The 72089-nt window shown below is 42.1% G+C and overlaps 1 protein-coding gene across 1 annotated transcript; it reads right to left on the minus strand.

The window, feature by feature from the left end:
* Positions 1-4565: 4565 nt before the first annotated feature.
* GRM3 (glutamate metabotropic receptor 3) lies at positions 4566-49566 on the minus strand. The gene is made up of 5 exons (XM_075026780.1): positions 49074-49566; positions 36121-36976; positions 15350-16416; positions 10725-10899; positions 4566-5094 (listed from the first exon to the last, which is right to left on the minus strand). Exons 1-5 carry the CDS (start codon positions 49539-49541, stop codon positions 5021-5023), a joined length of 2640 nt encoding a protein of 879 aa, XP_074882881.1. The 5' UTR covers positions 49542-49566; the 3' UTR covers positions 4566-5020.
* Between the last annotated feature and the right edge of the window lie 22523 nt (positions 49567-72089).

Consider the following 72089-nt stretch of genomic DNA (forward strand, 5'->3'; position numbering starts at 1 on the left):
TCTGGGACTCTTTGTTAGTAAAGGGGAAAGTTTGCATTTTTTGGTTTGTCTGTCCTGCTAGATCCAGTAGTACCCATAAAATCGAGGTACTTCTTAATTCTAATCAGACAAGATAGCAGCAGTTATTGCTGTCTAGGAGCCAGTGGTTGTCGACTCATCTCCAGCAGTGGCCAACACAAATGCTTCAATGTAAGAGTAAAAGCAGTTACAATTGGTGCTGACACACCAATGGGGATGACATCTCTTCCTAAGCAAGGAATGTTGCTGGTTGGTCCATACCATGAAGCATGGAGGCCTTCAATAGCTATTCTAGGTAATGTAACAGGGAATGAAAACCTCAAGACAAATCTTGGGAAGTTCTGCTTATCTTTGGTGGCGTTCTCTCTTAGTCTTTCCCATTGTATACTTCTTTCACTGAATCCCCTTGTTTTTATTTCTTGCTGCTTTTGAATGCTTGTGAATTGTGCAAACATGTAAGGAGATAGGAACAGAAATAAAAGGAGGTCAGGCTCATCCTAAAATATACAATGTGTGTCACAACGTATGGTGACATCCCCAGCCACCTGGTTGGATGTGCCCACACTGAATACATGCAGCAGGAGCAAGGGAGACATGAGAAGTGAGTTGATCATAAGCTGCCACTGCCTTTTAGTTATTTCTCTGGATGTATAGAGCTGGACCTCATCAGGAAGAAAACTTTAAGATTCCCTATATTGTGTGGCTGGTGCTCTAACAGCACCTAAAAGCCAAAGTGAGGTTGTGTGGATATGTGTTTGCTTGAATAAAGACGTACAAGAGTGACCTCTGAGAGCTCTGGTGTTATATACAGCCTGTTCCTTGTCCTTGCCTCCTTCCATAATTAAAATGGAAAGAGAAAGAGAAAGAGAAAGTCACTCTCTTTAGGGGTAACACACTCTGTTTTCCAGCTGGTCGTAGACAGCGGTGAAGTCATTAACTGGCTTGCCGTTGCTGCCTCAGGAGGAGGGTTTGGTGTGTGTAGGGAAGTGGCACTGCTGGGGAGAGAGAAGACCCTTCCTGGCCCTGCCATTTCCTTAGAGGCAGGAGAAGCTAGAAGACCGGCATTCCAGATTTCCCCCAGCCCTTGCTTCCTACCCATCCCCTTCCTATTGCAAGAACAGCCCAGCCTGGCCTTGCTCGCTTTTCTTCTTGCAGGGACAAAACTCAGCTTTGCCTACGTTGCTGAGAAGTTTTGAGGTGGCTCTGGATAAACAGCTTCTGCCTTTCATCTTGCAGCCTGCAAGCGTTAATGAGCAGGCCATGACGTCATGGAAATCAGACTGTGTTTGGTGATGAGTTAAGGGTTTGGTCTCCCTTACTCTAAATGGACTAATGGGGTGAAGGATTGCAGCAGAAACCTCTTTAACCAGAGATGAGACTCCCGGGTGGAGCCAGGATATTTTGGACATTTTGCACTGATTTTTTGGGGGGATTTGTTTTGTTCAGGCAGAACATGGTATTTTTAAATAGGTTTTTATCATTTTGAAACAGGTGCTAGATGTTTTCAATTTGAAAAGACAATTCCTTTTGAAATTTCTTTGGCTATGACTAAAACCAGTTGTGTTCAATCAATTCAGGAAAAAACAGTCACTTGAAGACAAAATAAAATGTTTTGCTTTACCGTGGTGGATTTTGGTTTATGCTTTCAAACTTCACTCAAAGCTTAAAAAAGAAACACCTCTCCTACAAAAAAAAAACCAAAAGCCAAACCCCACAACAAAAAACAAATCCAATATGAAGAACAAAGACAAAAAAAGAAAAACCCAAACATTGTTTACTTCAGATTGACCTGCAATGATTTTTTTGACTATTATTTTTCTGCTCAGCCAATAAAAAAAAGTGATCGGTTTTCCACAAACCTTTCTGCGCTCTTGAGTCATATCAGAGAGCTAAGGTACTCTGAAGTTGTGGCTTCTGAATGAAAACTAATCTTTTCTGCAGCCTCCAGTAAGACACTGTAGATGCTGGGTTAAGCCTTGCTCTCATCCCCAGCATTTCCCCTGGTTGGGAGTGCTCAGAGCAGTGTGACGACCGTTCGTGCTCACAGCCAAGGTACTTGGGGCTCCCATCCACCATGCAAGGAACCATGACCGGACCCACTGCGGTTTGAGGCGAACTACTCGAATCTTTACGTATGATAGGAGCAATAAGGAGACCACCAGAGGTTTATACTCTAAAGCCAAGTTTTACACAACTGGGAACAAAAACCATGAACTGTTTTAAACAGAGAAACTAAAATAATGAAGTGAGACAACATTAAAAAAAAAAAAGAAGACATTTTCATGGCAGTGTGGTGTGCAAAGCCTCTGCCAGACTTTGATATTTTCCTTTTTGTTTTGTTGTGTTTTGAAACTGGATTACTTGAATCATCAGGGGCAATACCAGATAATCTGCATCCTTGGACTTCCGACAGAAAGTAGTGAAAGGCTTTCAAGACAAAACCAAGTACAAAAATGTCAGGAACATTCAGTGGAGCTGGAACTCCAGAGCTCTATGTGTTTTGTTTTTTCTTTTTTTGTATGAAAAACCCACATGCAAGTGGCTTTCAAAGCACCTAAGTATTCATAACACATATTCAGATGCAGACATTGGATCATTTTCTCAATAGTCCTATTGAAATGAATAAAAACTCTGGGACAGTAAGATCCTCACCTGCTATAAATTAGCTTCAGTGATGCCAATTTGGATTCTAGGGGTGGAATTCATCTGACACAATGCCTTTATTTTCAGTGCAAACGTTGTGATCTGAGCAAGCTGTGCTAGCCTTTGTTTGGAGAGATTCATCTCAGCCTAAAGTAGCGGTCTGAGATAAGCCAGGGGAATTGTGCCTACTTTCCTCCACTGAGTACAAAGGGAGAAGAGGTTGACGATCTCATATGCAGCTATTTATACGGTAGACAATGAATGTTGGGTGAGGTGGATTTGACCTTGATTGTTGCTTTTCATAAAGATTGAGAAAAAATTCTCGTTGGCTTAGGCATTTTTAAGAGCTCCATAAAGATAATGTAGATGCAGGGACATCAGCACTATGGTCAGATATTCTGACCTCTTGCCATACTGTGAACAGCTTCTTAATCCATAAAAGAGCACACAAAGGTCAAATGAATGTAGCTTCCCAACTTGGGATGCTTTAAGGGGTCTTGGTTTAGAAAGCAAGAGTCCCAACCTGTCAAAGCTTGCCCCTTGTGGGAACCAAGCCCAAAACACTAGGCAATTCAGAGCTTGTGGAGAGAAAGAAGCTGAATACAGGGCTCTGCATGTAATGTGGGTTGAACAATGCCTATTTTGGGGAAAGTCACAGGGATTTTTGTACTAGACAGCTCTGTGATGCAGAGACTTAAATAGCTGCTGGTGTAGCCAGTTGCAGAAGTGTAGACATCACGAGGTCTTCGCTGGTGGACATGTGGATGTCCAGAAAGAATAGGCATCTATCTGTGAGTAGGAATTTTAAGAACCTGCATCTTTAATTTTTACATTCAAAATAACAGCTACTTCCTTTGCCAGTTCAGCCCTAAGTACTTGCACATTTCCAGAAATCAGTATAAACATCTGCAAGCACAGGAGAACTGGACTCCAGAGAATGTACATCCAACAGTATGTATCTGTAGTGTCTGCCTTTCAAGCCTCAGTGGTGTTGCCTTTGAAGTCAATGAGAATTTTGCTATTGACCTCAGCTGGAATGAGATCAACGGGAACAAGCCCTTAGGTAAATATGCCCAGACACATTAATCAAAGGTGTGTTTGTTTCCTTAACGACTTATTGGGCCCAGCAGAAGAGAGGATTTCAGAATGTTTCAATAGAGTTAGGGCAGCTTTAAGAGTGCAGTTATAAAAGCCAGATTTTAAAGCTATTTTACCATTGTCTAAGCAGCCGGTATGTGTGTCTTGAATCGTTTGGTTTGAATGCAAAGGTCACCCCAGAGACGTGTGTAAATGTCTCCTGTATTTCTCTTTTTTGACTTCTTTTGGTCTCTGTTTCAGCGGCGCTCCAATTACCTTTCACGGCACTGTTGATGCAGATAAACTGAACCAGCTTTGTTTTGGCTGGAGGTACAAAACAGTCTTAGCTAATTTTCTGACAGATTTTCTTCCATATCTTTGCCAACCTAATCTAAAATCTCTTTGTTTTTTATATGCTCCCAATCTATTGTGTGCATGACAGCATTAAGTTATGCCAAATGAGTGAACCAGCGGTCAAAAATTTGTTGCTAATATGTCATTGAGACACAATTAGACATTTTCACTTTTGAAAATTACACTACATTTTAATAACAAGAAGAGCACTTGAGATGCTTTAATAATGTGCATTTTTTTTTTTTAAGGAGAGGGAATTTATACTTGACCCTGACAAAGCATTCATTGTAAGCACATATTATGTGATACGGATTTTGTAACACAGGCACAGACCCATACACAGATACATGTGTACACACACTAGTACTGTAGACTTTTTACCCTTTTTACCCATCCTGGTGTCTAGAGAAATGTAATGACCTTGAGGGAGGAAGAAACAAAAATGAAACCATGCTGAAAAACTTTTATCTCTTTATTATTGGTGCCTTTACATTAATACTGCTGTTTTGTGCTGAGAAAACCAATCTGTTACACGTAAGGTAACTGTAATATACAACATAGAAATGCAGTCTAAGTTAATTACAACAAGGAGCTACAAAAAAATTTCGTAGGAAAGAAGTCACCTAACATTGCAACTGTGCTTGCAACAAATCACTCCCTTACTGCAGGACTATGCACATTGTGAACCATGGTTATTTACATGTCCCTTATGACCGTTAACAACAGAAGGGCTAAAATCAGTCTAAAAAGTTCCAGAACATCACTATATACTGTACAATCCTCAAAAATAATTTATTACACTGTTTCTAAAAAAAGGTACTAGTTTTGTTTTGATTTCTTATGTTTTCTGGTGTTTTCTGGAGTGCACAACATGTGCAAAATTTTGCCTAACAGTCTAAAAACTCAAGAACTGAACTGCAAGTCACAATCACAGAGATGAAGTGGTGGAGTCCAGAACTTCCCTTCCATTGCAGACGGTCGGTACGTACATACTAGCAGATGCTGAAAGAGAAAGAGAGGGGAAAATAAACTGACTTCAGCGTAGCGAAAAATTACAACACACAGGATTAGAATTTATGTTGATCTGGACCATCTGACCCAATTTAACCAAGGTGCCCAATGAAAAGTCAGTGTACGTGACTCTGTCAGCAGTGGAGGTGATGGAGGTACTGCTTGCACCTCTACCAGGCGATTCAGCTCTGAGGCTGAAGCATCCTCTGGAGGAATCTGATTTCTCTTTGCCGACCATTGAGAGCTCTTAGGGTGACTAAGCTCCTCCAAGAAGAGTCTGAATAAAATACATGAATTTTTTTTGATGATTCTGCACCACTGGGTCTCAGTTTATAGCCCTTTGCATGCTAGTGTGAACTAATATAGCTAGAGTGGTACTAAGGTATCCCTATAGAATAAAAAGTGAACCTTTGGATTTTTTGTGTTTTATTGGCAAGAAATGCTAAGGTCTGATCCTTTGAGCTTTCACATAATTGGAATGGACATTCCTGAAATAAAATATATGCATTTTTAAATCCAGGAGAGAATCCACCTTTGCATATTAGGACTGTGTGTTGGTCTACTTTATAAATAAAAAAAAAAGAATTCTAAGCACATGTTGGATGGAGTAAAGAAATTTTTGAATAACTGAATTTGAAAGCAAGATTATTTCTCACCTAATCCCAGAATATTTTCTGGCCATAATACCCTTCATTTCTAGGAGGTCCAAATCAGGATTCAATGTGCATTCAGAGATGAGGGCCAGATTCTGAAACCCTTATCTACATTGCCTAATATTTTATACAACAGGTTTTCATTGCTCCAGTGATATGACAATTGAATCTGAGTATCAGAATGTATTTCTAAATGTATTTGTATTTTGACTGTAGGATATATTACCATTCTGCTAAAGTCTTGTGAATTTTAATTTAAAAGCAAGCTGGTTTGTCCATCTTTGTTAAAATTATCCATTGGACATCAGGAATATGTTTTCAGATACTCCGTGACATCTCTGCTCACGGCACCATAAAGCTGTTTTTTGAAAGATACATTAGGTTAATGATAACAGTGACCCAGAGAAATGTGATGCCTTCACCAAAGAAAACACACAGCAAGCAATGACTTAGTAAACTCAATCATCCAGTGTAAAAAGCAATTTATGCAGCTGACAAGGGCATGCTCAATCTTCCAAAACTGGTGCTGGCTACACTCTCAGTGGCAGACTGGTTCTTTAAAGAGGCTCAGCATCATTTTTAGAACAAGTCATTCTTTCTTCAAACCAGCTACTATTTCTAATTCTTTCATTGACTGAATAAATATTTTATGGAAAACAGAACTGCTTTAACAAGAGAAATTTAGAGGCACCTATTGGACTAACCTTCTACTCAGAGGGCAGGACGTATTCCTGATAAACAGGAGAGCCAAGAATGAGCCCCTGCTCTGAATTAGGTAGGTGGAGTCTGATCTCCCACAACATGGATATGTGTTGTGAGTCACATACATGAAAGCAGTCATTGTAGGTAAAAGGTCACAGGGCATCATGTCTATGATTTTGTGAAAATTAACTATTGGGTTTTGTATTCTGTTTTTAACAGGGTATAATATGGCAGCACATTGACCTGAAATTTTTATTATGGTTGTTATTTTTGTTTCTTCTTATTGTTGGCAAATAGAAAAATTGGTACTGCTTAGGAGACCTGATTCAAATCCCCGTTCTACTGCAGTATGACTGCAGGCAAAAGCATTTCATTCTTGTGAACATCAGTCACCCACCCAGAACTTTTCTCACTTCAGGGTTTTTTTGAAGTCCAGCACACTGAAGAGCATGAATAGCTCAGATACTACAGTAACTGGTTTAGAAGGATGTCAAAGCTGGACAGAGAAATATGGTGGTAGGCGAGAAACAAGTGGCCTTGCCTTTTGGGTTCCCAGGCTTCCTCCACAGCATGTACCTCTCTTGTAGTGCTGGGAGGTGTTATTAACTCTGCTGGGTGGAGTAAAGTGTTCACACTGAGCATCCAGCTGTCTCTGGGACAGAACAGAAGAGCTTGCTTTTCCTTACAGACCTCAGCAATGTTAATCGCTGGCCCTGCAGTGTTCTGAGTTTCACATTGTGTCTTATAGCAACAGCCAAGGAGTTTTCTGAAATATTGCTGGATCTGCTAGAGACACTTCACCTCCATTTTGCCTTTTGTTGAGGCCAACTACAAATGTGTGACATGACCAGAAGTCTTGATGTGGCTGCAAATCATGCTTTTGATCTCCTCTTTCCTGGCCTTCCCTCATTTTGCTTAGATAATCCAAGGCAAAGAACCAGAGGTGAAATGCAAGAACCCAGCACTGCCATGGGCACCTTGCAGCATGCCTACATAGTCAGGAACAGGCAGATTCAAACCTGCTGTCTGTGTGCCACCTCCTCTACTCGTGCTCACAGCTGGACAGCTGTGAGTTAATCATGTATAAAAGCCATCTATCAGGGCTAGTTTGAAGCAAGGGCTGGGAAAATAAATTCTGAGAGAGAAAATTTACCAGTCTGGCTATAAACAGTAGCTTCAATTCTTTTTCTTACCCCTGTGGAGGACACCTGGAGGAGCTCAAGTCTGTGTGCAGCTCTCCATGTGGACATGGATGAATGACATCTTCTGGGTGTAAAAGCTCAGCCTGAATCATGCAGGTGCTTAAATCAGTCCTGAGCTCTCTGGGAAGTTTTATGAGTGCTGACATCCTACCTTATGGTAATGCCTCTGCCAAGCCCATAAAACAGGCGACAGACAAACTTGGGAACATCCCGATGAGGGAAACATGGCAGGAGAAGCAGAACCTATGCAGCATTCTGCCAAATGTGAGTTTTTGGATTCAAATAAATGTGTACAGGTAAGTACGTTTCAAAATGTGTCATATACCTAGGTACAGATATATCGTGCCTCTCTTCAGCTTAAGTCTATGTTCTTTTGTAGTCCAGACTTCAGCTGTCAAAATGATCAAAGCTCGGTGCCTCTAAAACAAGTTTCCTCACTTAGCAGTCAAGTATTCAACTGCCCTTACTTTCTGCAGAGCACGTAGCAAAGACGAGGAGCTGTCTCCAGATGACGACATGAGGTGCCCAGTTCAGCTCTCATGGCCACTACCAACCACACCGCCTGCAGCTCACGCGGCTGACCATTGCCTCAGGCCCTCCCTCCACTGCTCGCTTTAGGGATGTAATTGCAATACACCTTCAGAGCGAACACTTAACACTACCCAAGACCATCACGAGTGTCATCTTTTCTCATAGCGTTTGGCCAGTTTTCACGGTTCAAGGAACTGTGTTACAAATTGTCTGAGTCACTTGCTGTTCGTGACCCACTATGCTCATAGCATTAATGACTGATGGAGTGAAGAGGTGGTGGCAGCCCTGAGATGCAATGGAGGTGGGAATCCGTGCGGGTAGGAAACACACCGCCCATTCGAGCAACTTGGGTACCCCTGTCCCCTAAAGCTCTGATAATGAATAAGAACAGGCTTTTCGGATGTTGTTGTTACTAGAATGCCCTGGAGCTAATTTTGATCAGTCTCATATTAAGCAGTTTCTGACTGATGAAAACACCATCAAGACCAAAATAAAAACAAGCTGACAGCTCTGGGACTGATGAGAGGAATATTTTAGACACGGATTAGAATCGATTTGGATTACAACGGTTTTGGAGGTTTATAAATGACTAAACAGTTAAGAAAAAAAAAGAAAATTTATTTAAACTAATTTACAAATAAATGGAAGGGAGTAAGGGAAAATTTTCCTTCTTAAAAATATTGGTGCTGTTAGACACTGAGTTCTCAGTGTTATTTTCCCAAACAACTGTCCCAGATGGAAACTATAGGGCTTTTTCCATTGTATGTGATGGACCTTTTAGTCCTACTTCCAGGTCCATGTCTTGCCATGGGCTGAAAAGACCAACAAAGATGAGCAGCCCTTATTCAGCTAGGTGTAAGCAGTAGAAGTAAATGACTGCAGCCACCTTTCTAGACAATGAAGTAGTAAGAGATTGTAAGTCTGGATTTTTATGCTTTCCTTAATGTCTTAAAGCCATTCACAAACCTGAAAAAGTAGGCTTTTAATGTAAAGATGTGCATTGAGGATGTTTTCAGTTGCATGCATGCTTGTGCACACACATGTATTATCCAGCTGTTATAATAAAAATATTAAATTCCAAAATGTGATCCTGTACAAAAGTATCCATGAATCAAAATGGTTTCTGACTAAGCTTATTCTGTAGTATGAGAGAATTAAAGAACTTGGAAAGACCACTTATACAAAATTCATAAGGGGTGAAAATAATCTCATGGGACTTACCACTTCATCAAGGGACCAAGTTTCTAAAGTTTATTAGGAATCCATTGGTCTTTTGGGAGTGCTGAGCACTTTGGACACTTAGGGCCATCTCATCTCTCTTGGTTTTAGTTTTCCAAAACAGCAAGGAGATTTTGGGTTCGGGTGTCAGGACTGGATGCCATCCTGACTATGATGAGATGGGGGATGAGCAGAACCACATGGCTGTTCTCTTGTTAAGGGACCCTGGGCATTCACACACGGTATGGTTTGAGGTGGGAAAGCCAGAGATGACTGGGACCCCTTTACCTCCTAATCCCTGCCAATGTGATACACAGCAGGGTCCCAAAGTTCCTTCCATGTTCTGTCTGAAATCTGAACTGCCAACGGTTTCTAGCCCATTTTGAAATTCAGGCGATACTCAAAAACCTGAGGCTAGGTTAGTGTGAACTTGCTGGCAAGCCTTGTTCTGCGTACCACCTTTCCTGTGTTTCTTATTCCGTGCCTCTTTATAGTTGTCATGTCCTTTTTCAATTAGCTTTCCAGGTTAGACATGCTGTCCACAGAGCTCTGTGAACAAGGTGCTGGGTGCTCCCATGCTTGACCAGTTAAGCTTGACACGGAAAAAAACCTGACAACAACCATACAGGTGATCTATTTTTTTTTTTTTTTTAAATCAAAAAAAGCCTCTGAGCAACTGACCCAGAAGAGGAGCAACAGCCTCAAAACAAAATAACAGATGTGAATCCGCTTGGGATGAAGAGACTGAGGATGAAGGAAAGGAGGGAGGCAGAGCAGATGAGCTGTCCTTGCAACAGAGCACTCACTACTTCTCCCAGCTGTGGCACTTACAAAGAATATTGCTCACACTCCACATACAGATGGAGTTTATGGCATCCCTTGTATGCATTTGCTGCAGACTTGGAGCCTTTCCTTATAATGCAGGCGATAAAAGCCATTGAGAGCATGCTGTATCGTGGCCCAGGTCCTGTTCGCATGTCACTTTGACAGGAATACTCCAGGGCAATCTGTTCCTGTTGCTGCTGCGAGAGTGACAGCGAGTGTCAGGCTCTACTTGCTTTGTGCAGCGAGCTGGGGTCAGAGCCCATCGAAAGCTTTCCGCTGACTTGAGGGAGCTTCAGAGTGGGCTCTGAGCTGATTCCCATGGGAGGGAGATGAGTTTTTTTCTCCAGACACTAATGAAGTGGTGTTTCCACCGGGTACGCAGGTCAGCCTATAAAGGTCTTTTTGTTGCTGGTAAACCCCCTATTTCGTCTTTCCCCAAACCCACCGCAAACCCACATCCTTATAAAAAAGTGGCAGTTTTGTTACTTACACTGGGAGTAAGTGGTCCCGGTCCCACTGACACTGAACCTGTTGAGATGGAGCCTGTGAGTGACCACGTTCTTCTGGGGCTGGAAGAGGATGATGTGCACCTTGGGCGCGAACAAGCAGCCCAGCACGACAAAGCCGCTCAGACTCACAGAGATGCACATGGTGGTGGTTTGCACCTAGGAGAGAGTGGGTGCAAAGTGCTGTGTTTCAGTATGGAAAGCTCTGAAATGCAGAATATTAGAAGCATTATTATACAACAGCAGGAATCACAGTCCTGGGGGGTTTGCACTGGTACAGGCTGGCTTGAACGTCTGTCGCATCCTTATCTTCCACAATCCTGGGATCATAGGAGTGAGGTGCATGGTGCTGAGTGTGCCCTGTGCACGGTGCTGAGTGTGCCCTGTGCACGGTGCTGAGTGTGCCCTGTGTCTCTGCGTACCAGGGGAAGATTGACTGAGTGTGTTCTCCCTCAGTTGAGTACAGAAAGGATAGTTCTGCTCTCTTTCTATCATCTCTCATGCCCTTGATTTCTAAATTGATCAGGAAATCCTCTGTAACACTTACGCAATATCTGAGCAAAGCTGGCTGCAATGGAAACTGGCTTGCACATACCATACTTTATGGGGGTTTACATTAGATTCCCCATGCAAAGCATCCATTTGAAAACCAGTTTAGTCTCCAGCCTCAATCCCAATCAGAGAAGCTGAACAATCCCTTGCAGGAATAGAGGTGTGATTTGGAGTAAACATAAGAGCTGGTGGCATTTGTCAGACTGGGCCTGAAGGGTGACCTGACCTTGAGACGTAAGTTTTTGGGCTCAGAAATGAATTGTGAGGCTGCAGGATTTTAGCATAGTTGTCTTGGGGCATTTGTTAGTGTAACTTTGCTGGCACTGCCTATCTTTCTTCCTTTTTGTTCAATGGTATAACTAGGTGCCAGTTTACTGCCTCATTTTCAGTTTATATTCTTTTCTTCCAAGCAGATTCCTTAAATAAGATGTTGAATTAAACCGCTTTAAACTCTACTGCTTAATTTGAATGATCATACATCCACAGCTTGTTTTTCCTTAGTTACACTCTTGCCATCCTTGGAGATTAGCCTTCTTCCATGGGAATGCTTCTCATATCTTCTTGTCAGAAATAATTGGAGCAAAATGAAAAATAGAGTAGGGAATGGCTTTATATATATACTGAGCACCAAGTGCTTTGTCAGCAGTGAGTATAATAAATGTGATCTTATAATACTAACTCTTTACCCAAGGTAGATGTGGCAAACACCATGAAAAGGTGCCCAGCTTTCACAGGTTGAGTGAACATGGAAAAGCCTACAGGGACAGAATGAGAAAGGGACACCTTAGTGTTTCCAGCTGCACTTTCTCCTTCACTTCTCTACATTTTGTCCACAGGGCTCTGCAGTCATTCTGGGGTACGTATTGAACCGGGCACTGTACAGGTGAAACAGGATTGGGTGTTTTCTTATAAAACAAGAATAAATGAAGGCGGTGGTTTCAAGTTAAGTTCTCTTCACTAACAAAGCCCTCCTCCCCACCCTGCTCTGCATGGGTTCATGCCTCCCGGAGCAGTTCAGCTGGGCTGACATAATTATACACTCAATCAATGAAATGATTTAGGTTAAAAATAGCCCCATCCCATAGGGTTCCTTTTAACCCAGGTCACTTCAGTGGTTTGATGCGTAACCCAGCCTCACTGGTAAGAGGCAGAAGAGACATTGGTGTGCTGGCAGAATGGAGGCAATCCTGCTAGACCAGGCAGGAAAAACTGCCGGGGATGAGAGCTCCTTGAGCCAGAATTACCCCTAAAAAATGCAGGGAGAAACTGTCTAAACAGTAGGAACTTTTGAAACCTTATTTGGTTATAGCCAGTTTAACGCCCAGACTTTTCCCTTCCTGTGTTACTGCTGGATTTCTTTCGTCTGAGGTGGTCAGGTTGAAAATTCCCTTAAATGTACTAGATACTGGGGCTGCTGTGAATTTATGTTATGTGTGCTTATTTAATCATATCAGGTCTCATTGTACCTTTGATTCTGAAATCAGTGTGGATCTCTGCATGAAAATCAATGGCATCAGAGAAATCTGTCTTTTCCAGGAGCTGTCCTTCAGATTTTTGACAGGGCAGCTAACAGAGTCAGCCACCAAACGCAGCAGTTTGCAGACCAGTGTCTGGCTTCTGCTTTGGGACCTTCTAGACCTTCTGGGAACAACTTCTGGGATCATTGGAGAGTTCTTGGGAGCACTGCAAGGAATGCCAGCGTGCCTTACTGCTGCTGGGAGAGGATTGTTGCGGGAGGCTGTGACTTCTAGCGACCTCCATCAGCTCCTAAGGAGCTCCGTCAGCTGTCCTTGACCAGCTTGGAGCTTTGGTTTGAGCTGACTCTTGGTTAGGTAAGGTTGGGCACGCTTCTTACAGGTGCTGGGAAGAGCCCTCTGGAGGTGCTGGGCAGCTAACAGGTTCAGCAGTGTGCAGAAATTTGCACAGAAGAGGGCTAGAAGCTCTGCTGAAGGCTGTGTTTGTGTGCAGAGCAAGGGCGATGTCTCAGGGCACGGTCCCCACCGCCCGCAGGGGCAACTATCCCTGGCATACCCGGATTGACCCGGACTGAGCTCCTGAGGGAAGAGGCAGCTCCGCAGCTTTGGGGCTGCAGGGACGTCTGAGGGGCTGGGGGAGTCGTTCTCCTTTTCTGGAGGAGATGTGGAGGATCTCTGGTGCCAAGTATAAGGAGCTACGGGAGGAGGTCAGCAGAATTTGCAGCGTCAGATGTGATGAGAGAAAGGTGGACTGGATCTTCTCGGACACTCTGCAGGTACAAAAGCCTGGTCCGTACTAGAGAAGAACTGGGCAGCCTATGTTTGTTGAGTTGGGAAATGGAGACTCCTATGATGATGAAGACTGGAAGTCTGTGACTTGTGGCAGCAGGCCACAAGATTATTTATTGGTTCTAAGGTTATTTGTTGGTGATGCCACCAGTATTGGTCTACATTAGGATGGCACAGGCTGATTCAGAGTCAACAGGTAACTCTCCTTGGAAATTAAATATGGGCTTTTCAAAGGACCCCCAGAAGTGCAGACATCTAGAATGGGATTTTCAAAAAGCTCTGACATGTCATGAAAGTATCAAAAAAGGTGTTAAAAGCATTTTCTGTCAATTTGGTAGGACCTGAGTTAGCGTATTTGGAACCTTGCATTTAAATTAAATGCCTACAGGTGGTTTCAAAAATCCTGCTTGGGAGATAAGGCTGAAAAATGCTGCTTGAGCAATCAAGTCATGCTCCTCTTGACCATTAGTGTCTGTGCTGCCAGCTGATGTGGCTGTCTGCACCGATATTACCTTCCTTCTGTGTCTATCTTCCTGATTACTTTGGGTGTCCAGAGCTGTTCCCTAGTGCCTTCCTTACAGTTTTTCCTCATTAGCTTCCATCCATTACTCACCATTCTAACTTCTCCTGAGACTGAATAATCCCTTTCTCTCTTTTTGTTGCCTTGAAATTATTTATAGTCTGTGATCACATCTCCCTGGGTTTACTCTTGTCTAGACTAAATATATTTAGCTCTTTTACTGTCACTCTGCATATCTTACTGCATCATTTATTATCTATCCTTGTTTTCTTGAGGTTTTCAGTACCTTTCCTAAACTGAGAAAAATAGTACTAAATATACTGTTCCAGGGTGGTCACACCAAAAGTATGCTAAGTGACATTATTATCTTCACAGTTTTACATGCTATTTCATGTACGTACTACTGGTAATAATGCCACCCTTAGCTAATCTACCTTTCTTCTGGGCAGAAGGTTGAATTAATTCAATGCAAACTGCTGTTAGGGCCAACTCCAGCAGTCACTTCTCACATCATAATAACTGTGAGATTTCCAGTGGAGCAGATCTGAATCTCTTTCTGAGACAATTTCCTTCTGTCCAAAAATATGATTTTATTGAACTTGAAGATTTGCAACACCATGTGGCAGTTTAAGCAATTTAATGTTTTTTTAAGTTTGTTGTTGAAGGCTGACCAATATTTTCTGCTTAGTGAGGTAAGTGTTTTATCCCCTACAAAGTGGAGAAAGAATAAAAAGTTCTCTATTCAAGGATAACATTTGTTGTATTTTTTTTTTTTAACAACTCTGTTTCACAGGAAACTTTGAAATTCTTTCCTTACCTTTTTTATTTGGAAGAAAATACCATGTTTGAATGGCAGATTCTTTTGCAGAAGGAGACTAGTTAGTTTAGTTTTTATTTAAGGCCCACCTCCACCAAATAACTCATCATGACTCATTCTAGCTCATGATCTACTAAGTTTTTCTCTTAGGACTGTGACTTCAGAAACTGCTGTACCAATACGAATACTAAATCCATATGCTCTGCCTCTATCACAGTCAGACTGATAGTGCTAATCCCTTTCACCTGTAACTGTACATGCTCATGAAATGAGACGATCTTTCTTAGAAATAAGCTCAAATTTGGTAATATGCTTAGGTGGACATTAACATTGAAACAGGGCTTGTTTGCAAGGGATCCAGGGGGCAAAAGGAGTGGAAGAAGCTTTTAGTGAATGCTGACATGGTCCTCTAAAGTGATGCATATGATTTATGGAAACAGATATCCAAAGACTTACTCTGTAGTCACTGGATGTCACATAAAATATGGGGAGAAAGGCCAGCCAAATGATGCACGTTGTGTACATTGTGAAACCGATAAACTTGGCTTCGTTGAAGTTCTCTGGACATTTCCTTGTTTTGAAGGCATATACAGTGCATAAGACTACGAGGATTACATCATATGTTAAGGAGATTAACATACTGGAATCTTTGACGTTGCATTTCAATATGACGGTCTCTCTCTTCTCAGGAAGAGTGTACCGCCTGGTGCCAGGGGCCTCCAAGATAAGCCACACGGACACCACCACAATCTGTACCAAAATGAGACTCAGGCAGATGAAGACCTGAGAGCTGGGGCTGATGAACTTTGGCCTTTGAGCACCGTTCTTTACGCCGTCGAATATTCTGGCTATGCAGTTCGTTTTTGTCAGAAGGGCAGAGTAGCAGACAGCAAAGGAACTTCCTAGCCCCAAACGACGCAGGGTGCAGATAGCTGGAGAAGGCTTGGCTATGAAGAAGAAAGTCATGCTGTAAGACAGGAAGACCCCAAAGAGCAATATGTAGCACAGTTCACGGCCAGAGGCTTTGACCAAGGGGGTATTGTTGTGCTTGATGAACACCCCAATGACCATGGAAGTACAAATAAAGCCCAGGCATGCGATGGTAACAGGACCTATCGCCCAAGCATCTTCCCACTTGATGTAGTCTTCTGGTAGGTCGTAACAGCCAGTCAGGTCAGCTGTGGGCCATTTTCCAGGCCCGCAGTCTGCACAAGTGAATTCATCAGCCAGGTACTCATAGGTTTCACAGGGAATACAAATCCAACAGCAGACATCTCCTGGTTGCATATTCTTCATCTCGTTAGGAGCACAAGGGTCACTGCACTGGGAGACAGGGACAGAGTTCCTGGACCAGTGGATGGAGTCCACCTCAAGTGACAAGGTTTCTGCCCACTGACCAACCTTCACATAGGAGTATCTGCCTCCAGTGTACTGGAAATTGAACACGTTGTATCGTCCTATTCCATCTCCATAGGCATCGAATTTGACCATACTGTCTGCAGCATTAGGAGGGTTGAATGGAGCTGTGAAAAAAAAAAGAAATAGAGAATGCTATTATCAAAGCTGCAGATGACTCTTTCATCCCTTTGGCAAGCACAGACACCTGACAGCTTATAGAATCCAATTCAAGTGCCAACAGGTAAGTCGAGAGGTCTGTATCTGTCTCATTTTTGAACTTGAAAGAAGAAAAGAACTCAAATAGAACTCTACTTCACTTTACTGCATGGGATATATTTGTAAATGTTAGATTACCAATGTCCTTACTTTTTTTGTCCTGGATACAAACAAATTCTCCAGTTATTTCCCCCAGTATGCGCAATCGCTACCTTTCACATTTTCTTTTGAAAGAAAGAGGTCTGCTTCTAACTGAGACTCAGCATTTCTTGGTGAAAATCGGCTGTCATGATATAAGGAAATTTAAATGTTCAGATCAATAAACATCGGTTTTGAGGCCAACAGTCTGGAATTCAGTTGAATAGAGGATTCATTTCGACGATGATGGAGAAGTAACTATGAAGTTCTCAACAATTTCTTACTATGTCTTTTTCGCTTCTCCCTGTGTTGTAGGAAGTTTTGAATCCCTTCTATTTTGCTTCAATTTTACCAGTTTCTGATATTTCTTGTCTGGTCTGAGGTTCCCAGCATGTGCTGCCTTGGTCATATATCTTGTTTGGGGAATAGATGAAAAAACCACAAACTGGATCTGTGACCTTCTGTGAAATCAATATTGTAACACTTCCAACTGGTAAGCTCTGGAGAGTTTTTGTTTTTCCTCCAGCTGCGGCTCATGCAGGGAATGGAGAAATATTAAAAATGTAGGAGGAAATTGCATTTACCATGTGATTTATTGTTCGTTTGCTGTAGCATCAAAGGTGAATAGCTTTATAGGCAGGAAGCAAAAGGGTTTTTTTTTGCCATTGATGAGCAATAAAGGTGATTTCATTCCCCAGTGTCTTTGGTTACAGAAGTGGTTCCACTGTCATTGCTGGAATAAATCTCTTTCCCTGCATCTGTGCCCATGCTGTGCTTGAAAACGAGCAGTATCGTATAAGGGTGTAGTATCTGCCTCCACTTCAACCTCCAGATACTTTGGATTTCTTGCAGTAGATTTATTTAGCTTCTATAAAGCACTGAGGCCAAATTCTTTCACCTTTATTCCTGCAAAGTGTTACTTTATTTTGCAGTACTCCCACTAAGGTCAGTAAAAGGGACTGGGTTTTGGTATAGAATCCCCAATTGGAGAGTTGATGCATAACCTGCACTTCCCCAGGTGCTGGACTTGAAGTGTATTTTTTTCCCCAACTTTCTTCTTGTCTTAGGGCAAGGTTGGAAGATAATTTATGCCCACCTATAGTCTCTTCTGGGTTTGAGCCAGGACTCTGCCTGTTCTTATCCCTGCCCTCTCCGCCACTTTACCACCTCACCTGTGTCAACCGCAGTGGGGGACAGCCTTGGTTTGCAGGATTACAGACTAGGTCTGGATAACACAGGAATGTATAAGAAGAGGATTATTTTCTCTTTTTCTTCACTGTTGGCATCTAGTTGTACCGCTGGCTAGCCCAACAAGACTCTGAGTGCACAAAAATTAAGGGGAGCACATTACTCCCCCAAATGGCTGGTCCTCCTGGAAATAACATGCTCTAAATTGAGCAAGTAGCTGAATTCAAAATATAGGTCAACAAGAAGAATATTAAGCAGTTTCCCTTCTCTCTCTACTCCTCCTCATGCACAGGCATGCAAGCTCTCTCATCCAGGAGCAGCATTAAAACAAAATCATAATGCAGCACTTAACAGCTCTTCAATAATGTGTTGTCATTGCCAGTGTCTTACTTCATTATTCAGGACACTTATATAGATTGTAGAAGCTGTTAACACAGCAGCCCAGTTTTAAGAGCCAATTTATTCACTTCAGTGTTACACTGGCCAGCTCCTGAGGTGTGCTGAGAGCCTCTGACTTCTACTGGCACCAGTGGAGCCGCAGGTAAGACAAACTGCAAACTGGTTGCATGGCTTATCTTCTGTCGAGTGCATAACTTCAAGTGCATGAGTACCCCAGTGCCAGCTACGTCAGGATCAGAAATATCAGCCCTTTTCAGGAAAAAGGTCCCTCTGTGTAATGTGTTTAAGAACTTCTTAGCTCTGATAGAAATTTTGGCATTTAAATAAAGCAAAGTGTTTGCCTCGGACTTGGTAGGTAGGTCCAGAAGGCAAAGCAGGTAATCTCACGTATAGTTAACTTGAAGCTGATGTGTACGTTGTCTTCCACGGGGCTGTTCCCACGCTACAAATATGAAGAAAAGATTTTTGTAGGACAATATGTTTTAAGTCAGCCGCAGCTGGTAGCTTGAAACATTCATTTTTAGTGGCTGCTGATAGAGGAAAATATATCACACTCCTTCAGATGGAGAGGATGAAGTCATTTAACCAAACAGTGAAGTATTAAATTATAGAATGGTGAGCCAAAGCCTACAAATGAGCCCACTGGGTGGCAGGAATTAATATACCCACTGATTACATATAAAATCCCTAGGGCATTTTAACTGATATTTATCAATGTGTTCTAGATCCTGCAGAACCACTTCCAAAAAGTCATGCTTTCAGAAAATATGATGCAATAATAATGATAATAAAAATAAGGTGCTTATAGGCAAGAATGTAACATCATAAGAAAGCAGAACTTTATGTTTTGGAGTAACAAGAATATTTTTTGCATATAAGTAGATGATTTTCCCCGAGATTATGTCAGGCCATGTCATAAGTCACTCTGAGATTCTTTTTGCAGTTACGTTTCAGTTTTGAAAGTAAACCTACAATCGTTATGACAGATATTTCTGGCAGGTCTTGTTCACAGTTGCAGCTAAGCTGTTTTGGATTCGTCCCTTGGGAGATGAGAGACAGGACTCCCTGGGTCTACCCGTGCTGTTAGCTGAGAGACTAACATTGAATGACAATGCAAACTTTGACTCCTTTGAGCAGTATCTTTGCATCTTCTCCTCCCCTTGCACTTCATGAAATGAATTATTTTTATGCAAAGCAGTTATCCAAGAGATATTCTATAAAAGAAGTTATCAAGGAAAAGAAAGGATAATTAAAAGTGACTTAAAGATAAACCAGTGATGCTTTGTGCTCCAGCTTGCAGCAGTTCAGCAATGAAGATGCAACAGCAGTGACAGGAGAAACACTCAGGTGTACAGAGTGCAGAAGACAGAAACCTATGGAGCCACAGTGCAGGCAGCCCACCTCTGTCTGCTCACCGAAGAAATTCTATCAGAGAAAAGGATGCCGTTGTGTAAGTGGAGGACAAACTCCTCCAGCTTCAGATAAGAGAGAAATGACTAGGTAGTTTTATGACTGTTTTAGGAGCAGATACAGATAAGAACATAAAATAACATCATAGCTTTTATATAATGAATTATGTCATTTTGTTTCCATCTTCCTACAGTGGGATCATCTTTTCCAACAATCACATAGTTTGCAGGTATGTGCTTATGTGCTGTTTGAAGCAGGTGAGTTGCTTGCATTTGGAAATCTTTATTATTTTTGGTGTCAGTACAGCTCTTGGTGACATGAAAGAATTCAGAAAGAAAGTTCTGAAGAGGAGATTTATTTTCTTATTGGGCAAAAACATTATTTTAAGAGGTGGTATGGGAAATCTTTTTTTGAAATGCTTTTGATTCTGCACATTGGCTCAGTTGGGTGAAAAGTACTCCAGGATTTTTTAACCAGAGATGAGTAGATGAGGAAAACAAAGCAGTTTTAATCCTAATTAGGCACTGAAAAACTTTTAAGAGGCAGAGCAGCCTAGGAAAAGATAAGCGTCATCTTAACTGGCTTGGAATCAGACCGAGTTTTGTTTGCCAGCAGCATCTTTGGGCCAGGAAGGATATTTTGCATACAGAGTCTTGCACGCGTCTGGCACGGAGCTGAGTGTATAGATGTTGCCTTATAGAAAATATCATCAGTAACACTTCCTGGTAGGAATGATGACAGGTATGCCTACATCTAAGAACATCCTTCACATCCAATAAAACACACATCTGTTCTTTGCTTGCAGAGTGTATTCTTTCAAAACAAGGTACAGATCAGAGGCACGGCTCACTAGCTAGGAGGCAATTCATTAATAACGAGGCTTGATGAAAGCTCTGCAGTTTTTCAGCTCGGCAGTTTGCAAAGCTGTAGGATTTTGTGTGGTTCAGAAAGAAAAGTATAAAGGACTATTGTGTGCACCAAAGGCACCTTCTTCAACAGCTTGTTGACCCCAAAGACTTTCAACCAATAGACTGTAAGGAGATCATGATTAAAAAGAAATGCAAATGTAAAGAGGGAACAGACTGGAGCTTCTGAAAAGTTGAGTAAAACCTCCTTAGTCTCACTAGATGGTGCTGCAAAAACTCTGAACTTCTGATTTAAGACTGAAAAACAAGACATTTGTTTATGTAATGGAAAAATACAATTTTTTTAAATGCCCCCTACTCCTTCCTGTTACATATCCTGGGCAATGCCTTTTTAAAGCACTGTAAGGAAGAGCTTTGATAATAATATAACAGGATATGGTGTGTTTGTCCAACGGGCTCATCTGTGTGTAGGATGCCTTATCTTGAAAAGTATCACAAAGGACCCTGAGAATGCATATATCTTTTCTTTTTCTTTTATTGACAGCTAGATATGGTTTATTGAGGTCAAAGTGACTTATTTCTGCTTGGCTGAACATTCAGACCAAGTAATGGAGACCTGATGCACCCACTCTTGTTTCCATCTCAGCATAATGCAGCTGTTTTCACACCCGATCGGTAGAAGGGACGTTGAATTTTGGCAATTTAAAATTTAGTATACAGAAAGCTCGGAGTGAAGTGTCACTAGATCATACCTCTCCACAATTAATAAATAATGAACGGGCTTAAAATATCAGATTTCAGAGAGACAAGTAGTCACTTTTAACCTCTGCACCATCGTTTCTGGATGTGTTTGGGTCATATGCAGTATTGCTTCTTCTCAGTCAAGAAATGAGTGAGACTGATTAGTCTTCTACAAATGTAATTTTCCTATCTGTTGTCTACAGATTTTCCATTCAGCTCTATGGTGTCTCTCAGGTTAGAAAATTGCTGTGGGGAATTTCAACACATGTCATAGACTCCCACAGCATTTGCAGTAGTCGGAAACAGAAACATTTCCCCAGGCCTAGTTGCAAAGATCTATCACATGGGAATCTGCACATAAGTTAGTTATCCCAAGCTTCTGTCCTACAAAAAAGAATGGGTATTTCTGGGGTTCACTTTAGATGAGGTATCTAGGATGGATCAACTGAACTGTACCTGTTTTTTTTTCTTTTTTTCTGCTGACCACAAAGAGAGTGACTAGCTAAAATACATCTACAATGTAGGTATCTGAAGTGAGATGAATATCACGGATATTTGGAACAGAAAGGCTCACAGCTGGAGTGCCAAGTGATAGCAGCTTGTACAAGCTCTCCGCAATGTACCTGCGAAGGGGAGTCTCCGGCAAGCTGTCCGCACAGGTGCTGTGACTGCGGCGGAGGCTATCGGAGAGAACAGTCCGGGAGAAAAGTGATGTGGACGCTGGCAAAATAAACTAAGAAGGGTCTGAAAGATCAGAATGCATTCAGCTTGTCATTATCCTCAGCCTGGCTGAACAGAGAACTCCCTAGTTAACTTGCTTGTGAAATGCTTGCCTCAAGCATAATGTTTTACATTTTCAGGTGTGGGTTGTCCTCTTGCTTGTGTGGCCCTTAGGCATATGTGTGGTCGTTAGGACTTGGGGACAATGAACTAGATACTAACTTGCAAACCTTCATCAAAGAAATTATGAAATCACCGTCATTTTGTTAAGGAAATTTAAGGAATTAAAAAGGGATTTTCTGATATCTTAAAGGATTTGGATTTTGAGACATGGAAGGCAGAAAACATGTAAATGTTTTGCAGTCATTATATTTCTCCTTAAAAATACAAAACATATCCCCTGACATTAAGAAAATTTCTTGAAGGTTTTTTAGTTATGGTTTCATTAGTCTAACTTCAAAATAAATCAAGCATTCATGGACAAGCATCCAAGGTGTTTTTCTTTTTTTAATAGGTCTGCTAGGTGGATAATTGATATGAATGGTTTGTGAGATTCCAACATAGCAATGCCTTTCAATTGATACCATTCTTTTAATTTAAGATTATCCACTTTAGGAAATGGCTGACACAAGAGGCAAAATGCATGCAAGGTAATTTATACTAGCAATCATCTTGCAATTACAAAGGAAATTAAACCCTGACTTTAAACTGCCTAACTCCTCCCTCAGGCCAACTAGTTATTTTGTAAACAGAAGCAAGGGGAACCCATTCCCATTATGAAGAATTATGACCACTGTTAAGGTGACAACACAAAAGCTCGGGAGCTGGAACTCTAAGTTCTGGGCTGGCCTTTGGTACCTCTTGAAATGTTTTGGTCTAAGGAAAAAATGAGTTGGCTGGTGAGTTATCTGCCAGTTGCTGAACATTAACACTGTTTTCAGAGCTCGAGATTTTGGTTGGAACTTTCTGCCTGTCCCAGGGTTACGAGTTCCCTGTGTCCTATTTGGACTTCTGGGTGAGGGACATTCCCATTTAACGTCAGTGCTGGGAACTGGTGCCTTGCCTTACCCCTCTCTTCTCAGTACCTCCAGGGTGCAGCTGAAAGACGTTGAAGCTGTGTTTTAATTTTGTTAAAATTCACTTTTGTACTAAGTGAGGGACTCAGTTATGTCACAGGGGCATGAATCTTTCTCTTTTTGGAGGCACTGTTCCATGGTGTGCTAATTCCACCCCCAGATTGCATATAGTAGCTGATGGCTAAGGAAGCGTTGAATACCTAATAATATTTTTTTGTTCTTCTTTGTCAGCCTGAAGGAAGTATGAATGGATTCAGTTATTAAGATATTAAAGGAAGTTGGTTAAAACATTCTCTCCTCTGTGGGGACTTGAGGATTAGAGAGGTGTTTCCAGACAGTACTCTGAATAATTTAGTTAGATAGTTTGCCCTTAGAGATCAGAACCAAATGAACCATGAAATAGACCCTCTAGCTGCTATTTCCTAATTGACGTGATATGAAGACACTCCCAAATCAGGTGGGTTGACATAGATTTAATTACTTATAGTGCAATACTTTTATTTAGTGGTAGTAATACTGTAGCTGCGATGGTCTAAGATTCAAGAAACTTCAAGCCCATAAGAAAGGCAGTATTTTTTCTTAGACTAGTGTACAGATGGAGTAAGTGCACAAGCTTTCAGGCACAAGGTCACTTCATTAGGTCATCAGAAACATTGCTGAATAAATTTGACCTTCAATTATTTTGAAGGAACAGCTCTGCTTGGAATTCAGTAGATCAGGTTTTTATTTCCTCCTGGAAACACAATTTCACTTTGCAAACAACCTCATTACTATCCATTTGCAGAGTAATTGCTGAGAGCTTTTTGTTCGCTTCTTTAAAAGTATATAGTTTAGAAACACAAGATCTGATCAAGATGCAAAACAAGATATGGCAAAGAGATGTTATGCCAAAAGCTTCTCTGTTTTTTCCAGGTATGTGGGCAGTCTAATAAAGGTATTGCCTCTTCCTACAAATCTTATGACTCTGTGCTATTACTTTTGTTAAGAAGCTACTGAAAACTCTCAGCAAACACTCTACAAATTGCTAATAATGAGGTGATTTGCAAAATGAAATTGTATTTCCGGTAGGAAAATAAAACCATAAGTAGTGAATTCTAAGGAGAACATATTTTTGAAATAACTGAAGCTCAAATTTATTGAACATTTTGTGGAAAAAAAGGAGTTGCAGGATGCTCCGAGCTGGAATAAAGAAGCAACGCTACAGTGAAACACACAGAGAAACCTTTATGCTCCGACTTATTATGCAGCTCAGTTATAGTATTTGGCACACCTGAAATAATGTTGGTGGAAGACAAAGGAGGCTCAGAGTTCAGCTGGAAATGTAAATGTTTCACACATCTTATGGCGTAAGATTCTGGAGTGGATCAGTTTTCTCTGGGAATAGAATATGTGCATGAAAAAAGTGTTGTAAATTTCTTTAACCAAAATGTAATTAGAGTGTCTGTATTGGGAGTGTAGTTTTCTCACAGAGCTCCTATAGGCAGTGGAGAGAAATAGACACCTCCAAAGGTGGGCTTTGGCTATAAGGAGTTGCCAGCTTCCTTCATTGATGGTTCTCCAGTTACTAGACTACAAAGTGAGTTGCGTCAAAGAAGATATGAAAGCTGGCTGGCTTGAATTTTGGCCACTAACGGAGAAATCATACAACTAATGCTTTCAGGAAGGCCCACCACACACATTAAATGTGACTCATCTTCCTTTGTAAAGGTTTGAGCCCGGATTTTCTTTTTACTCATTTCCATATAACAATGTGATGGCTAGAAATGCACATCTACTAAAATGACAGGTTAAGTCAATATTCAATACAGTAAATCTCATGTATGACCAAACGCTGAGTCAGCCAATCGAGGGGTGAAAGTGGGCTACTCACAACAATGAATTTCAGTGAAAAGATAGTGAGATAAAGGATAAGAACTCCTAGCTTTTAAGGTTATTCATGCATATCACACACCAGGTGCAAAGGTAGCACGTCACCTCTTCCAACTTCATCAGTGTTCATTGGCATGCATTACCCTACGACATGCAAGCTGCATGTCCTATTAATACTTGCAAATTCTTCTGCTCTCAGGAAGAAAAGATAAAGCTGAGAGCATAGAATCATTTTTGCTAATGTTTTGCTCCACTGAATCAGTTCAGAAACAGCAACAGCAATCACTGGACCTCAGGGGAAAACGTAAAAAGAAAATGTTGATTTATTTGCCTGTTTAATGGTGGAAGCAGAGACACATTGATAGGCTTAGACTGATAAAGTGTTTCAGAGATCTAGAAAGGACATTAACAGCACTGCCTCAAACCTTCATCTGACTTGAGATATTTTCTTCTGTGAAGAGCCTTTAAAGATGGGCTTTTTATTCTTTCAGTTACTGGACCATTAACTAGCCATTAGCTATTTATACAAATAGATGTGCAAATGTAATACAGGAAGTGTAACAAACTTTTTCAGCACACTTTTTGTCAGTTCCCAATAGCAGTTTCATACAGTGTCTTATTTGCCACTGTCTGGTGGAGATCTGTCCTGGCACAGCAGGGCAATCTCTGCTCCCAAGCTGGCATCAAGGTCTTGGAGCAGTGATCAGCTGCTCCATCCATCAGGGCCATTGATAAATACCATGGAAAACCTCTACATTCAGAGAAAGTATAGGTAAAAATTATTTATAGGGGCACATGATGTGTTGTTACTTATGTCAAAGGAATAGACTTGGAAGGGCATGTCAGGTGCAGCCATTAGGAATCACAGTCCACCCTGAAAGTCCATCCGCTTTCAGCTACAGAGTTACACAGGATTTCTGTGGCACATACCCTCTGTGTGAGGACTTTTTTCAAGGCTGTGCTTTGCTCATCTTTCTCACACTAATAGTTTCCCGTTTCCACTGAGCATGGTGCAATTCCTTCCCTGGCTAAAATGACTGTGTTTTCTTAGCTGAGCCTCATATTTCAGCCACAAAAGTGGTAAATATTTCATACTTACAATGGAACTGCTGCATTAGCTTATTCTGTTGTCCATCAAATTGTCTGGAATCTGTGTATAGCAGCAAATAGAAAAATGTACTGCATGAAACCTGTATTGAATTGAGGAGCAATTGCACATACACATTTAGAAAGTGAATATCTCTCAGCCTGCAGAAATACTCTTGAATTTCTTCTGTAGGAAAAATGCTAGATATATATGTGTCATTAGTCTAGAAAAGATGAGATGATTCATATATTGGCAAGTAGAAAGATGGGCTTGTAACAAGAACAGCAAAACTGCAGGAGATGAAAAGTGGATGTAAGATTGAGGGGGCAGGGACCTTCAGACTGTGAGGTGCATTAACTGCTGCTTTCTATTTACTGGGTGTTTGCAACCACTATTCACCTCACCACTGCTTTTGGCTCTGTGCTGTTCTTTTAATGCACTAAGGAGATAGTGAGTTTTGGTGTGGAGACCATACAAGCTGACTTAATGATCTCGGTAATTATTTTATGATTTACATGCCTTAAGTTTAAGGACTTATATTTGGAGATATTGTCATTTCTGGCTTAGTGCTGAACCCCTTTGCATCCCAGCAGTGAGCAGGTGAGTTGATGTTGATTTACTGCTCCATGGCTGGAGCAAGAGGTGAGAAAGCAAATCAAAGGATTGGTCTTGTGCCTGAGCTGCGCTACAGCTAGGATTTTGTGGACATTTTTGTTAGAAGTTTCTCTGCTTCTGATACCCTTGTGCATGCATATGTGTGTTGTTCCCCCTGCCTTGGAGAATTTTAGTATTCTTTGTATTCACTTATATCCTCAGACAAAATTCACTTTCATGGCAGGAAGAAGGAAACAAAAGGAAATGACTCACTCAGATAACAGCAATGAAATATCTCTTTACATTATATTCTGTATCTGCTAACAAAATAGCCATAAATATTGCAGTGATGCCAAAGCAGAGGTTTTCTGAGATGCTTTTAGAGGTGTTTAGATGCATAGCTCTAACAGATGAGGAAATAAAAGAAAGTCACCCGTTAACACATTTGTCTGCCAGGTCCATCCAGTTTGCAGTTGACAGGAATTGGGTAGAAGGTCAGTTTGTGAAGAGTACTCATATGTAAAAGGAGTTTCTGCTCCATGAAAGTGCAGAGCTGATTGCTTTTTGAATTCTCTTTTAGAAGGTAGGTGTCAACTACTGGCCTCCGTAATTTTTTTAATAAAAATACTAACACTTGAATGAATAAGAAAGGTGAATATGTGGTAGGAAATCCTTTCAGTCATTCCTCTGAAACTTTTGCCCTAAGTACTTCTTTTGATTCATGAGACCACCTGCACAAAGGGAAAGGCTGTGAATATTTGGGAAAAATCTGTGTTAGTGCAAAAATTTACACAAGGGATGTTCAGAGGTTGGGTTGAGTTCCTTTCTTGCTTTTAGATAGAGAAACATGACTGTGTCACTGAGCTGCTTTTTTCTGCACTGGGAGTCAGAAATGGGCCAGACAAGCTGGAAGGGAATAGTTCAGACAGAAAGCTGAAATAGATTCACATGCTCATCTGGGCTGCAGTTTAACAAGTACAAGTATAGCAGTCATCTTGTGACAGGTTTGCCTGGAAACATGGTACGTGGAAGCGATGCAGGATTCAGACCAAGATCCATGTCTAGATTGCAGCACCAAGCTGGGCCGAATGTTAGTGGCATGTCAATGCAGCTCTACTGGTTTGGTACCAGTTCCCATTTAGTCAGTGTTAGCCTGGGAACAGCTTTGCACTGTGCTCTACTGGATGAAGCAAACTTGTCTTCCAGGAGTGTAGCGATATTAAGGTTATTTCAAGAGAAAAGATACTTTTCTACAGATTATGCTTTCAGTTCTGCCTTTCTAGTATAATTATTAGCTGCCAAGAAAAATAGAGGTTTGGTAAAAATAACATAACATTTACTTATCTTTGGGATTAGACATCTGGGTTTGTGACTTTCTGTAGTTTTCTTCATCACCTTTTGAAAAGACCAGTTTTCTCGGGGACTCACTGGAAGTTCAGGACACACCTGGATTACTCAAAAGAGTAATTTATTTTCCCAATGTATCACACTGTGCCAGTGTGTCCCTATGCTATCTCCTTCTCATGTCCTTGTCCTCATCCTCATAAACTCTGCTGTGGTCGTATTCTGAGCACAGCCTCTGCCTTTTTCAGCCCCTAAAATAGCACCCCAGCATGCAAGTGAGACTAGTTGAGATCAGTTCTGGAAGTGCTAAAGTGCTCTTCCATTGCAGGTAATAGAGAAGAATCTGGTCCTCCCATTGGCTTTTCAGAGCCAAATTAGATGCTAAAATGTAAGGGGTAGCACTCCTGAACCAAAAAGCCTTTTCTCACATGATATCTTGTCCTTCCAGGTCACAAAGAGAAAGAAGCAGACCTGACATCTTTTCGGTTATGTGTGGATGTCTCTCACAGGTAAATCTGCATGAAGAATAAGAATATAATCCCATGGTATGTCCTGAGTTGTTCTCCTATTGTCAAGAGCGGTGGGACTGGAAAAGTGAGTGTGCATGGGTGGGTGATGAAAAGGCCATACGACTCCTCCTGCTTCTCTGAGCACTTTGACTGTGCAGACCTTCAGTGTTTGGGATTCACATGACATTTGCCAGCGAAACAAAAGATGAAATAATTACTATTATAAAACAGGCAGCAGGCAAACACAGAAGTCTGTGATTTAGAGAAATTAGGTTACCGAGCCTTCTGTCTCTCAAATATGTGATCAGAAATAAAATCATTGCTCAGTTTTTCAGTCATGTGTTTCTCCGTAAACACAGGGTGTCTAATCTCATCCTCATTTACACACCCGCACAGGCGCTGCATACTCTAGAGATATCTAAGATGCCTAAAGGCTACATTATCAATATGACAAAAGCAGCTGACTGTAAATTACATACAAGGCACAGACTATATAACTTTATGTTCAGTTTTTCATAGCTCAGCTGAAGTGGTGCGTTGTATAAATACTCAGGTAAAGGAAACTGAGATGGAGAGCTATCTGCTATTTTAGAGATGTCAAAGCACCTTCACTTAAATATGCTGCTATAACAAGTTTGAGGCCGTTGCTGGCCTGTGGTTTCTGCAGGCTTTCCAGGAATGGCACCCAGCTGGGTAAGGGCCAAAGGTGACACGCTTCCAGAATCTTCCTGAGGACTATGAAGAATAGTTGTTGCCGCTCTGTGTCTGGCTAATGCTGCATTTCCCATCTTTTTGTCTATGGGAGCTCAGCACCCAGGTCAGGCAGAAGCGTGGTGGCAGCAGGCAGAAGTACCTTGCTCCCAAGTTAGATGGGAAACAGTGGTCCAGCACACCTTGATTTCTGCTGCCGGAGCTCATCTCAAGAGGTAAGAACACAGTTCAACCTCTGCTCCTGCTCACTCAGGCTAATTACTGTTAATTAGTACCAAATGAAAGCATGAAGAGGCAGCATTTTATGATGGTCTCTGGCTAGATAACAGACACCATTAACAGGTAGGTCACTGACCTGCCATCATGGCAAGAGAAGTTTTGATGAAAATTTTATTTGGAAGTTGTGCCCTAGAGATGACGATGTCTGTGTCCTGCTGCCAGCCCAAGTATTTGGTTTACACGGTGCAGTGTGTGACACACAACACATCCAGAGTACAGATCGGATTGTTTGCCATTGTGACACCTCAAACCTAAACTAGAGGATGAAAAGGTTCCATAATATTTTAATTTTTGCCAGTTTATGTCTATAAAGCTTTAAGCAACTTGGTCTGATTGCGCAGCTGCCCCTGGTTTCAGCAGGATATTGGACTAGAGACCTCCTAAGGGCCCTTGCAACCTGATTTATTCTTTAACTTTACAATTCTCTAAATTATCAATCTATATTATACACAATGAAATATATATGTATGAAAATATGCATGCACATAAACAAAGTACACATAAACAAATATATTAATATATACGCATATTAAAAGCTTCAGGAAGGCTTAGCAGAGATTTCTGCCCAGAAACCTCTTGGAGAGGTAGATTTGCCCCAAGGAAAGGAACTGCAGATCCCCACAGCAGCCAGGTCTGCAAAGAGGCAGTTGGAGGAAGAAGAAAGTAGAGGGTGTCATCAGGAAAACCAGGCTGTCAAAATCTCGCTAGAGCTCTGTCTGTGTACATACCAATGTAACACTAATACAGAGAGAAATATGGGAAAATACTGTGCAGGTTCAACTGTTCCTCTGCTCTGGAATAGCAAGTCTCAAGTGTACTTTCAGAGACTGTCCCTTAGCTGCTTTCAAGGTTTTAAATGCTATGATACATTTGTGGTCCCAGGAAAAAGGCAGTAATTTTTCCTATAAAACTTACACATCTTTTTCATGTATATTCTAAATAAATATCTTGGGGAATTCACTCTACATTTTCCTTCGTTTTATTGGCCACAAATCCATCATGAATTACACTTTTAAAACTTTTACGATTAACAAGGTATTAGATGCCTTCTGCCCATGAAATTTTTACCTTCAGCTGAAAGCGGTGTTCTGGTTTATTTTACAAATAAGCATCACAAGGAAGGCCAGGAGGACCTTACAGCTGACTGTTTGAGTGCTGGAGATGAAAAGGATCTGACCTGATGAGGAGGAGCTCGTTGGGTGAGATGATGGAGTAGCAGGACAGGAAACATTTATGGCTAAATCCCAGAGCAGGGACCATGCAATGCTGCTGTGCTCGCAAGTGAGGTGACATCTGACTGTTGCAGACCATGACTTTTAAGCTCTTTCCTACTTAGGTGGAACAGTTATGATGGAAATGATCTGTGAAAGTATGTTGCCACCATGGAAGCCACCAGCAAGAGTAAATGAAAAGGTGAGTTTGTGTTTCCGCTTCATGTTATTTGAATGTTGACTGGGGCAGAGTGGGGAGGAAGAAAGAAAATAAACCACACAGAAACTTAGGACCAGGTGGGAATAAAAGTTTTGTCATAGAGTCCATGGGATGAAGGGAGACAAATCAGACCTGACTTATAACCCTTTTCTCATTTTGGGTAGTCATTCTGGTTAGCCACAGGTGAGGATTTTGCCGAGTATAAGCTAGATTTGATGATGTAGGCTTTGCTGTAGAAGAGCTGGATTTCTGAACCTAATACAGGGAGGGACATGACAGTGAGTCTTGTAGCTGCGGAGAAAGAAAGGGGTAGGAAAAGACACTGAGTACTATAAACATATGTGTTGCCTAGAATCTTTAATGATCTGTATTCCAGGATTACTACTTTAGCCAAATCCTCCTACCATTTGCTGCGGAGATTCAGAAAGGTGCAGAAGACAGGTGGACATGCATACACCCCGAAATCCAACCTCCCTCTGCCTCTACGCTCCCACGCTAGACTCACGGCAGAATTAGTCTTGCAATACCATCAGCCTTACTAACTGAAGTGGGAAAAGCTGGAGCCCAGTCCTGGGTGACAAGGCTCTCATCCTGCACAGCCAGATCAGCAACCCTGGGCCAGATGGAGATAATACTGGTCCTTGAATGTTGCTGCTGTCCCTCCTCACCCCTGGCCAACCTGGAGCACAACGCCCCAGAGGAGCAGCTACACTAGGTAGCAACATCTGGGGCACAGCTGTGCAAGACTCTGCCACTTTATCCCAAATGATGGACACCCCTTTCACGCTGCCCCTGCTAACGTTCACTGCCCTGGCACATGTCAAATGTTGTGAGGCTTGCAGTAGCGCCGTGGGCGATAACACTGCTTTTCTGTGTCATCCTGGTGGCTTAAAGGAGCTAAACCAGTTAGCAGAGCTGGTTGCTGCACTGGCCCCTCCATCCCTCTGAGGGAGGAAGACTTCTGGATATGTGGAGCTCTGCCTCGTGTTGGGGTTCATCCCTGGATTCACAGCCCTCCTGAGAGTCCCCTCCACACGCTGCCCTCCACCAAGCAATGTCTGGGTGCTGGCGAGAAGGTGAGTTTACTCTGTGCTCTCTCCCACGGAGCCCTTTATTTTTGTTCAGCACTTCTTTGTTGTTCTGGTAATACAAACTAACAGCCTCTTGAACCAGCATCTCTTTATCAGCAGAAAAGCATCACAATTCAGAACATCAAGTGCTGCACTTCTGCCCTCAGGAGAGAATGCAGAGGATGGGAAGATCAAGAAGATGAACCAGCCTATATCTCTTTGAAAGGCCAAACAAGCACTGAGATGGAGTGAGTGTATTTATCCAGGGGCTGGGCTTTGCATTCTCAGATCCTGCTACTGGAAGTAGGAATCAGGCACAGGCATCTCTTTTCTCCCTTACTGAAAAGATTCAGGATATCATGACATTTGTCATATACATCTTACTGACTTGCAAGAAAATTATGTGCTCGGTGTATCTCACAGACAATAAGGAATGAAATCTCACCCTGCCTTCATGCCACACTGCAGTTCTATGGAGTTATTTCAATTAAATGAAAAAGGAGAAATAACTAGGGCCCTGGAGATATTAATGAAATACCTGTCACACAGCACGTCAGCAGCAGTGGCAGCGTGAGAGTGCACAAATCCTGACCAGTCCTCTACTCCAGCCCTGCTGTTAGCTGGTCCCTGAGTATTTCCCTACAGATCCCATTATTGCTGTGCCTGAGAGTCTCACTGCAGGCTTTCAGCTAAATGGCAAGTGAGAATCTTAGTTGCTCTGTGCTCCATCTGTAGTCAATAGTAAGAGATGTAGGGGAAATCATATCTCACATGGGCTACCTCATGTGGGCTGAACCACACTCCCTAAGTGCTGATCCCCTCCATTAACTGTAATCAGAGACCGACCAAAACTAATTCAAGTGCGCAGGGAAAGTGTCTAAAATTGCACAGACCCACACCAGTCACATAAATGCACCTTATCATTTACTCAGACTGGTGTGTTTGAAATGCACCATCACCTGTTCCTGGAAACTGGGAGAATACATTCAGGGCCATTTGTCAGATTTCTTTCATGGGAAGCTGCAGGTTTATGCATGCAGGGCTCATCTATTTGTACCTCTGCTTTTCAGCAGAGGAGGTATTGCTTAAATAGCTGTTTGTGTGCGTGTGAATACGGTTATCACTGTTCTGTTTCTTGCCTGCTTCCTTTTGGTGGGTGTGGGTCACTACCTACGCTAAGGAAGAGAGAGAATTCCCAACCTGACTTGGTTGCGGTGTACCTGATGGGCTGGTAGCTTCCCTGCCATCCTCTCTCTGCACTGGGGATATGTTCTCAGATTTGGAGCTGGAAATTTTGAGAGCATCATTGATCAAATGTACCACACAGCAGGGTCCTGACATTGTATTAAAAAAAACACCCAGAGACTGTCTTCAACCAGAAAAGAGCAAAGGCGAATTCTGGGTCCCATAGAAATCAATGACAAGACTTGTATGTATTAAAATTTCACACCTTTCTGAAAGAGGAAGGCATAGGAGATTTGCTGATTCTCTCACTACATAAAAATCACTCATCTGCTTAAAAAATCACTGACATTAAAACAAGGATTCACATTATAATGGAAGAACTGATAACAAAGAAACAGGAGATGAGCAAATCATGCTGTAAGCTAGTAACAATATATACAGAACAAAGCCATTGGAAAAGAACTCGACAGGTTTTTTAATGTTTTAGATTGGAAATGAGAATTAACTGAAAATAAAGCTCTTCAGAGTTTCAAAGATTTCCATGTTGATTTTAAAACAAATTAATTTGGCTCAAAAAAAAGCCTTCTGTTTTCAAAATTACACAATGACAGGTTTTAAATTTTTTTTTTTCAGCTTGAACAGCTTCAACTTCCAATTCATAAAAAGTAAAAAATATATTTCAGTCAAAATTAAAATCAATTTTTCTGTCTGTATCTAAATGAAAATTTTCCTGGACTTTTGGTCAAAGAAAATTGTGGTTATTTTGACTTTACGCCTAAATGTTGAGTAGGAAAATGCTTGGGTGCTCAAAAAATGTCCGCATGATAGAAAAACAATTAGGAATCATGTACTGGAACCAAGATTGTCTAGCGACAGCCTAAAGATGGTCTCTGTTAAGAGTGTATACATTTAAGCCCATAAAAATACCTGGAGTGTCAAAAAAAGTTTAAAAATAATTGAAGTTTAAGTTATTGAAGTGCCTACTCGTTTGGGTCGGTTGTTACTGTCCTGAAGTGTCTCCCTGGCAGGGGCAGAAGCACCTTGCACACCACCGCCATCCCTGGCGATCAGTATGCCAGGACCCAACTTCTGTGAAGTGCTGTGCTCCTAAAAACACTTGATTTCAACAATTTGAAGACATTCAAGTATCTCTGAGGATAAGTGTAGGCAAACGAGAAAATAGTTTCTATGTATTAAGTGCTGTGTGGAGGGGGAGGAGAAATGATGCTTCTTATTTTCCATAGGTCTAAAGACTAAAAGGTTGTTTCATTCTCGTGCTGCTTGTGAAATTGATAAATAAATCAAATGCAATTACAGCAAGACGTATGATACGTATACATTGCCTATGCATTTGTATATGTCATGGTATGTGACTATCCTTACTGATGCAGCAATCTTTAGGAGCAGACCAAATGGCATGACACACACAAGCATTGTATTGCTCAGGCCAGGCATGTGGCTTCAGCTGCATTGCATGAAACACTCAGGTGAGAGTTTTGAAGCATCTCAACTTTCAACCGCTCTCACATTATTTTTGCTTTGTGACCGAATCTGTATTACCAGAACATGTCCAAGATCCTGGGTCCTCCTGAATCCCCTCCTGAGAGATAAGTTAAGATGCAGCAAGTGACCAGTCCCATCTGCCCCTTCTTGATTTCCCGTGGTAAAGAAATCCAGGCACATGGGCTGCAGGAATCCCTGATGTGCTCTGAACAAGTCAGCTAGCAGGATACTGGGAAACCAGGGGTCCTAAGGAGCTCTGCAGCATACACTGGGAAGTATGTCTACAAGTACCCCCAAAAATGGAGTACTTGGCTACACCAGCCATACCCCACTGGGAGTGAGAGAAGCACTAGGGATGTGGTCAGTAGTATCTAGAGATGGTCTGAATCAAATGCTGAGAAGACCTCTACAGAAGGGAAAAGTTCAAGCTCTAATCTGACAGTTTCACATAGTTTCCAGTGTTATTAATGTTGTACCATTATTGATGGTCTCTTGGGACTGCGCATGCTGTATCATACACGTATTTATCCTTCAATTCCTCTTGGAGCTAGTTCTCATACAAAGCACAGCATGATGTTTCCTTACTATCAACCCAGTCAGCTGAGAATATCAGTTTAATAATACATAGAAATGCAATCTCAGCCTAGATGTTTCAGAAGAAAGTTAGACATGTAACGACAAAAAGACATGATGCTCTACACTTCTCTTGTTTCCTCTGTAGATCTATTTAGCCTTTTTATGGTGTAACATTAATAACAAACCTAAGCTCAGCCATATGTGATGGCAAAACCACAGAGAAGTCATGTACTGCACAGCCAGTCCCCATGAAGTTTGCTCATATCATTGCCAGATCATCCACTCTCTCTCCACAAATCTCCTGCACATGTTTAATCTAATTTTTAATACTTTGTCATCAAGCCTAAAGTTCTGTAACATAGGTAATGGTACTATCCCACATATTTAAGTATTTTATACTGATCTGGTTCTATGACAGGAATTATTATGTTATTATTGCAAGGACATTGGCCATTGACCATGGTCCAGCTATTATGTAAATTCATAACAAGACAAGGAAGAGAAGGCTAAATCTTTGCATAGGCATGGTAGGCGGTTGCCTAGTGTAGCAGGTGGTGAAATGACCATTGGCCTCCAGACATGCCCAGCTGGAGCCAAACTGGCTGGGAATGAAATGGAAGTTGGTGTGTGGAAGTTTAGAGGATGGAGGGTAACATTTCCAAGACCAGCTGTTTTCATCTCCAACAATTCCTTCTGCTGGAAACAGGAGGAGCATTGAGCTGTTTTTTTAGAGTTCTCACCAAGATTCCTGTCCTTCTTTCTCCCTTCTTGTGACAAGAGTGGCCTTGCCTGGGTACCACCCTGGTCTGAACTGTGATAATAGGTGCTACTGGGAATTCAGCTGGCTCTTATTGTGACTGATGAACATTTCATTAATTACAGTGACATTCTGTATGTACCAGAAAAGAAGTTATTACCTGTAAAGTTTACTTTCAGGAGATAATCTTTGTACAGCTTCCTGCCATCCAGATGCTTCATGGCATCACAGAGTTTGGTGGTGTTTGGACACAGAGTCCTCTGCATTTTATGCAAGGCATGGGCCATTGCATACACAGCGTTCACAACAAACATGATCTTGGATTCTTGTTCGTAGTTGGAACTGTTGATGGTGAAGTGCTTGTCACAAGGCTTTTTATGTGGTTTTCGGTTCTGGAGATTACACTGGAATTTTTGCTCCCAGAAGTCCTTGAACCAGGGGTTCCGTCTGTTATTGTAAGGGCTGAGGCTTTGGAAATACTTGTCAAACTCTTTAACTGGATGGGAAGCAAGTTCCAAGGTTATTGCCCCAGAAGCTATGTGCTCATTGCCCTTGACAATACTCTCTTGCGCTCCCCATCCGTCGCTGGCAATCCAGGTAAAAGAAACGTTGAAGCGGTTGGCAGCTGCGATGAGCTCCCGAGAGTCGTCGCCTCGCATGAAGAGCACCACCACTCTGGCATTGGGTTTCTGGAGCAGCTCTCTGATCACCCCGTCGTAGGATTTCCTGATGTTGGACCGGCCCACCTTCTCGGAGGTGGCGATGCAGATGTTGCGGAGGCGAGCTTCCTGCTCAAAGGCTTCGATCCCGGTCTCCCCATAGTCCCCTTCGGAAGCAACCGTTGAGACGTAAGTCCAGTTGAAGTACCGTAAGATTTCAGCCATGGCTTTAGCTTGGTAGAAGTCAGGGGGCACCGTCCGCGCGAAGTAGTCGTAGCGGGATTTGTCGCTCAGCTTGGCACTGGTGGAGGCGTAGCTTATCTGGGGGATCTGGAACAGTCTGAGCAAATTTGCCACCTGGAGACAAGGGGGAGAATACAGGTTTTTAAAGAGTGGCATTTATAAAACTGAACAGAAAAATCTAGGGAAAGGCATAAACAGTGCTTTTCAGTAAGAGGTGTTCTGACAATCACAGATTAAGGGTGTTGATAGAGGATGTTGATAACATACTCTGGTGAGAGCAGTGCGCTCTGTATATGCAGAATAGCTGTTCTGTGGCCCAATTAATTCCCAGGGTTCTACTGGGACTGTAATGGACCTTTTATTTCTGTTAAACTGAGTCTGTGTAAACCAACACAGAATTTGACACAAATGGACAATATACTTCAGCCTCAGCCTGTGCTCCTTACTAAGGTCTGGGGATTTGCATGCCTTTCCTATTCATAGTGTGATTCATCTGCTCCAAGACTCACTGTATTTGATAACCAAATGTACTAAGACAACATAAATTTCTCTTCTATGCAAATATCACAGATATACATGTACAGGTCTTTCACAGAACTTTCTGACCTCACTTATTCAAGCTCTGATTCCGCACCTCTCCTACTTTTTACTCTTTTAAAAAACTCTTTCTTCTGAGCTGCTCTGGCTGCAGTCCTCCTGAGATGGCATATTTGTTGCATGTTAGTACTCCTGAAGTGCTGCACAATGTCATGTTGACCTACAACTTTTCATAAGTAATAAAAACTTTTAATAATCTCTAATTGCCCTTCTTGTGTGATTTATGTTGTCCAAAGTCCTGTTTTTTGTGGGGGTTTTTTTCATATGTTGCTATGTCCCTTGCTTAAATATTCCCAAATCTACTGTGTTACTCTCATAGAAGTGTAGCTCCTGATGATATCTGGAAAGAAATGAAGAAAGGTTATGCCATTTTTTTCCTGTGATTGCTTCTTAAATGACAAAGGGAAGACTTTGGAGTTTGCTCTTAGTGAGTGGAAGATGTGTCCAGTAAATTAAATTTAAAGCTGATCTTGGAGTACAGCCTGAAAAAACCATCTGAAAAGCAATAGTGTGGTTAAGATTCCTAAGGGAAACTTCCTAAAAATTGCCCAATCAATTAATTTTTCACATTTTCCCTGAATGTTTCTCTGACCACAGACTATGTCTGTGAGAATTCAAAGGCAAAGGACTGTTTTGAAAAAAATGTTGTGGAAGAAGGCAAATTTTAGAGGCTCAGATGTCAGTAGCAAAATAGACAGTCTGGTAGAAGTAGCCAAAAGAATTTTATTGCTTTTTGGCAACATTTATCTCTCGGGATTTTATAGATTTAGATTCTGTCTGTTCTTTAATGCAGACACTGGACCGGTGTCTCTCTGTGGCTCGTCTCCCACTGTAAACTGGTGTAATTTCTTGTCTGGGCCGGACTGCTGTCGAACCATACATGCACAGTGCCTTTCGCAGCCACCTGGGCCACCAGAAATGGTGGAGGACCTAAGGAGACCCGTGTCCTACTGTCCTTCTGGGGCACCCGGGAAGAGCAGGTGGGATGCCCGGGCATTTCAGGTCTCTAGGTGCCTCTATCTGGGGAGCTGAAACATGTCTTTATAAAATAAACCACTCACGGTAGTTTATTTTAGTTTAAACCAAAATAAAGCCTCTTCTACACTGCTTGGAAGGAGTATCCTGACAGGGGGCTTTGGCTAACGCCCCGCAGTTTTGCCTGTGGGTGTAGGCAGGTGGCGCGAAGTGCTGTGGCTGAACAAGTTACTGTCCCTCAGGAAACTGCTGATGGGTCCCTAACCACCCTGCTAGGTGGTAACTTGCATTAAACTGCCTTATACTGGAAATGTGGCATTTAATTTCCATTGTGGTGATTTAAACGAACAGCCTTAAAGCAATGGACCGGGCTGAGAGGCTTGTTTTGTCACCAAGCTGCAATGGATGCTCTGAGCATCGTTAAGCCTCCGTGGCTTTGTAACTTTTGATGACAGGCCCACATATCCACATGGTTTGGTTCACGTGTCCTCACTCAAAAAGAGCACTTTGATTTGGTAATAAGAATGTCCTCCATGTAGCTATTCCGGAATATTTCTTGCAGAACCGTGTGGGCTGGAACTGCTATTCTTGTCTCAGTTTATTCTAGCAGGAATTATTTTATTTGAGCTAAGCCATAATAAAGATATGCACACATAACATTCTGCATTTCCCCTCCCAAAATTGGCTAAAATAGAAGTCCATTTTCTAGCTAAAGCAGTGCTATTCAGTGTGGAGTCAAGCCTTCAGCTCACAGAAAGATACTCTTAATAAATATAGCAACTTTTCTATTGTTTTTTTTATTTCTTTTAGTCTAAGCAGCAGGATTATCCATATGCAGGGAAACAGAACTACAACCCCATTTTACAAGGGAGCCCTGAGCCTTGGAGGTCACTGTACTTCTAGGGTCCGTGCAAACTGCCTGCAGTTCTGCTTCTTGTGCTACAGGGAGGGGAAAGCTTTCCTGTGGCAATGCTGTTTGCTGTAATGCTCTTCACTGCAAAGCTGTCCAGATGGTAGCTTTTTCACAGACCAAAAATTCAAAAATATAAGAAGGACTGATTAATCATAGAGGATAGTGACCCAATCATCCCTGAGAACTGTGACTGATCGTGAAGCTCAGTGAAGTTGTATCTGTTATTAATTCAGATCAGGACACTCTTCTGGAAATTCTGAAGTTGGGGATTTTCTGGAATATTGTAACATCTTGATTTTAGGGACTAATTTTTCAAAAGAGCTCAGGTCTCCGGCGCTGTGCTGAAGCAGTCGGTTTCAGAATGGTCCCTTTTTCCAGCCATTTCCATGCTGATCTGAACATCTGATTCCGAAAATCAGGTCCTGATTAAAGGAGCAACAAGGTAAGGGCACAGGTAGCAGGTTCTGGAGAGGAGCTGATGTCTAAGGCTTTGTGTATTCTGCAGTGTCTCGGTGTAGTAGAGGACGGTGCAATGTGAACCAGAGTTATGAGCACTGAGATTGACCCACCTGGGGCATACCTACACTGCAGCTCCATGCTGCCTTGGCATGTGTGCTACAGCGTCAAAATTGCAGTGTAGATCCAGCTTTTACTAAGTGAAATAATCTATTTTGGCAAAGCTCCAGGCAGCAATTTAATCAAGCCATGGTGCATGCAATTAGAGCCTGAAATCCATATGTTGGCACTTAAGTAGCAGTAGTAGCCTGGTTTTTTTTGCTGTCAAAACCAGTGGGTTTTGCAGATATGCTGCACCTTTGAAAATAAGACTGGATGTTCTGTATCTGCAACCTAAACCAACTGCTTCGCACAGCTCTCAGTGAACAAAGTGTGTCCAGATAGTCGGCTTCCAGAGTGACAGGAGACCTTTATTTGCCCTCCCACTGCTGGGTTTATTAGTGTAGCCACCGTCCTGTGCTAAATTGTCCATTTCCCAAGCGAACCCGGCTCTCGCCCAGCTGCGAGGGTGGTGGGTGATGCATAAGGAGCTGCAGTTTGTAACACTGAAAATGGCTTCCTAATACCTTTCTGCAAGGAGCAGTGAATTAGGTACAGCTAATTTAAACATGGGAATCTGGTTTCTGAGTATACTTCTGGCCATTCAAGGGTCCTGATGATAGATGGGGTGAGGCAGGTAACACCTATATGTCTCAGAATCTCGTATATGGATTTATTGAATCCCGTCAAGCATTTTGCCTGTCCCCTGTAGGAATTTCTTCGCTGGCAGCAGGATTTATTCTGATGTTTTTGGTTAAAATTTCCCTTAACAGCCTAGAGGCTGTTACATGGCTTGTTTGAATGTGTTACAGGGCTGGGGAGCACAGGAAACACTTTGGAAAAAAAAAATCTCACAACTGTTAGAACAGATAGGGTTTCTCCAACATAATACACAAGTGTGTACCACACATTTGTTGGACAGAGGGGGCCCCTTGTTAGATGACAGTGCTCTCTGCACTTCTAAAATTTTACCATGCGAGAATCTCATGGCACTTAACACGGCTTAATGAATCTGATTTCACAGAGCTCCTTTGAGACAGGCAAGAGCTCCTGTGGCTGTTTTGAACAGACAGTAAATTAGGCTGCTGAGCAGAATGGGATTGAGGTAAAGGAGGTTTGTGTCTGTTAAGAAACTGTAGAAATCCCTGTCTCTGAACTGCAATCTGTCCTCATGAAAATCCAGTTGCTGCCTTTGGTCACCTGAAAAAGTCTTTCTGTTCATGAGGGTAAGTTGCTTGCCTAGATTCCCACAGTGAGACCATGGCAAAGCCATGTCCCAAGGATTTTCTAACGTGTAGGTTATTTCTATAGCACAGGAGTTGAGCTTTTGCTTTGAAGAAATGTGTGCTGCTGCCAGTGTATGCTGTATCTAGTTCCTAAATGATGGTAATCTACAGTGTGGGTTTTTTGTTATTATCTGGGCAGCTGCAGGTCAAACTGCAGCTAAAGCATTTGCTCCAATAATTATTTTTTTCTTTTTTTTGCTTATTTGGCTTTTTATTTTTTCTTAAATCTAAAAGTATTTTAAACAAATTTTAGCAGAATGTGTCATTTTAGAAAAGCAGGAAAGAAACGTTGGTTCTGAATGGGCTGGAATGTGGGTATGTGATAAGTGGTGGGCATAAAACTAAAGTAGAGAATAAATCAGGTACCTGTCTCTAGTCAACTGCCTACACTGGCCTGTGCTCCTAGCTCCCAGCTTGTACATTTTATGTCAAGTTAGAACCTCCCTTTGTTCAACTACTAACCATTTTCTTCCATCCTCCTGTCATGTATCTCAGTAAAGACACCTGCTTTGTCTTCTTGAGAACCAATGCATAATACTGAAAAGCTGATAGTAGGTTCCCACCAAACCCTCTCTTCTCCAGTCTGAACACACCCAGTTCCCTCCATCTCTTCCTGTAGGGTATGTTCTCCAGACTCTCCTCCTCACAATCATCTCTGTATTTATTAAATCTTTCTTTTATTGGGGGACCTAAAGCTGGACATAGTATTCCAGATGTAGTCCAATAAGGATAGAATAAATAGAAATAAACAGAATAGATAGAAATAGTAATTTCCATCTATCTACTGGCTGTGCTTCTGTAGATACTGCCCAGCATGCTGTGAGCCCACAGTGCTGCCAGATTGCATTGTTGACAATAAAGATGACCAATACTGAAGAGTTAGGCTCCACCATAACTTTCCTTGTCCTCTTGGGAGTCAGTAGGCTCAAAAGCATAGCTCTCACCTTGGGGACAGTGTGTCCCAGTGTGACTTAGCTTGGGCACTTCTGACATACTCACATGATTTGGGAGTATTTGGGAGGTGGAGATGTCAGTAATGCCAATGCAGCTGCTCAGCTCAGACCCAGGAAAATGCTTCACTCCAAACTCTGATTTGTTTTTTCAAAGGGAAATCAGGAGTTGAAGTTCCTTACTGGTTCCAGAATTGAAATACCTCTGTCAGTCTGGAACGTCCTCTTTCCGTAGCCCATTTTAAAACTGTGGGTGTTCTGTCTGGGGTATTATAATAAGCACTATGGAAGACAGTCTCTACATGGGGGCTATGTCAACACCTGCAACCGAAAATGCCCATTTGGCTTCAGCTGGAATTCAAGCTCTGACCCCAAGAATGCATCAACAATGCCGACATCCCAGTCCTTTTAATCACTAAAGGTCAGTTGCAAGGAATTAAGCCAGGAGCAGTGAAGTTATTTAGGAGTCCCCACCTGGCTTGTACTCCTGTGTAACCGTCTGGCACATTGCAGGACTGAAGCAGTGGTTTCCATCAGCTTTCCCTCTCTTTGGTATTAAGAGGGCTGTTTACTTGTTAGTGAGTGTTGTTCCTTAACAAAATTCCTTCCAAAATGTAACTCAGGTAAAAACCATATGTTACCAAACAAATAAAAATGTCTGGCATTTTTTGTTAGCAGGGGGTGGGGAGAAGTCAACATTGTTTTTAGTCTTGCTCTTCTCCTGAAAATTTTGGCAATGAAGCTGGAAAAATATAGCTAAAGATTTGCAGCGGACTCAATAGTTGTCACATCCAGAGAAGCAGTAGTTGAACAGTGAAATAATTGCATCTGTGAAATGAACATCAGAAATAGGGAATATTGTCAGAATAACATCTAGGATTTCTGCGGAGGACCCAGGAATTTCTTTTTATATGTGTGTCCTGTGTAATCAAAAATAAACCAAGAAGGACATGCAGAGAAATATTGTACTTGGAGAGAAGAACTGTTTGGAAATCTTTTTTTCTTTTTTCCTGCAGGGGATAGCACAGTGAGCTGTTGCATATGCACTCTGCCTCCATACAGCATTAACTGTTGAAGTGAAGTAAGCTAAGCACTAAGCTGGCACACTGAGAAGAGATCTGTGCAGAAGACCTTGCTTTGCACAAGGAGTGTAACTCTTCTCTGAGACCTGGTAAACCTGGCTGTGAGTGACTCATGTCACATTTACACATGATGAGAAAAGGGACTAAAACTGGGGTTGATGGCTCTAAAAGCATGAAATGACTTCTGGAGTTAAAAGAGCTATAATGGATAAATATGATTTTTTGAGACTCATTAACTGATGCATAAGTCCTAGTCAGAAGGGACAAAATGAGTGTGGGTGATGTCAGGATGTCCCTAACTTGTTCCTATTTTTTGGCCACTTTGTCTTGTAGTTGCATCCTTTCCCACTTGTAACATGGCAGGGCTCCTTCTTTCTTACCTGTGATCTCACGGGTTACTTACCTATTCCTGTAAAATCGCATCATTTTCCCCTGGCAAAAGGAGAAAATGCTCACACAGGAGAAAAAAAAATAAAAAAAAAATATCCCAAACCCAAATTAAAAAGACTGCAAAAGAATCAGTTACTTTGGGATTTTTCAAAGAAGCCACCCAGAGAGAAGTACTCACATCCCTTTGAAATCACTAGGAAAGACATGTCCAGTGCTGCCTGGGCACTTTGAAAATCTCAGCCTAGTGGCTGTTCAGTCTCTGAATGTGGAATAGAAACAAAGAGAGGAACGAACAGCAAGGATCTGGCTGAGACGTAGTGGAGGGTGAGGAAGAACAGAGATAAAAGATGGAAAGAGTTTAAGGGAGGCACCAGGAAGTCAGCAAGTGCATGTGTAGCTTAAATGCTAGCGGTAGGTGGCCCATCTCACAGAATAGAGCTGTTAATAAGGATCTGGTTTAGTTTACAAGCACAAAATCACCAGAGGCTGTCGTTGCACAGCTGAATGCAAAGGTCCTCTATAATAAGCACGGCACAAATGGCATAGACGGTCTGTGGTCCCTGGTGAACCCCTGCAGCCCCCTGCACGTTTCTCCTGCTCACATCCCTGCTGGGTCCATGCACAGGGGGACAGAACCCCATAGGTTATGTTGGGTTTTCTTCTTTTACATGTAGTTCTTCTAAGGATTTTGCACTATTTTCAGTGGTTATGGAAGTCACAAGCTATTGTTAAGAGTCTGGTTGGAAGATGGTTTATTCTTGGAGGAAGGAAAAGGAGGTGATTAGCTTTCAGGCTCCATGAGCTCTTGGCAGACTTGTGTGGCTAAGAAGAAATGACAGCCAGGATAAATGAGTACATATTCTGAATTTCATGCCAGATGGTCACTCACTTAGGGGAGAGGCCTCAGTTTTTGTGATAGCAGCAACGTACCTTTAAACCTTCTCCAGTTTACTTGAGATACAGCAAAAAACTGAAGAGAAGACAGCTAAATACTGGTTTATATTCTGCCATTTTTTCTGGATGAGGGTTTAACTTGGGAATAACTTTCATGGCCGTGATCTGGAGGTCTTGTGGGTTGGTAGCATAAAGAAAACTTCACACAGGGCTAAAGCCCTACATCAACATGAACATAGTATATATGGAAATGCAAAGCCCAGCCAGCCTAAGGGAATGTCTTAATGTTTCTAAAAGTTGACTGCAGGGAATGGACCCCAATCTCCATTCTCAGAAGATGGGTCCAGTTTTCAGAAACAGAGAAGAACGAATCCAGCACTTGAACTGTCGTATTCCTGCTTACACATGCATATTCCTGACAGAGCTGACCTAAGTATTTTAAACATGGCATTTGGATTAGCTATGCAGGTGCTCCTCTGTGCAAATGAACAGTGCTTTTTTCTTATCCTTTTTACAATGTCATTGAACATCTCCAAGGAAAATACGTTTGAAATTTCTGTTGTAAACTAGGAGAGAGTGGATAAAGTGACTCAAATGAAAAGCCATGAACCCCAAATAAAGTCCTCCAAACTTTGGAGAATTCACTTTCTGATCCTAGATTCAGCTCAGGTCAGAATTTTATTTCACAAAACCAGCTTTTTTTACATGAGCCCTTCCATTGACTGAGAATCTTGGCTTGGGTTTTGAGGGATCAAATGCTGTGCAGATTGGGCTCACTGCTAATTTAAACACAACATCTAAAAACTAATTATCCAGATCATCATTAACGATAATAGCCTAGTCTGACCAGAAAATAATTAAGCATTCTGCATTCTCTTGTTGTTTTTAGTCTCTGTAAAAAGTGCCTATCGCGCATACTGACTCAGTGGGGAAGGTGTTCATTGCTGATTTACCAGCAAATTCTTTTTTCCTTGGTGGAAGGATAATGAAAGAAGCAGAAATCTGACAGCAGGAGCATCATGAAGTGATTTGGCAGACAGCTGTCCAGACAAAAATCTGGAGAGGGAGGTTGAAAGGAGGGGAAGAAAAAGTATTGAAATACAACAGAAAATTCACAGGAGGAAAAAAAAAAAGGCAGAAATAATTTCTTGTCTGAGGAGCTCAGCATGGTTTATTTTAAGGCTAAGAAACTGCGCTGTGGACTTTACGATGTTTACAGCTCTCAGGCAAAAGAGAAATGCTTGACAGGACTACATCTGGAAGCATCCAGCACCGAGTGCTGTTGGAAAGCGTGGGGAATGGGGTGCTCAGCCTTGCACACACACCTGCTGAAGTGGTTTGCCATTCAGTGGTGGTGCGATTCCAGTTGCTACAGGAGCTACTCTGTACAGGTGACTGTCTCTGACATTTGGTAGTCTCTCCTTCTGGCACAGCACCAAAATGCACAGCTCTAATGCTTTGAAGTCCTTCTATCTTCAGGCTTGAGTCTGCAATGTCTAGTATTCTTGACAAGGATTTTCTTTTGAAACAGAAGTCATGACTGATTATCTTAACAAGATGAGCAGGAGTGAATGGCTTAATTACATCTTTTCTAGATAGTGTGAAATCTAGAGGAAAGCTAGAAAAGAGGGCCTGAAGGAAGGCCAACACAATCTATGTCAAGGGAAAGCAATCAACTGAATACTTCCCTTCTAGCTGGAAAGTGCTTGATGACACATTGAATGGTTTGTGAACCTATCTCTTTATTTTTCTGAAGAACTATGTAAGAAAGGTATTACGTTTGAACAACAATTGGCTACTATAGGCAAGCTGTATAGATCATAGAGTAATATTAGATATAATTATTGTTTCATCACGCCTCATAAGTTTTGAAAATTGGGTGACATACAGATATGCACAGAGCTATATTGCTATTTTTCACATGTACTGAATGAGAAAGTCTCTTAACAGGACTTCCGATTTCTCTCTGACAGCTGCTCCAAACCCAAGCTTTTGGAATATGAAGCATCTGTATATACTATGTATATTCATTGTGTGCTGCATCCAATCTGCTGCCTCAGATAAGGATTTAAGCGTATGTCAGTGATCACCAGAGACTGGCTTCAAAGGAACAGATTGACAGATGTTGTGCTAGAGGCCCCAGGCCATTTTAGGAGTGTGGCGTGACTGCCTCAGGGTTTCTGGGAGGGAAGGAAATATCTGTACAATTTCCTCAGCTGTAACTACTTTTATGAATGTGCCTTTGGGGCTACTTCATGTCTTCATGTCCATTGGACAGACTTGAATTTAGGGTGGACTGAGAAACACACTGACCACAAAAGACTAGGTACAGCAAAACCACTGCCACCTCTCCACCAGTGGGATAGGGCAAGCATATGACGTTTCAGAATATTTTACCAGCCTTGGGATACTTGCAGCTCTGGGAATTTCTGAGCCAGAGATAGCATCTATACAGAATTTCCTGATTTTTTCTAGTCACTTCTTGAACTCAGTTTTTAGCATCCACAACAACCTGCCATTCGCTGGTTTAATTTGATATACCCTTTGTCTGATTGGAAGAAACAATTAATAATGATTTCCTTAGCAGTTTGTGTTGCCCAAGGTTTTGTAGCTATCATTTCTCCTCTTCAGATGTCTCTTTTCCAGCCCTGGAACTTACTTGTTCTTTGTGCTCCAAGTGATCAGACCCACATAACTGGTGAAAGATAGATCTCTGCTGTATTAGCTGGTCCAGAGAGGGACAAAACCACTCCTAGTATGAGAGATGGCTGAGGTTCTGCTCTGCAGAAACTATTCCCCTGTGCTATGGGTAGCCATTTGCCCATGTATTCCCTACTGTGAATACACAGGAAAGCCACACACTGGAACACAAAAGGGAATAAAATACAATTTGTTGAAATGCTGCTTCTGTGCTCATGCATGTCTTATGGAAACTGGCCATGCTCCCAAGCTGGTGGGATTTAATGCCTTGACAAGAGCAGTAGCCAGTTCCCCAGTGTAATTCTGACTGAAATGAGCATTGGATGAACTCTTGGCCTGTTTATGAAACAGGTAAATGAAGCTCTGTGGGCTTTCTGTCACTGCTGGGATGGTCTGTGGTACAGAAGAACATTTTTCTCCTTTGACACCGATGCAGAAATTATGGCCTGTACTCAGTTTGGGAAAACATATTGCTCATAGTGGTCCAGCACTGTCAAGGCACAGTGCCTTTGGAAACCTGGAACTGACCACTAGGAAATACTAGATATAGGGTCTTAGCCTGCCTAAATCTGGGCTTAAGACACCACTCATTTGTGGTTATGAGTGATATGGACTGGTTTATTTAATTTAACCCAAAATAATGAAATATGTGTAGATTTGGCAGCTTCAGTGAAGCTAGGGGACATTTTTGCTCATGGATAGTGCACACTGGCAGTGGTGAGGAACTTTAGAACATCCAAGGCTGCACTGCCATAAGAGTACCTGGTCTGGAGAGGAGAAATACAGAATTTCTGCTAAAAAAGAGGGCCTATATGTTCTTCATGTTCATTTAATGGAAAAAAAAAATGCCAAGGACTTAAAGTTTTATCATGAATTTATGAAAAATGGGAAGCCAAGACCAAAAGGAATCAACATCATGTTTAGCCCCTTGCAACTGAAACCAAGCATGCAATAAAACCATAGTTGGAAGGATATATGGAACATTTAACCCACCTGCAACTTTACACCTTTGGAAGCCATTAAATAGTCTCCACCACCCTAGTGAGACCCTATTTGGAACCAATATTGCACAACCAAAAACTGCAGTTACAATGTGCCAGAAGGAGGGAGCAAGATATACTGAGGGCATCTGTCTTCTGTGCTGGACTTCTGACAGTGCTTACACTGCACTTTGCCAGGCAACATTTCTTGGCAAAAACTTAGTATGAACTATATATGGAAATAAAAGGAAAGACAGCAAATTTAGAATCCGTTCAGAAACTGTACTGCCTGCATGGGATATTTGAGACCTTTCTCACTGAGATCAGCAGAATAATTTTCATTGGCTTTGGTGTGCTTAATTAGATACTAAAAGCTTGCAATCATATGGTCAGGTGTAATTTAAGTTTCTGGCTAGTATGCCATTTTCATTTTATTTCAGCCTGGAAGTAAGATGAGGATTTCTTCTTTCAGTTTTGATCTCTATTGTTTAAATGACAAATGTTATGTACACACAGCATACATATATTCAGAAATATAGGTGGTATAATTCATTATTGATGTGAAAGCAGAGATTTGAACTTAGAGTTCAAAAGTCTCATGAAATGCAAAGTTCAAAATAAATACTAAGAATTTTGGAAACTTCAGATGCGCTCAGGATACACCATAACTAGAGGAAGTGGACATCTGCCAGAGATTTAAACTACAGCAAGTGTTTTAAAGAGTGAATCAAACTAATATAAATTCAGTAAAAAGTATATGCTAGATTTGACCCCTAGGGTAAAGTGATTAAGCTATGACTTGCTTTATTGACAAACTCAGGTAAGCAGTAGTTCTCTCAGAGGAATTGCAGACGAATGATTCTCACCTGATGGGGCTCCTGTGACTTACCTGTATGGAGACGCTGCTATAGGAACCGCCTATGACTCCTGCAATGAGTAATGGTAAATTCTCTTGGATGGCATATGAGCCATCAGGGCACATATACTCTGTTTCATCCACTTTAGTCAAAGATGCCCTGACAAACTCCAAAGACTGTTCTAAGGCATATGTATCCCTGGAACACGTGTCCAAGATGTGAACTCCAAGCTTAATTCCTGGAAGCAAGTAGTTGTCTCTGTTGATTTCATCAATGGCAAACAGCATGGCCTCCAAGCGCTGGATGCCTCGGTCTTCATTGATTCTCCCACATTCTTCTATCCCAGTGCCTTTTTCATTGATTGGGAATAAACCACCTAAGACCAGGTCTCCTTCTATCTTAATTTCCTTCCTTACAAAACTGTGGTCACTTAGGGAAAGGAAAACTCCTTTGGAAAATAAAGCTAGCGCAAGGACTTGGAGTCTGGTGAACATCTTCATTGGTCCTGTTTTAGCAGCTCTAAGAAACATTGGTGGGAGCAAAAGTGCTCTTCAGTCCTTCTGATCCATTGCCAAATTTGAAGTGCTGTCTCACAAGCCAGCGAAGAGCAAGCCAACAAGTCTTTCCACTGGACCTCTAAAGAAGAGATGGAAGAAATTAGAAAAGGCAAAAGGAGATGTGAGCTGTTACAAAACTTTGATCGATAAAACATTCAAGAGCGGTGTTAAGTGATTGCTGGATAGCATAGAAAGTAAGAAATATATTCATCTTGTGTTCTCATAGAGCACCTTATTCCATTTGCTTCATAACTGATTACAGGCTAAGCATCTACAGTTATGCACAAAGACCACAGACATATGGGGCAAGATATCTGATGTTGACCACAGTGCTCAACAGTATTTTATGTTTTGCAAGGGCAGAGAACACTTCTGACATTTTTCTTACACCATCCTCTCTTATTCCTTCCTCTCTCTCTTCTGGACTCAGAGTCTTATGTATTCTATTCACTGTGCCTCCAGCTACTTCCAGCCCTTAACAAATTTTTCTTTTTATTTATTTTTGTTGACTGCATTCTACTTACTATTCCTTCAGCTATAGCGCTGTCACAGTGTTATCTCCTTGCTGTTAATTTTTGCTGAACTCAGCATTTGACCTTCAGATCCACTCTTTAGCTGAAGTCCACCTGCCCTGCCTTCCTTTACTAGCCTGCTCACCTAGTGCAGGCAATGAGAGGATGGGAGAAACCTCCTGGGGCTTTCCCTCCATTTTTGGGCTGTGAGAAATATTTGAAACACAGGAGAAGCTCTGTTTTACCAGGCGGGAACTGAAGGCTGTGTCCGTAATAGAAAAGCAATCAAGTCCATGTCATACCATTTAACTGCTAACATGCTCCCAGGGACGGTGTTGAGTCAGGGCAACTAGTGCTCTTCCAAACAGTGCCTGGACATGGTTCATGGACAAGCAGACACCAGAGACCATACCCAATAAACAGTTTTGATGTGTTTCATGCTGGTTGGCGTCAACAACAGAGGATGGTCCGTGGTGCATTTAGTTATTAGCACTGCAGTTCTGCAAGGCACTTTACTGAGTGACCCACCAAGGGTAGTTATTAAGTGGAAGGCCTGGAAATTGAACCTGGCTTTCCATAAAATGACTTAATCACAGAACCATCGCTCCTTAAGGCACGAAAGATTCTCTTGCAAGCAAATTAAGTTAAAAAAAATAAAATAGAAGAGACATGAAAGAGAAAAAGAAGAGACATGACAAGGAGGAGTCTTGTAGTTGATGCTTGCTTAGGGCATGAAAATGCTTACGGCTGGACTTACTCTCTTTAATGTTAATCACAGTTCAATGCTCAGATCAAAGGGAGAACAGAGCAGTGATGTATGTACTTAGGATATGATTTTACTCTCAGTAAGGTCAAGATAGTTTACGAATGACCTTAAAAGAAGAAGAATCAAGCCTCGGAGTGAAGACCATGTTGTAACAATTTTGTAACTAAATACACATACACAAAGTCTGTTTATGCAACATAGATGCATGATTTGTCCATAGTCTCCTTGTCAATATCTCTTCAAATATGACAAAGTGACTGCCTTGATCTCCAAATCCTCAGATAAATCAAATATGGTAATATTTAAATAGATCACTTTAATAATTTATTTCTGTACTTACCTTTTCCTTAACAGATAATACATTATTATTAAAGTTGCAGGGTTATTTATAATTTAGAAACACTTAACACAAAGAAATTGAAATAAGCAACAATTAAGATTTAACACTGAATGATGGATGAGCACACTGATTGCAAGGCAGTTGTTTATCCTAGTAGGATTTCAATGTTGCTGTACCAAATTGTGTGAAAGGATAGCTTTTTATTCATATTTAGTCCAACATTGTTCTTTCGTAAATCAATAATATGTCAGATGCACCGTTAAAGGTCTTTCTCTGCTGTCCTAGTAATGTGTGTAGTCTGAGCTGCAGGCTATCTCAGCAGAATTTTCCATTCAGATAGAAGTGATATGTCAATGGAAAACAAGCTTCATCATCCCTCAGTGATCCATAAGTAAGCTAGTCTGTTGATCACCTGTGGTTTATTAACCAGGTTCAGCAAATATATTTGCTGGTAATGTTAGGAGGAGTAATGAAGTAACTGTACTCAGCAGTACTTTCTGTGTCAGACTGAGTACTATAATTTACCAAATATTATTCAAGTGTATACGGGCCATATAAAATGGTGATATTATCCCACTGGAAATAATTATCAGACAAAAAGGTAGCATTTGCCAACTAAATGGTTGTGTGGTTAATAATTCAGTTGAATCGACTTCCATTGTTCTCATCACTAATCCACTGTTTGGATAAAAATGGGACTTGGGATTTTTTTTAATGCAATATCCATTCTATTTACTTCTGTAGCTTCTGTCACCACTGTATCTCAGCAAATATTCATACATTTATCCTGACAACACTGGTAAAATATTTATTTTCCCTGTTTCACACTTGGGGAAAAAGAGGCACAGAAAGATGAAACGAGATTCTCAGAAGAGTCTAAGTTCAGATTTTGATTTGCTCGGCACTCACAATCACTATCACACTTCGAAAAGGTCTCTGCTTCCCTTTAGGACTTGAAGAACATGCTTCCAACTGTGCCCTGCACCCCCTGGTTCCCACCGAGGCACTGACTCTGAAAAACTTCCCAAGCAAGCTGGCGTCTCTTCCAAGCCTGTTCCTGAATGATTTACCTGAGGTCATCAGCACAGCCAAGAATCAAACTTTGATCTTTTCCAGGGCTCCTCTGATACCTTAATGATAGACCTCCCTTGTTTCCCATTGCTCCCTCTGGCTTTTATGTGAGTCTTTTATAAGGTCATATTAAAACCAGCCTGTTTTCAACAGCCCTTCAACACTACCAAGAACGACTAAGTTTGCCGAAAAAAAGGCTTGTAAATGGGGTCCTGTATACGGTTTTCTAAAACCTACCTGGAACATGCCTAGAGCTACGGTGGATTTACCCTGAACAGCAAGGAGTCTGTTCTCATCCCCTGACTCCTTCATAGGTGCTGGTTTCTGCAAACGGCATCAGCCCCCACCTTGCATCGCATCTGTGTCTCAGGGATCAGGGATACGTCAGCAATAAAGGCTAGAAAGGTACCGAAAATTACTTCAACATAGTACGTAAAAAGCATATATGTAAAATGAATGACGGTATAGAGAGAACTGATTCTCCCTGCAAAGAATGCAAAGGATTTCTATATTTTATCACTTAAGCTTGTTACAGTGGCCGTGCTGAGGGAAACCGAAATCAGTCATGGCACAGCAGAGGATCAGTCCCGGCAGAAGTCAAGGAGCGGTCAGAGAAGGTGAAGATTGGGTATAGGCATGACCGTTTCTCCGCTTCTTCTGTGCCACTTTGTGTGGAGAGCCCCAGTCTGGAGGTGTCCAGGGATATGAAGGGAGGAGATGGTGGGAACCCCACCTGGGCTGGAGAACACAGGTGACTCAGCCCCATGATCCTGCTCCATCTGGGGACACGCTGCTTGGTAAGGGGTGCCCATGGGTGGGGGCCACCCACCGACACCCATCGCCTCAGCCTTCCCACGGCAATCCCTGTGAAGCTCTGAACTTTTCACAGAGGCTTTGAGACTGTAGGGAGACACCACGCATGCAGAGCCCTGCTTTCCAGGAGAACATGGTCATCCTATTTGACGTGTTCACACCCTTTGTTTATAAACGGGAGACAGTTACCAAAGACACAGTTTTGGGTGTCAAATGTGCTTCTCTCCTGCAGACTCGGTAGCCTGTGCGCTGCTGCCCATGTAGTGGGCAAGGAACAAGGGTGCTGAGCGCAGGTCGGTGAGTGGGGGCATTAATGGGAAAGCTGGTTTGGCAGGGGAGGTTTCCTCTTGGGGCTGGGAGGGAGGGATGGAGGGATGGAGGGATGGAGGGATGCTTCCAGCAGCAACGGCTTCTCGGCGGTGGGACTCCTGAAGGAAGCTGTGAGTCGGATTTGGGTGGCTGGTGAGCAGCGTCACTATGGTGACACTGAACAGACAGCTCGGTGCGAAGAAGGGAGGTTATTTTAAAGCAGCTAGCAAAGATGGGCTAGCAACTCAGCTTCTCTCCTGTTATCTCTGGCGTGCACCTCCCACGTGCTTTCTCTGCAGCTTGCATAACTCACGACTACATATACAAATATTTTGTACCTATTCCAGGCTGATATAGCCCATATTCCTCCCCGTAACCATGGTGAAGGTAGCACCCCAGAGTCAAGATTTGCCATTTCCTACCAGAAGTGATTTCCCTACACTGACCATGCCAACTTGGTTTTGCAGTATCCTCTTCTACTAAAAGCATGCTTCTGGGATGTTTCAAAAAAAAGTACCTGTTGATCAAGTTGCAATTCTTTAATTTTTCATTTGTATTTAATGTTTTAACTCCAGCTACAGACAGGTTTGTATTATTCTAGGTGTTCTGTTAATATTAAAAATACGGACACTCCCGTCCTATATGCTTTGGATCCCTGGTGGAAATAGATGTAGAGCCTAGGTGTAGAAGCGATCCAAATATCGAAATGAAAAATAAACAGAAACAGGGAGAAGGAGAAAGGTTTCCATGTCTGCGTCAGAAGGTTTCTATCAGCACTTCCCTATGTGAACCTTAGCCAGCAGCACTCGGCTTGTAAAACACCTTCACTTGGCACTCTGGAGCCCCTTTTCTTTCCTCCAGGAAAGGTCCACAGGGGAGAGCTACATCTGCTCTTGGGGGACACTGTCAGCACTTCCCTCAGTAAAAGCACCTCACTTGTGTTAAATGGCAGCTGTGCTGCTCTTGTTGAAAATACCCTTGCCTCTTAGTCTGAATAATCAGTTCTGGCAGACTATTTCTGTGCCTGTAAAAAGTTGATTGCACAAATCCAGTATTTCTTGGTGCAAGTTTGCTTATTTACTAAGGATGTGCACATTCCTGTTTCTGTGAAAGCAACTCGAACGAGAAAGAGGATGTCTGCGTTTTCTATGTTCAGTATCCCACCGATATCCTCTCCAAAACTAAATCTGTCTTTCCTGGCTTTCATCCAGGGCTATATTCACATGACAGCTCTGGTCTCCTGCAGGCTTTCTGTTTGCAGCTCACAGAGTAGCTCCACCTGTGCTGTGAGTTCAGGGGTGAATTCTTATTAGGCTAAGTGTCTTCAGTCTGTTTGTCTAGGTTTCAAACTCCAAAAAGAAGTGCAGTTGAATCTTTCATTTAGCCAGATGACTTGTGAATCGAGTATGATTGTTCATATATCAATGACAATTTTGCTGATACCTTCCACCATATCAGCACCAATGGTTGGCACTGGCAGTCTATCCAACAGCTGTAGACTTTCCAATTTTCCACTTATAAGGATGGAATGAGAAACTTTATTGAGAGCTGAGGCACCTTAGGTCTCCTAGCTATTTGTCAATGCCATTTACTAGCAAATGGGACAATCTACATGGCTGGGCTAAAACTCTGGAGGGTTTTCCCCTCATCCCTACCATATGCTATATCCTAAATTCCTCCACACTTGTTCCCCTTTGCAGTATTTTGCAGGGCTCATCTGTTTACCCAGCTTCCTGAGAAAGGATGCAACATGAGCTGCCGTGGGTGCTGGAGAAGATTATGTTTAGCTTTATTGTGGGTGGCTCCCTCTTGGCAGTCAGGGATTTTTACTGCATTATTCAGGACTATAATGTGATACTGTGGTGCCTGGGGACATACGTCAACTTGGTATCACCTACCACCCTTAGTAAACTTTCTTTGGAGGAGGACTGTGCTCAGTGGAAGGTCACAGGGGAGGTTCTTCACACCTGTGCTCTTGTGGCATATTACAACATTGAATTTAATAGTTCCATCAATATAGCTGTCTCCAAGGACACCCCATCAGAGAGATATCTCTTCCTGAGCCCTTGCTGTGACCTACAAATCTTATCCTAAGGAAGGAGATTTCTAAAACAATTCCAATTTTGCCTCCAAATTCTGGTGCATCTTTCAAGACTGACACAACAACTTAAATGCCATGATTTCTTTCTCTCAGAGATCATGGATAACTTGCACAGCAGCACTGTTCATCCACCACATTTGGCACATTTATGTGTGCTCTGCCAGAACTTGACCTTAATGCCTGATGAGAACTGCACTGAAAGATAAGATGTCATCCTTCGTTGGAAAAAAAGTGATGGACAAGCTTGAATCTCCTTACCAGTTATAATTAGAGATGCCATCACCTCTGGAAGAGAAATATTTGTAAAGGAACCCAAGCCTTACGGTGGCAGATATGTGCCAGGTACACAAATTGCTCACATCCTGATTCTGGCTGGCTGAAATCTGATAGCTTAAATCAGGAAGTGAAAAAAAGGAGGAAAAAGTTGCAGAAAACATGGTAAGGTAGAGAAAACAAGTAAATTTCTTCCATGGAAACGGAGAAATTTCCTTCATGAAATGTTAATCAGGTGCTGACACATAAATTTGCTGAAAATGAATCAAAGTGCTTTAAATTTCAATTGCTTGCTGTTATCTCTCAGAACTATTTTTTTTTTCCTTGTGAAAAATGACAAAAATGGCTTTACAGCTAGGTGATTTTTGTGCCTTTCATTTCAACTTGGAAATCCATACATTAAAAACATTAATTAATACAATTACCACTGCCAGCAGCATGAGAGTACAAGCTATACAAGTTCATCTCATGCCTAGCATATTGTAGGAGAGTTTGAAAAGCCCTAAAAATTTAGGGGCAATTTCAGTATAAAGAATGCCATATAAAGCGAGAGATAGTATGTCAGTGTAGAAGACCATTCCTCTTGAAATACAAACTTATGTTCTGTTACTTTAGAAAGAGAAGGAAAAAAATCAGAACACTGCATTACTGTTTGTACTGTGTTAGCATCAACAAGTGATGCTTTATGTTTTCTACAATGTCAACATACAACAGATGCCCAGCCCTTTCCTCAGAGATCTATGATATATTCATCCTGTTTCAAAAACAGAATTTAAAATATTAATCACACAGGAAAACAGATGTCTCTGACGTGATACTCTTGAAGTTTCTAGATATTAAAAGACTCTATAGATTAGAACAAGACCTATTAATTTAGCCTGAAGAGGAACAAGGAGCCCCTGGAGATTACCGGACATTAATGTGGTGTGGAAATATGGGTCTTTGCTACTTGTTAAATTACGAGTGCATTTGGCACTGGCTGAGTCCTTCTAAAGTGAGTTTGGTCTCAGGAGGGGAAACTGCAATGAGCAGACCACCAGAGCTAGCGATCTGGGTCAGGCTGTGCAGTCTCCTAACTCGTTAGAGTTTCTTCTGTACTTTGACAATAAGTATATTCAAGTGTATTGAGAAGTCCAGCCATGAGCCTGAGGCTTTGTACCATCTGGACAATTTGTGGTGTAATGATCTTGATGTAATGCAGGGTTAGACCTTTGAAAGTCCCACCATCTTCCCGTCTGTCTTTTTTGGATTGTGCTGAATCCTACTGCTTTTTATCCATCTGCTTATTTCTTCCAGGCATTGGCGACAGCTGAAAGCACACCAGCAGAGACAGCAACGAACAGACAAGTGCTGTCTGCTTATTGATTGCGTGTTAGTCGACTTTAGTCTCCGTCTCCCTGTGTGGTCCCAGAAAGACGTGGAAGAGGAAAAGTGGGAGTATAAAGACTTTGGGGACAAAGGAGCAGCTGGCCTCCATGACCTGTGGATGTCACAGCAATTATTCCTGCTAGGTGGTGCAGGGACGTCATCGCCACGTTAAGGTCAGCAAGGTCAAAGGCTGGGTGAGAGAGGTAATGGCATAAATGTAGGGTAGTCCTGCACAAAGTGAACCCTGACGTTTTCAGCATCACGTCCTGGCATGAAACTTGTAGCTAAGAGGAGCTTAACACTTGAGCTTAACGCAAGTGAAGCTTAACTAAGTGAAGTTAACACCAACCTAAGTATAGCCCCCCAAGGAGTATCTGTGCATTTAGGCTTTGGGCAAGTATTTACCCTTTCCCTCTCACTTGATTCTTAAGCATCTGTCTTCCTGCCCTCACAGAGCTCATTTCTGTCTTCTGCTCATAATCATTTTTCAGCTCTCTGCAACATCTGCGGGGTTTTTCTTGGGCCCAGCTCTCCCTGTGAGTTTCTGCCCATGCTCCAGCCGAGGTGCTCTGCCTGGGTGTTCTTGGCTCCCTCTGAATGGCATCGGTGGGAGCTGCCAGATTTCACTCTCATTACTCTTCTGCCAAGACATATCCCTCACATTGCGGCAACATGGCCAAAATACGGCTGAGCCTCTGCATATGTGGAGGGCAAAGAGCCCTTTCTCACTATTGCTCCTGTTGAGATTCAGTCCGGCTGCCAGCACAGCCAGCCTTCATGTCATACAGGCCTTGCAAAGCAGAGAAGTGTGCACCCTTTCTTTTCTCCATCTGATGTGGGATGAGCTCTGCTGCCACCCATTCTGCTCTAACGGGACCCAATCCTGGCCTGGAGCCCCAGGCAGTGGCATTCAAACCTGGCCTGCCGCCTTCCACATGACTGGTCAGGATAGGAGAAACTGCAACAGCAAAGGTGATGGCCAGCAGTGGGCAAAGCCCCCTCCACGGCTCCTTCTCCCCCCGGTGACTCAGTCATAAGTCAAATCAAAGCCTTCCCAGGTTGGTTTTCCTATCCCTGTCTGGTCTGAGCTGTATCTCCCAGTCTGCCACAACAGTACCGAACACTCAGCTGGGAATTTTCCAGGTTAAGATGGTTCTTCTCATTTGTCAAACGAGGCAGTATTTCTCCCTCTGACATATGCACTGGAAGCGCTTCAGAGCAGGAGCTGTTGCCTTGCCCATGGCTGTTCAGTGCTGAACTCTAGTCTCGTCACCACCGACCATTTACTCATGAGATTCAATCTGCCTATTTTGCATACTTAACATATGGCAACATTTTAGGCACCTTTGACCTCCCCCAGAAGATTATTCTGTCTATTCTGACTTAAGAAAGACACAAGGTGTCTCTGGAGACCTCCAAAGGCACAAAAATCTTTTTAATGAAAATTTAGGCACTTGCTTTAGGCAGACTAGTTCACCTAGAATCTACAATATGAGATCAAGGGAGGTGCCCGATTACACAAACAGAGTTTCACCTACCGGTCATATGCTTTGTTGTGTTCTTGATAACAACACAAAGCAATAGACAGGGATCAAAACAGGGAAAGACTGTTCAGGTTTTTAAAGAAGGGAAAGAATTTTTTAGCAGTGGATTGTAGCTTTTTGCTGCTGAGTTGTTGCTTTTTTTTTTTTTTTTAACATAAAAAGATTAAAAAATTAACAACAGTAGCCTCTCTTGAAATGATCCTTTCCCCTGGCCCCAGAGCCCAGAGTGGTAACTCTTCCATCACATGAATGTTACCTCCAGGCTACAGCATTCAGCGGAGTGTGAAATCACAATTAACGGAGCAAGTGTTTTGTAAGTGAGCAGAGACGGCTGCAAATTACATCCTGCTATTAGCTGATTTTAGAGCAACGCTGTTGAACAGCTTCATGATTACTGGGCTGTGGCGTGTATTAAAAAACCATTAATAAAACATAATTGATTGTGAATTGTGCTTACTGCCTTTATAGGTTTAATCACAAATGTCACAGAAGTTTACTGGAAACAAAAGCTGCCCTCAGCTATCTACGGGAACTGGATTGTTCTAAAAATTTTACTGAACTTGATTTGCAGCTGCTGTAAATCAGTAAACTACTGAAACCTATGGATTCTGCTGACTTAGAGATCCTCTTTGCGTTTTTCTTTTCCGGTTGGCAAAGAAAGGTGTGAGAGTGCCTTGCTTCTGCCAGAAAGAACCACTGGAAGCTGGATGGAAACAATATCCTCAGTCTCTCAGACCTGCCATTCATTTGCCTTGCCCTTAGAAGCAGGTAATGTCACTGGTAGGGAACAGGAGAGGGCAGTTTCTATTTGCTGGGAAACAAGCAACAATACAGAGCTATACTTAGAAAATACTTACATTTATTTCTCTCTTTTGGGCCCCAAATTATTTTCAAACCTTAAATCATGTATTCTTACAGGAACCCAGTTATGTTTAATTCTGATCCACGACTCTGTCTGGGCTCATGGACGGACAAGTTACGCCACAGTAAGTTTATGGCTACATTTTTCAAACTTGGATGCCCTGCTATGAATTTATGGACTTTGAAAAGGCCATTCACAATCAGTCTAATTTGGGACTTTGACAGAATTCGGGTGCCAGCCAGTGATACAAACTGCCTGCTCTTCTGCATCTGTTAGTGCTACGGGGACCTAAAACTCACTCTCAGGCTGAGAATTCCCAAAGCACTTAAAATCAGGCACTGCCTGTATTTGCTGATCAAGGTGACACCTAACTCCACTTACTAGCCAAATTTAGTCAGAGAAAGACTAAACTCTGCCAAAGTCCCCAGGGAAATAACGCTCAGGTATGTGGGCAGGATCTTGCCCTAGCTGTGGTATTTAAGCCCACACAGTTTTCTCACCCCACAGAGAAGTGGCAGAAAGTGAGGACTCAAACCCAGGAGTTCGGACTCTGTCTTGCTACGACCACCAGAAATGCTAGTGCTGGGAGTGTATCAAAATCTTGGAAGAGGACCTAAAATGAAGTAATACAATACGTGCACTATTTATTGACTTTTTGGCAGCCGGTGCCCTGGCAAACAAACTAGTATAAACACTGGGAGTAGATTGCTGAAAAGCATTTCCTGCTAAAGAGCTAGCTCTAAGGTTTTTTTTAGTAAAAATAAACCCTTGAAAGCCAATTTTTCCTGTTTCTGCAAAGATGTATCCCACAAAGGCAGGAACAAACATGCCTCATACTGACCAGGGGAGTGAGTTCTTCTGGTATGAAACCAAATACAATGATATGAAACCAAATATAAGTCAGTCACCACTCAGGCTCATTTGTATTTTGGACCCAGCTATTTGCAGGTGAAGGTGCATCCTGGAACAAACACCTCCGACCCGCAGCAAGCCGCTGCTTTTCTCTATCCTCTGTCCATCCCTCAGGTCTGTTGTAAGCTGTTTTCTTGTCTTCTCTCACGCAGCTCCACAGCAGTGTACCTACACGCACATATATTTTTATGTGAAGAGCCAGAACCTCACATCCCCAACACGCTCGCTGCCTTCTCTTGCTCTAAATGGCCATCGCTATGGCAACAACTGCTTAGCTCAAAATTTAGAGAGGCACTTAGCACAAATTATGAAAGAAGAGATGCAACAGCATTCTGCGTAAAGCCACGGTTTGATGGCCCGCTGTGGCTCCAGTCGCTGATTTCTTCAGGACACCCAAGGGACCTTGTCACCTGTGGTCTGGCACCTTGTCCTCAGCGTGGCAGAGGAAACAGCTTTCTCTAATGCTGGCTTTGTCTTTATTCTTCTCTGTGCTTATAGTAAATGGCATTTAAACCATCTGATCAGCCACAGAACTGAATTTGCAGCCTGCCCAGTCCGGTCCTCAATACCTCTGCCAAAATACTTCATGGTCTGATAGTGTGGGGGGAATTCCTTGCTAATGAAGACAGGGAAAGACACAGGACCTATTTAGAGTCTCTTGGATGGTACTAGTGTTCTGCATCAGCATGCCTGGCAGCAGATGAAGGGTCTGTCTGAGTCGTAGGACAAAGCACACCACATGTCTGTGACACTTCTCCTTGCGAGGAGTCGCTCCGTGGTGCCAAATCTCAGATATGATGATAGAGTAGAGGAAGGACCAACATGAATAATCTCAAGAATTCGTAGTGAATTTAGGAGATTCATGTCTTTCTAAACCTGTACGAACTTTGTCGTCTGTTCTTACATATGGCCACATCTTATATAAGGCAAGATGAGGATGTCCCTGTCCATTCTTTATTCTTTGGATGAAGTACACTAATTGGTAAAAACTATTCAAAGGGAGACATATTGGCAAGCAAGCTCCTTCTTCATAAAAGTCCTTGGGAAATCCTTTCCCTAACTCCATTCAGAAAACTAGTGCACAAGGATGCGAAACCTAACAGGACCTGAAACAGGGTGGAAGAGTGTGCACTTGTGGACAGAAAAAAAGGCTGAGCATCCCAGGAGTGGATTTACTCTTGGGAAGGTGGAGGTTATATATGTTTTGGATCCTGTTAACGCTACGAGAAGATGCAGTCTGGGGATGAATAGAGTAAACCTGCTTCTAAGAGGAAATCAGTGAGGTGGTTTCCTAATCTAGGGTAAAAACTAGAATGACAAGAAGGCAGGCATGCAGATGTGAACTATTCATTGCTGCCTGGCAAGAGCTGTTCTGTTGATAATCTTATTTTCATGGTGGACATAGGCAGGGTGTGGGTGGTGACCATTCACTGCCTCCTCTGCTACAGGAGGGAGGGAGCACATGGGTAGGCAGTAGGTTGCATGCTCAGAACTGGCGAAGGCAGGGTATTCTTCTGCCAAGGTACTGCTGAGCTGCTCAACAGCTGCTGAACGCTTGTGGTTGGCCAGTGTGGATGCTAAACGTCTGCATAGACTCAGGGTCACTGGAAAAGTTCATGGGGGAGAAATCCACCCTGGACTAGTAAGCTTGAAGACCGCAGGTCTTCCCAAGGAATTCCCTGCCTGGGAAAGGCAGGCTGTGAATTTACTCTGGGCGTAGGCTACACTGCAGGTTTGCTCTAGCCCTGTGGACTGCTGCAAGATGTGGGACAGCAATTTAAGTTCTCTGTACCTTATGGTCACTGTTTACAAAGCACAGGGCTGTGAGACTTTACTGAATTAAGACTTGCTTTGTTGTTTTTGGAAACCGTTGACATTTTATTGACTTCACTGGGAAGGCACAAACACACTAGCAAAGAGAATCTGGACCTTAATTTGTAAAGGGATTGTGGACAGCTGTACTGCATGAGGCCAGCAGTCCACCTTCCCTACCTCCTCCTCTTGGCAGTTGTTAAAGCTGGTGCCTATGAAAATGAGCAAAAATTGGAAAAGTGCATTGTGCTATTTCCCATGAACACACTCCCAATCTCCAACAACTTACAGCTCGGGGGCTTCCTATGCTGGATGTGTTTTCTTTGACTTTATTAACCAGCGATAGATTTATCTTCTACAAGCTTGTGCATTTTCCCTTTGAACCCATGAAACTGTTAGCATCCACCAAATGACATTTGGAGCTTTGAAATGGGATTCTGGAGCTTAGCTAGGAAAAACACCTTTTTTTTTTTTTTTTCCCCATGGTAAAAATACACCTCCTTGTTTGATCCTGCCTCCTTCCAGCTTTGTCCGATGTCCTCTCGTTCTTATAGTGGAAAGGTAATATGCCCGACTGAAAATTAGGAGAGAGAAGACAACTTCCAAAGTCGTCCACTAAAGGCAAATGTTCTTATCTAATTTTAGATATCTAAAGTGAGGTTTCTTAGTCTGGTTTCCTTTACAATGGACAGATGGAGATAGGAACCTCCAAAAGGCACATCCTGCCCTGGGTGGGATGAAATACTTTCTGCAGGTGCTGCCTCTACTGTGGAAAGCAGGAGCTCAGTGTGAAAACAATCCTAACTTCACTGCCTCAATCAGAAGCCTAAAGCTAAGCAGGTTGAATTTAACTCCTAACTGTGCTCCTTTCTTCCCTCACTGGAGCCAGACAGAGAGTTTTAGTCAAGGAAGAGTTAAAACTGTTTGCATGGCTGTTTGTATAGAGGTTTATTATTTCCTGGAAGGTAAAGTCCACATTAGGGATGTACTCCTCTCTCACTCCAGGAGAAGTTAGATCTGATTTATTTTGGGAGGGCCAGGGTTGAATATTCTTTCTGTGGTCTGTGTGCCTTGTAATAACAAACTTTCTTGTTATTACAATTCTCATTGCAATTTAAGATTAATACTTGTATCCTAAATTTCACTGAGGCCAGCATGAATGAATAATAATCCCATTAAAGAATTCAGGAACCAGCCAAGAGTCACTACTTGTATTTGTTAAAAAAACTGAACCAGAGGTGAGTATTTCATTGCTTTGCTTGCACTTTCCGGCTTTGATTGGGGGGAAGCTCCATGTCTGCCAACATTTCTACCGACCACAGGAACGCTAGCAGAACTGTCCACACAACAGTGGGCGTGCAGTGAATGCTATTCTGTGATAATTGCCCCAAATTCTTCTGATGAATGCTGATTGAAAAATGTGAGCTGAGAAACCACAAGACCAGGTGCATGCAAAGAAAATAGGTTAGGAATTGTACATGCCAGATTGTGATCCAGGCTGCATTCCCCTCAAGGGCATATTCTCCTATATCCATAGGTTGTTTCACGGGGCAGGAAGATGACGGAGAAGAGCGATCTCTGCAGATCATCTGCCCTTCCCATCGTGCAGGTGTGTGAGGAGAAAACGGGCGTGAGGAGGCTTGGGCTGTGGTGTTGCCCCTGTGCCAGCCCCGCGGCTCTAAGAAGAGAAGGACCCTACAACGCATGTCGTGAACTTCGGAGGTGTCTTCTGGCAAGGAGAGAAATCAGGAAGCAAATGGCAGACCTGGAAATGTCTGTTCCAGCAGTAGCTCAGTAGCAGGGGAGGTTTTAAAATTCAATTTCTAGGGCAAAATGGTAGCTTTGACAAAATCCTAGACCTTTAAGCTACATGATGTTTGCAGGAGAAAGGAACTGCCGTTCACAGGGTTTTAAATTAAATGGCCTCACGGTCGTTTAGGACCATCACACTAAATTTAGCAACATGTAGTGAAATACCCTCCCTTCAGAGCTCAGTCCCAGCTGCCTGGCCACAGAGGGTGCTGGCACAGTTTTTCTCAAAAAGGCAAAATCAGTGTGACAAAAATCCTTTGCCTTTTCCTATTACACACAGGAGTGAAAAACATACATGCAGAAAGGTGGAGTCCTGTGAAAGTAGGTGACAATATTTAAAATGGTAAATTCTACGGCGTCTCTCCAATATGAAATGAAGACAATACTTGAGTAACAGCCTACATGTGCTTTATCACAGGCTGCATGTTTTCCGTACGTCCCAGTAGGCTGCAGAAGAGACACCTTCATCTTCTCTACTTACTCATGCAGAAGTAACAGGTATTAGACATAGTCAGTCATCCTGACTTAAGGATTTCTCACTGGCTTGGATAAGCTACTGAATGCTTTCAGTGTGCCCTACCTGCAGCTTTCCTCTCTAAAACAAGGCTGCAAGGTGTGAAATTGGGGTTTACTGAATTTAGAGCTGAACTTCCACTGATTTCACTCAAACCCAGGCTATCCCCAGATGACACCTGAGTCTCAGCTTGTGTGTTTTCTTTCTGACGTTGTATAAAGGCAGGGCACTTTATTTTTTCCAAAGCAGATACATTGTCTGGTGGTTTCCAGCTGATGGAAGATAGGTTACAACAGTGATATAGCCTATCCAAGCAAGTGAGCTTACTGAAACTCTATTTTCCTGTGACTTTCTCCAGGGAAGATTCTCCAGTGTCTGCTATTGTGGCTGAGCTCACTCTTCAGCCTTTCTTTTTCAGTGGAATTTTAATCTTGTTCTCCATTCCTTTACTCAGCCACCTTTCTTTCCTCCAAAGGGAACCTATAACAAATTAATTGTCTTTGAGGCCTGTATTTTCTACAATTTTGTTGAAACTGGCTGACATTCAAACTTTATTGGAATTGACAGTTAATGTCATTGCATAAGCCCTATTTCCTTAGGAAACCAGCTTTCAAAAGACCAGAGCATGCTATGAGCACTCCTCTATCCTTGAGATGTCCCAATCTCTAACATTTAAACCTCTCCTATTGTTATGCAAGCCAATAGCACAGTTTTACTTCTGGAATTAGTCAATTATAGGATGTGATTCCTCTAATATATTTTAGACATTGGGATAGGATGAAATAAATTGCACCCAACCATATCTGTTTCTCTCCACTGGCAGCGAAGAGGGCCTGTGGAACCAGACAATGGAGTTTTCTGCATCGAGTGAACTCTTCAGACTCCCCATTTAGTCAATGAGGTCAGCGTAGCCAAAAGATGTTGACATGCAATTCATTTTACCAAATGGAGGCATCTGTTTTAGGCTGAATCACACCCTACACTCTATTGACTATATTGATGAAATCCACATTAAGTCAGCTCACATGCAGACATCTACAACAAAGATATCCAGGTAAGATGGATTCCCCTTCATGCACTCTTAGCTTTTGGTATAGCTAAAGACCAGTCCCTCTGTCCCATTACTATCATACTCCCATGTGCCTTAGTACCAAAAAGCCCCGCTCTGCGAAGGAGGAGCAATACCATATAAAATAGGAAGAACGCACAGTTTGCAAATCCATTTTCTCTATGGGTAGTGTTTCAGTTTCATTCTGGAATCATTGATTTTCTGGCTTCGAGCTGTTTTCTTCATCAAGCCCAGAGGATAAACTTTTTTTTGCACTGCATCTTTCTCTTTTCTGTGGCTAATGCTAGCTTATTTTCCTTCAAATCTTATGTAAAGCTTTTACAGGAGACTACATCTATGATAAGCTCTTCAGCTTGTTTTTTTGGAAAAATATGAATAAACCAGAATAAACTGGAAGATTGTCAGTGTCTTTTGCAGATTATCTGTGTTCCAACACTACTCACAGGAAAATGCAAAGTCGATTAAAACCCACCAAGTGTAATAAATATGTTTTTTGATTCTGTCAGCATGGCTAAAGTTGAAAGTTAATGGCAAATCCATAATGCAGTCATAGAGATCAAATGACATATCAGTCTATAAGCTTGCATTCATGACAGATAAATGCTCTTATTATCTTTACAGCATGCCCCAGTTAGTCCAGCATGAATATGGTGAGTTAACTTGGTACTCTATAGTTAAAATGCTTGCATGTAAGAAATTTGCTTTTTATGATAGGACTGCAAATGCTAGAAGTTCTGTTTCTTCAGTCTGTGGACTCTTCCCTTCATTGATTACTGTTCAGCTCAGTCCCTCAGCAGCTCTCAGATGTATCCCACTCCTTCTTCCCAGTTGCAATCTCCATGTGTTCCTCTTCCAAACCTTCCCCCTCTTCATATTAGCAGCCTCTTTCTCCCAAGTTATTTGTGTACTGCAAGACATTTTGGATGCCCTTAGCATTTCAGTGGCATGTGGTTTTTTTTTTCATTCTACCTGACTGTGCTGGAGATGGAGAAGAGACTCTTCTGGTGATCAGCCCTACCATGGCTGGCTGCTGAGAACAGCAATTGCAGTAAAATTCTGGGCTTGCTTCTGTGATTTTGTCATTCTTTGCATAGATAAGCTGGTCCCAAGCAGAGTGAAGCAATGCAGCCTCTTTCTCTGCTGTGTGGGATTATTCTGGATGGCATCAGAGGTGCTGAGAGGCTCAAGTGTTTTCAGTGAGGACAGACTCTTTAAAGGCTTCAGCTACTGGTCTCTTAAGATGGTTTTCCTGAGTATGTGTAAGCAGTGATTATGTTGAAGGGCTGGTAGCAGCCCAGCTTCAGGATATTCTCAGAGGTTTAACAAAAGTCTCCACCAAATGACTCCTGAGCTCACTCTCAGTGTCCTGCTTCAAAGCATGAGCAACTGCAATTGCTTTCTGAAGAAAAGCTTGCCAGATTTTTTTTAAATGGCAAAGCAACAGTCCTTCCATCTCCATTTGTACCTCTTGCACAGTTCCTGGCTGGAACTTTCTCACCCTCAGCACACTCTCAGCTCACCTTAAAGTGAACCTCAAACAGCCCACACCCTACATTTCCATTCAGCTAGGGCTCGAGAGACACATGATGGCAAGTCTTTGACAAATTTAGCAACAGGCACCACTGAAAGGGTCTCTTACACGGAGAGAAAACGCGTACGTTTTTCAAGCTGAATTCAAGAATTTGTGTCAGTTGCTGAATCAACATCCATTAGAGTCAACATGAGACCTTTGACTGGCTTCACTGGTTCATTGAGTCAGGAGTATTATAGACTTGAACTATGAGCTCTCGTGTACCAACAGACTGTTTTGAGCTAACACAGTAATCACATGGAATAAAACACTGTGCCAGGCATTGGTCAAATTAAGTACTGGTGAAAAAGACTCCATTTGTGTCATCATGATTATCTCTTTGATGGATCTGGATGGACCATTGTTAACATTAAAACCTTTTTGTTCTCCTGTTCCAGCTATTCAGAATTATTCATTCACCCTGAATGAATATTTTGTACTTAAACTGAATCTTAGGACCTTACTTAGAACCACTTAAGATCTTAAATTAAATATGAGTGTAATGTGGGAAGGCATAGAAATGTAGTACAAAGATCCATATTTTTTCAAGTGGAAAAATTAAATTCCTCCCTCCTTCCCTCTCCTATGTGATGGATCTAGTACAAAGTATATTGAGTTTGAATAGGTGTAGTAAGACAGTCGGAGAGCTTTAATAGATATCTGCATGTGATGTAGAGCTGGATCTTATCTTCAGGTATATGGACACACCTGCATTCACTGTCTGGGACAGCAGTTTAACCTGACACATGCAAGTGAACGAATTAATTTTGCCAGATGCATGCTGGTGCCCCTGAGTGACTGCTGCAAGTGGGGGTAGGTCCTCATCGTAAACATATTGAGTAAAGGAACAAAGGGATCTGCAAAATGAGCATGTGAGCCATGTTAACATGTCTATTAGAGGTCCATATAAGTACACCAACTGATTATTTTCCTTTCTAATAGAAGGTGTAAACTTTCTCCATTGACACTTAAAAGTCAACAGGACTAACTTATGAATTTGTTATTGCATCTCAGGAGCCATGGAGAAGAAATTGAAAACTCATCAGTTGGCCAGCATGGAGGCTCAGAGGTTTGATGCTTTCAGCTGTTAAGCCTGCTGTTTCAGAGAACCCATTTTAAACTCCTAGATCTGCTGCTCAAATCAATGTGCTGATATTTGGTTGGAAGCAATACAGTTCCAGACAGGGCAAGCAATTTATAAAATTTCCATCAGCCTAAGAGTAGCAATAAGCATATATATGCATGCCTGCATGTGGGCTTTCTGGCTGCTTTCAACATTCAGGAAACAATTACAGGAGAGCATTAGCTGTGTTTCAGCGCATATCGTGAGTCTAAAGCAATGGCCTGACCTTCCCTCAGGGACTGTTGGTATCCCAGATGGCTCAGCAAGGCAACAGGGAAGTAAACCTGTAACACACCTCATTTTCCTTTGGTTACTTCTCTCTTTTGAACACATAACCCTTACACTCAGAAATATTTTTTCATGGAGTTGTGAACAGCTCTTTCCTTTTCACTAACTGAACTAATAAACAAGAATATTTTCTACTTCTCCACCACATGCAAATCCCTTTATGACTGGGGATAAATGCCATCCCTGTATTTTACCAATAAGAAGCTGTGAAGAAAACGAATTATGGCATGAATCAATGGTAGAAGATGAAAAGCTCACTTCTTTACCAGTGCTAGGATTTAACTCTCAGAGATCATCAGTCTCTAAGAGCAATGAAGAGAACAAGAAGCTAGAGGCAGTGGGGTATTACCTTCAGCACAGCCCAGTCCGTACACGGGAAGAAGTGGTTCCTGTTATAACACTGATACGCTGCAAAAAGTAGACACCATTTAGGGTACCAAAATTCTTTTTCAGGTCTTCATTATCCTAAGCTTATTTGTTTCACCTCAAACACATTAACTGAATTCCCATTTCTCTTTACAAATATTGCCTCACTTAAATTAGAACACTGCGGCCATGGCACTAACCGTTTACAAAGCTAGTTTTCCAGAAAGGTGATGAATTTCAAGGGGGAAGTGACTGCATAGCCAGTAACAGAACCAAGAGAAAAGAGTTCTACAACATTAGACCAGAACCACTCAAAGTGCCCTGAATATTCATTTTTTTTGTTTACGGGAAAGAGAAAATCCTGACATTTTCTATGAAGGTGTCCTTCAGCACTTTTTGACTTTAGGACAATATCTGATTTAAAGAATCACTTCCCCAAATCTCTTAGAAAAACTCAGGTACACCCTTTATTTCCTGCAGTCAACTCATTAAAACTCATAGGAATTTTTTTATTGGCTTTGGGCTCACAATATAATATACAAAATCCCCTTCCATTTGTTGGAAGGGCTCCAGTCTAGTAAGTAAAACAGTGCACTGAAACTTGGTTCCAGTCTCATCTCTGTCTTTGGCTCACCTCTTTGTGCCTATATAACATTGGGATAATATTACTTTCTGACCTTGTGGTTGCGTCCTAAGAATTAATGTTTGTAATGTGCTATACACTCCTCCAGCGAATGGTAGTCTCGTCAGTGAGTACACTCTGTTCTTCCTTGCGTGGAGGTAAATTAGGTATGCCTCTGGTGGCAGGAGAAATTTGGCCCCATTGGACAGCAACATTAATCCCATCTTCTCCAGGCTTCGGCCAGATTTCATTCAGCTGGCGACATGCCTCAGACCAAACTTCAATGTTGTGACATATCTTACAAGGAAAGTTTTTTTTTCGTGGTTATGAGAGGGTGTATTGGTAGGTTGAGCAAGAACTAGGAGCACACACTCTGGTAGAAGAGGAGATACTCCCCAGAGAATTACACCACCTGCCTCCTCTGAATGGATTGAAGGAAGAAAAATTAAATAAGGCATGTGGGGTCATCTTGGCTGCTAGCGTGTAGAGAAAAAGTCATAAGCTAGCCATCTTCTCAGGGCTCCCTCTCCTTTCTGGGCACATGCAAGTTCCTTAGGAAAATCCCATGGGATTTTCAGAGCACCTGCGTCTGGCTCCTGCTCCAAAGTGCGTTCTGGAGAGCCTTTCTAAAATGGCCAGCTGAAATATGAGGGTGTCAATAACCTCTATTGATTTGAATCTAAATTACACTGGGATAGAACCACTGACATAGATGGACAGCATGTAGGCAGTGGTGCTTGGCAGGCTGACACTGCTTTCTGAAGCCAGCCTTCATCTTGCAGCCAGAAGAAGGATGTTGCTGGGAAGTCCTCCTCACTGTACTGAAAATAGCCAGCCTATAGCTCAGGGTGCAGCCCACAGTGTGCTGGGGGATCCGGACACCGAGGCAGCCCTCTCCCCAAACAACCATTAGTCTGTGTCACCATATCATGACAAGCATCAACTAAAACGTCAGCACACACCGTTCTGGCAAGCACGAGTGATTATTGATATTAATTATTCATATATTTCAATTTTATTTAATAATTGGCTTATTTCTATGTTCACATTACTGTGCCCTTACTCCAACACTTACGCACACTCAAAGGTCATCCTATAAATACATTTAATACTTCCACAAATACAAATGCTTTTGTTTGTTTTTTGATGTTTACTTGCTTGACTGGAGCATTCCACTTGAGCCTCATACCCTAGTTAGTTACAACAGATTGCAAAGTGGGATTCATGCCTGGGTAAAGATAGTTTGCTTGCTTTACAACACCAAGATAAATGACGGTCTGAAGCATCGTCATGAGGTCAATCAGGTCTAAGATTTTAAGCACCGAAAGATTTACAATTCCATTTTGACAGCCCCTCTGCTCCTCCTCCCCTTTCCCCCAGCAATAAGACTCATTTAAAGCTTTAAAATATGGGAAGCAGAAAAGGAGTCATTAATTTTACTTACACAACAGCATTCGCACTTGCAAGGTTTTGACAGCTTCACTAAACCCAAAGGAATTCAGATAGCTAGAGCAAATGAATGCGTACCAATACTTGTATTGAAAGGAGGTAGTTTTCAGGGCTGAACACATATTTTCTTCCTGCAGGAAGCTGACACTGATGAGAGTATGTAGGATGTTTTACTACCGCATTCACGTGATCCTACTTAATGTTCTTTTTCCTCCTGTTCAGCATATTCTCTTTGTGTTTCTGAAATCAATAGAACTGCAGCAAGTCAACAGATTATTTCAGTATCTCTTAGGATGCACTGCCTTTACCACCATACTTAGTACCTATTGTTTTTGGTAAGGCAAATAGACTCCTTACATGTTATATTTGCTACTTAGAAAGTTCAGTTGTTGACTGTGCCTTTTGGGGGATGAGAAATCCAATTGCAGAAAGCTAAACATAAAGGCATGGAGCTGAATGATTTTGGAAACAAATACTGTGGGATTTTATTTTTTATCACTGTCATGATTTTGGATGGAAAATGGAAAACTTGCAATGAATTCATAATAGGCCATTGCATTTCCATCTGAGACAGAAGGAGCGTGCTTACTTCTTCAGAAGGGAAGACAGATGAAGACAGGCAAGCTGCAGAATAAAACAAGAATTAAGTGGTAGCCACTTGCTGATCATTGTTCTGCTATCTGTCCATTATCTGTCTGGGTGTAGGTAGTAAATACCACATGAATTTAAATAAAACCCATTACTCACACTCACTTACAGACGCGAAGATAAGAGTTGCTTGACAGATCTTACACAGGAAACTCGGATGTAATTGAGCCCGTTGCTGTGTTGATTCTCCTCCAGCAAAATCCTCTACCTGTGCAGGAATATTTTAAGACCTCACTAAATTTGAAATGGTGACAGAGTGTTAGGGTTTTTCGCTTATTTGTTTTTCGTATCATTATTGGATCTCTACAATAACAGATGGTGAAATCTCTCCTGAGTAAGCCAAATGC

This window comes from Buteo buteo, chromosome 4 (assembly GCF_964188355.1).
Source record: "Buteo buteo chromosome 4, bButBut1.hap1.1, whole genome shotgun sequence".
In the NCBI taxonomy this organism is placed as follows: Eukaryota; Metazoa; Chordata; class Aves; order Accipitriformes; family Accipitridae; genus Buteo; species Buteo buteo.

Coding starts and splice junctions, on each gene's coding strand:
- GRM3 (XM_075026780.1), bottom strand. CDS start 49,541: ATGAAGATGTTCACCAGACTCCAAGTCCTTGCGCTAGCTTTATTTTCC. Junction 36,977..49,073: donor ATAGCAGCGTCTCCATACAG/GTAAGTCACAGG, acceptor CCTTGTCTCCAG/GTGGCAAATTTGCTCAGACT. Junction 16,417..36,120: donor CCTGAAAGTAAACTTTACAG/GTAATAACTTCT, acceptor TTTTTTTCACAG/CTCCATTCAACCCTCCTAAT.